The 72089-nt window shown below is 34.0% G+C and overlaps 1 long non-coding RNA gene across 1 annotated transcript; it reads left to right on the plus strand.

Moving 5' to 3' along the window:
* The first annotated feature begins 24218 nt into the window (after positions 1-24218).
* LOC101178129 lies at positions 24219-53404 on the plus strand. Its single transcript, XR_178107.3, has 6 exons — positions 24219-24316; positions 38743-38825; positions 41582-41775; positions 45425-45614; positions 50130-51404; positions 52309-53404. It is a non-coding gene; the product is annotated as an uncharacterized LOC101178129 (long non-coding RNA).
* Positions 53405-72089: the final 18685 nt, after the last annotated feature.

Below are 72089 nucleotides of genomic sequence, written 5' to 3' on the forward strand. Positions count from 1 at the left end.
AGGTGTGAAGTGGGAAATCAGGGGTCTCACAGCCTTCCGAGCTGAGAGCCCGAACAGAGATTTACCCACATATTTATTAACAGCAAACCAGTCATTAGCATTGTTTCTATAGATATTAAATTAACTAAAAGTATCCCTTAAGGGAAATAAAGGGATGGGCCGAATTAAATGAATAGGTTGGGCTAGTTAACTGCAGGGGCAACATGCCCTTAAGGCATAAATCGTTCATGCTATTGTTTGTAGCTTAAGAATGCCTTTAAAGGGTTTTCTGCCCTGGGTGGGCCAGGTGTTCCTTGCCCTCATTCCCGTAAACCCACAACCTTCCAGCTTGGGCTTTACAGCCATCATGAACATGTCACAGTGCTGCAGAGATTTGGTTTATGGCCAGTTTTGGGGCCAGTTTATGGCCAGATTTTCAGGGGCTTGCTCCCAACATACATACATATATATATGTATGTATATATGTATGTTGGGACATGTCTGTGCATTTAAAAGAAATTTTCTGTTTAAAAACACATAATTTTACATGCTGCTAGAGTGGTATAGATTTTTAACATGGAATTTTAAATACATCTTTCTTATTTCCTAGCTTATATTTTCTACATGATCTTTAAATGAGACCACAATTATCAATTTGAATTAGTAAGATGAGCAAAGAGATATGAAATAGTTGAAAAATTTTCCTTTTTTTTTTGTTTAGGGATATAATTTTCAAAATATAATTTTTTCATAAACTGAAACATACATCAGTTTTCTGCAGGATGATTTTAAATGTCATCTTCTAACGCAAATATTTAAAATAGAATTTAACAAAGTGAATGCACTTTGCCAAACTCATAGGCTAATTTAAGAAGAAAATGATTAAGCAAACAAATAATTTGTGAACATTTGTACATTGTATACACTCTTGAGCGCAGGTGAGCACATCCTATGGGAAACATGTGTCTCCATTATTTTCTAAACTTATTATGCAAAAGAAGCCTGTACGTGTGTTTGTGTTTTTCGTACTACTCAATTAATATCTTGCAATTTTAAACATTTGTCCATTTTTTCCACATACTCAATATAGTATTTTCCTCTTGGCTGTGCATTATTTCCCATCTCTGATAATAAAAAAAAAATTTTTAAAGATCAAATATACACACATCTAGTGTATATATTTTTTAATTCCTAGAATTTAGTATATTAGACATGGGATGTGATTATCTAATTTAAGGATGTCAGAAGCTTGATTGGAATTTATCAAATGTACTCAATTCATGTATTTACCTATGCTTGAAATCTAAAGGCCCTCTTATTTTTGAGACTACATTTTAAAAACAAATAGTAATCATAAAATGAAAACCCCAAAAGGAATAAAATGCATGTAAGAGTAAATTTGAACAAGAATACATATTTGTATAAAATATTTAAAAACACCATTCTAAAATAATGTGTTAACTTTGAATCTCAAATAACAGATTGATAAAATCAGATGTGGCTACTGGCAATATTTCTTTATCTCATGTCCTTATTTTACATAGTAAATGGCACAACCTCATATGTGAGAGATACTTTGGAAGAATTACCTCCTTGAGGCAGCACTGTTAAGGGGCTTCACTTCGAAGAAGAATAAAGTGTAATGGGTTATTGTCCTGAGTTAGACATACACTGATAAAAGTATTGGTTCCTATTAACAGCACGAGCCTAAGAAATCTAAAAATATTTGAGGCATAATTGTCATGCCTTTAAAATGTGAACACCAATGCTATCTATAACAACTACCAAAAGGACTTAAATGGATTAAACAGGATTTTAAGTAAATGTTTATTAATTGGAATATACATAAACACAAATACACATTATAGAATATATTTATAATTCATAGAGAAAAACATACAGAGAAGGGTTATAGAAATATAGATAATTCTATTTTATATAATGTTAATACATTAGTTGTCTATCATATATGTACACATAGCATATAGAACATGGAAAAATAGGCTACATAAAATTTAAAATGCATTTATAAACATGCATATATAATACAAAATAAATACATGTACACACACAAATCTCAAGTTACTCATAATAACAAAATTTAGAGAATTTTGTGATGACTAAATAATTTCACACATAAGTAAAATTGGTATTTTTTCTTATTATGACCATAGGTCTACATTATCCTGGTTTTAGTGAATAAAATAGTTTATATTAGTATGGGTTATATTGGAGGTGACATTAAAAAGAGAGGCTACAAAAGATACAATAGTTGAAAGAATGTGAGGCGGTAGACTGTGATATATATCTGTGCAGAATGTCATAATTTGGTAATTCCTTTTTTAATTTTAAAGTCTTGTGATCTAAAATATGCAATTTGTTAAATTTATACATATTAGGATTTTCCTATCTACTATATCAAAATTTTCCATTTCCTAAGATGTTCTGGATTTTTACTGTTTAAATATTTAATATGGAATATATTGTGATTCCTCTTTTATATTTTTTAAAGGTTTATCCTTGTACAATTATCATCTTATATTTTGATTTTGTCACTTAGTACATTGTTATTCAGTATGCTTGTTAATATAGAGTTTTAACCATTTTAATGGTAACAAAATACATTTTGAAGTACCCTAATTCATTAAAACCCATTCATATCATTGGATTTTTAGAGCAATACCAGTTTCTTGTTTGGCTCTTATCAATAAAGTTTTAGTGAATATCTTTTGGCATGTGACATTTATTTCAGTTAATTTATAGCAGTAAGTGAAATCGCCAGCAGTTATATTCCTATGTAATATTTGTAGGCAACTTTATTATTTTTGACAATAATTCATTATTTTTCTATGCCAGTTAGTAAGGAGAAATAGAGTGCTTACAATAATCCTATTTCAATTTTCATTAAGATTTCAAATAACTGGGTTCTAACTTCTAGTTATCATGAGCCATCTGTGAAGTTATAGATTTGTAGTACTGAGACATAAGAAGTACTAGAGAGGACCTCTAGTTCTGTACCTTCATTCAATCACCCAGCAATGCAAAATAATAAAGAATGATTAAAGATTAATTCCAGATGATCTATTAAATAATAGCAGAGCTGTGAGTAGAAATTGTTTTATGACTTCTAATATTCTTCTTTTTTTCCTGTTAGGCACTTGAATCCTTTCCTTTGATTTATGTCACATACACAATAACACAAGATGTGTTAAAATTGACATAATTTTATCAAGAAGAAAAAATCCCAACTTTTAAAATCAATGAAATCATCAGACTGATTTAGAAAATCTGACTCTAAAATTTAAAACATTGCAAATAACTTCATATCATTTTCTTTTGTCAGCTTGCGAAGTTGTGTATTTAACAACCTTCCTTCACTGTTTCTCTAATGATCCAAACTTTAGAATGTACTCGAATAGAAGTAATTTTATAGGGATTAAATTATTTCATTTGTTCAAGTATGTGGACGGCATTTGCTTTTAACTTTAAATGCAGAGTCAACTTTTGTCTATGGTAATATTATTAAAAGTGTTGCGGGACTCTAGCAAAATTGAATAAACTGTAGCATCACTATATACTTTTGATATTGTGGTGTCTGTACCATTCATTACTGACAAAATTGTGTATAAATACTCAAACACACATGCATATGTATTCTAAGGGTAAATTATTTTTTTACTACAATACATTATTTAAAGTAAATATTTGTAAAAAATTAAAGTGATTTTAGAAATTGCAAACTTTTAAGTTTATTTTGCTATTATAAACATTTTAATTCTCTCACTTCTATAAACATCATGTTTTTATTTTTATGTTCAGAAGAATGTTAGAAAAGCATCACCCTCTTATTATTTTCCTAAAACATCCAGTGTCATTACTAAAAATTTAGTATAGTGTATTGATTAATGACATTAATACTGTTGAAATAACATGAGAAAATATTTTCTAATCCTTTTTTTCCTAGCATGATTCCAGTCAAAGGGTGATTTTCTGTTATCATTGCCACTTTCTGAATTCTCACTAGGAAACTTCAAAAAAGTCCACATTCATTATTAAATTGCTATTTTTCTTTTTTTCATAAAAAATAGTTCAATGTTATTTTCCCTTAATACACCAATACCCAAAGGTAGTGCCATTTGAAAGCCAGAATTTTTATTTGATCTCAAAGCTGTTTCAATTTTTGTGAGATTAGATATGCAGTCGAAAAACACACAATCACAAGCAAACAAACATTCAACACATAATTTTATATAGTAAAGAGTAAGCTTAAATAATTTTTGCTTATGGAAAAAAGAAAAGTTTACAGAAGTAATAAATAGTGTGAAAATGTGAAATACAAGTCTATTACTCCATAAAATATTTTAACACTGCATTTACGTGCAAGATCTGAAGGTGCTGCACCCACAACTCCCACCTGCCTTCCATCCCCTGTCAGTTCACCCAAATGTTGGCTCCAAGTAACTTAACACATCTGAGGTTTAGATATTTTTCTATCATCTGGAATTGAGATATTTGTATCTATTTTTGGGTGTATTTTGCATTCTGTATGTGTGTGTATGTACGTACACATTCATATGCATGTAAACACACTTATGTATTATATATTATATATATAATATATTATATATATAATATATTATATATATATTTAATATATATTTAATTCAATAATACATATCATATAATTTAATTCAGATATATTATTATATAACATATACCATATATTATTTAATTCATATAGTTAACATATGTATTATATATTATTATATATATTATATAACATATTATTTAATTCAATAACTTATACTTTGCTCATACATAAACACTGGTTCCCCACTTTACCCTGTTATTTATAATAGGATTCATCTGTGTAATCTTTTAAGTTTTCCTTTTTTTGTTTGTTTCTTTGTTTTTGGTGAAGAAAGGTAGGCAGAGTTGGTTCAGTAACACTTGTCAAGAAATAATTCATTCAGTTTCACAAAGCTGCCTCCCAGTGACTTATATTGTGCCTAGCACTAGTTTGTATCACATCATGTACACCATTTGTAGTTTTCTTCATATTATTCCCTGAACACCAATCCAGTACATATTGCTATAACATTATTGGAGACAGAATTTCATGACAATAAACTCTCTAATTTAATAGATTTATGTTTACACCTTAGCTATTCCACTTATGAGGTGGAAACCTTGAACTTTTTTTTTAAGTTATCAAATCCCCATTTTTTTCATTTGTGAAGTGAGAATAATACCTACTTCACAGACATGTTTCAGGATAATAATTAATTAACTGATGTCTATGAAATACATAACAGTGTCTTTAAATATTAACCATTTAATACATGTGAGCTACTGATATGGATTGCTATTGGTGTGTGCATATTCAATTGCTGAAATTGTTATGAATACAATATTAATATGTATCCTAACTTTAAAACATACAATGTTAAACAGAAAGAAGGAACACATAAAATATATACAGATGTTGGAGTCCCTCATTTTTTTTTTTCTTTTTGAGACGGAGTCTCACTCTGTGGCCAGGCTGGAGTGCAGTGGAGCAATCTTGGCTCACTGCAACCTCTGCGGAGTCCCTCATTTTTATAGTAATATATAGAAGACATGTTTTAGATATAACTCTTGTTCTACATGTAACAAATTGTGCTAGATATGTATCAAGTAAAAAATAAAGTAGGTAGAATCATGACCAAAAACTATTGCTCTCCTATCTCTGGACAAAAGACAAACGGAAAATAGACATTGTTTGTCACATTAGCTCTTTTAGGGCATGTGTACTCATCAAGCTTTTTTGTTTTGCTTCTGTTTGGAATATATAGTCCTCATATTATTTTTATTAAATAGGCCAGCCCCAGTGGTTTCAATAAAAAACAAACATCTCTACTAGGTAATTTATGGTTGCTCTCATTTCATGTTCCATAAGAAAAGCTGTATAAGGACAAAAACACAGTCATACAAATGCCAAGGGTAGTTGTTTCACACATTTGCAGTACCTTATCTACTTATTTATTTTAAGTATAACAGGGTCTCGCTCTGTTGCCAGTCTGGAGTGCAGTGGCACGATCTTGGCTCACTGCAACCTCTGCCTCCCGGGTTCAGGCGATTCCCCTGCCTCAAACTCCCGAGTAGCAAGTAGCTGGCACTACAGGTGCACACCACCATGCCTGTCTATCTACTTATTGTTATGGCTTTAAATAAAAAACTCCATATTTCTATTAAACACGGGAATGTCCTAACCATGAATAAATTATGTTCATAATCTACATTCACATAACTAATACTTGAAATATAGAAAAATGAAAAAAACATTCCAAGTTATCTAAATTCAACTGCAAAAGGAACAAATAAAATATTTCCAATTTTAATGTAGTATATACCCAACAGAAAAATGAAATATTACTTAAGCACAATCATAACACAATCAGCTGAAAGAATTATAAATGAAAAGAGACATCCAGCTAGTCAGAAATCAGTATGTAAAGAAAAGAAACACCAACATTTTCAGATCATTTAAAAGATACTATACTGTATAAGATTACTACTTTTTTAAACTCTGAAAATAGTCCCTCCAACTGACGTTTTTTATATCCTGTAAAAGGTCAGATAAATGTCATTTCATGTTTCAGAACTAAGTTCAGACTACTCGTATCAAAAGATGATTTCATTACTTCCCATGTATGCAGTGCTCACACTCCTTTGCTCCTTCGAAACATGCTTTACCCTTTAGGTCCTTCCTATCAAACAGACTTCCAGCTCTTCTTCTCTACACAGATTTGTTAAACTCTTTTTTTCTTAGCTTTTACAGCTTTTCGACTGTGATTTTCCTTAAGTTATTTTAATGTTTTCTTCTCTAATCCCTTCTCCCACACTTCTTTTCACTCTTTCTCTTTAAACATAGTTACATCTAAAAGATACAGCTGTATTTGGTATTCATAACTCTCTAGCAATTTCCTTGTAGTAAATCCTACAGATTATCTGCTTTAGAACAAGGAAGGGAGATTTCAGCACTTGTAGATTGTCTAGCCTTCACCCAGATCTACCTGATCCAAAAGCCTGATGCTGTAGCACAGATTCTAACATGCGCTCAGTGATTCTTATGTATCCCATAGATTGAAAATTACTGCTATATATACTCACCAACTTGTTAAAAACATTTAATTATGTAATATGTTGAATTGCCTCTATGAGCATATCTCTAAAATTTTATCCAGACCCTTGACCTTATTTCTAAAATCTTGTCCCAAATTTTCAAGTGCCTGTGAGGTATCATTACGTTTAACCTTGCCAATAATCCCTGGTATGGTTTGGTTCTATGTCCCCCACCCAAATCTCATGTTGAATTGTAGTCTTCGGTGTTTAAGGAGGGGACTGGCAGGAGGTGACTGGATCATAGGGGTTGACTTCCCCTTTGTTGTTCTCCTGATAGTGAGTTAGTTCTCAGGAGACCTGATTGTTTCAAAGTTTGTGGCACTTCTCCCTTTGCTCACTCTCTCTCCTGCTCCACAATGTGAAAACATGCTTGCTTCCCCTTCACCTTCCACCATGATTGTAAGTTCCCTGAGGCCTCCCCAGCCAACCTACCTGTACAGCCTGCCCAACCATGAGCCAAGTAAATCTCTTTTTTAAAAATAAATCACACAGTCTCAGGTAGTTCCTTCTAGCAATCCAAGAAGGGACTAATACAATTCTGTAATATTAAATATACTCAAATCAATTTCCTCATTAGATATTACCATAGAATGAACATTTATTTTATTTCTCATCAATATAGATATATTCTTAATGAATGCAGCTATCATTATTTGATGACTAGACAGAGACCAGTGAGTTGAGTTTGCCACAATATTATCATCAACAAGAATAAGGTTTGAGTTTTATGATTATAGTATGTTCCCATTTGCTTTCATCTAAATGAAAAATTTATTTACTTTTAATCTTCAAAATGTACAGATACTTGACTTCTCCAGATTTCTATACATTCCTTAATTAACTAGAGCTCCTAGAGTTTATGAGTATCTAGGGTGTGCATTTGTGTGTATAGGAGTGCATGTGAAATTTCCATTTGATGGATGAAATTGGATGCTTTCTATACTCATACAACGGTAACATTTTTTAAAACAATGTCTTATTTAAATTAATTTCTTGATCACTTAAAGAAAAAAATCTTTACATGTTGCTGTGTTTTGAATTTCCTGAATATCATACTCAAGCAACAAATACTGTATATTAAACTACCGCTTGCCTCAGGATGCAGTGTTAGATTCACACATTCCTGCATATTTTCTGTTAAATTTGCAGTGAGTCCAACATTTTTATAAACCCTAACTTCATGTAATGGTTTGATAGATAAAAGAGTTATTTAAATTACCATAACTGAGGATGAATGTACTTTGAACATCACTATCAAAATGTTATAAACAGATGTGACATTTATCTGCCCATTGTATAAAAGAGAAGAATTTAAATATAAGAAAATTTAGCACGCTAAAATAACATCCTAAGTAGTGTGTGATAAAAAACAACCTTTCAACATTTTCATGATATATAAGACAAATTTTAATGTTCCATTGTAAGGTCATTACACTTGAAATATATCAGAATTCAAAAGACAGTGTATATACTTCTCTTTTCCAGTGTATCATATTTTGGTGAATACTTTACTTTAAAATTAATTAGGAGGGAGAAAATTGTCTCCTTTTACTGTCCTTCAAGTCATTCAGTAAGATCCTCCATAAAGCATGAAAATTGTGCACTATTTCCATGCACAAATTATGCACAGACAATAAAGCTATTGCTTGGTCTGCAGTAAGATTGTACAGAAAAATGATGGATGCACTATAAAGGAATTTACAAAATATACATCTATTTCGTTAAATTGTTGCCACATTTCATGGAAGAACAATAATACATCTGTAATTACAAAATGCCTATCTTACATGTTGGATTATCACATTTGGCCCAGTAACTTCATAAATATTAGTATACAGTATTTTAATTAATTCCATTTAAAGAAAGACAGCCAGTGATAATTCAGTATGCCTAAGAAGGAGATATATATATTCTATATTCATTTCTAATATATGTAGAAAAAGAGATCTTGCTTAGGATCTGTTGATAAAATTAAAAGCTTAGTAAAAGAGAATAAATAAGGGAAAATCCTATTCATGGAGTTCCTGAAAGGAATGAATAAATTACAATTTCCATTTGAAACCAAATTCTGTTTCATAAGATTCCAAGTAACTGTCTTCTGATTATTTGATTACTATATTCTTAATCTGATGGCTTCTTTTTACAAAAGAATGAAATAAAAAGCATATATATTTGAGGTATACAATGTGATGTTTTGATATACATATATGGTGAAATGATTAATATAGTAAAACGAATTAGCATATCCATTATCTTATATGGTTATCATTGATTTCTTTGGTGCAGTGAGAATACTTCAGGTCTACTCACATAGCTAATTTTAGGCATACAAAACAGCATTATTAACCATAGTTACCCTGCTGTACATTGGATCACTAGAATTTACATAGACAAAGTTTTGTCTCCTTTTATAAACATCTTTTTATTTCCCCCAAATCCTGGTACCTGGTAACTATAATTTGATTCTCTGCTTCTATGAATTTGCAGATTTAGTTTTATTATTTTATTATTTTATTTTATTTTATTCTATTTTATTCTATTTGAGACCGAGTCGCACTCACACTGTCACCCATGCTGGAGTGCAGTGGCAGAATCTCTGCTCACTGCAACCTCCTCTTCCTGGGTTCAAGTGATTCTCCTGCCTCAGCCTCCTGAGTAGCTGGTATTACAGGCATGCACCACCACCCCTGGATAATTTTTGTACTTTTTGTGGACGTGGAGTTTCATCATATTGGCCAAGCTGGTCTTGAACTCCTGACCTCAAGTGATCTGCCTACCCTGGCCTCCCAAAGAGCTGGGATTACAGACGTGAGCCACCATGTCTGGCCTGGAGTTTTTAGATTCCAAGTGTAAGTGAGATCATGCAGTATTTTCCTTTGTGTCTGGCTTATTTTACTTAACATATCATCCTCAAGGTTCATTCACATTGTCAAAAATGTTAGGATTTCCTTATATTTTAAGGCTTAATAGTATTCCACCATGTATATGTATATAGTGACATATGTGTAATATCATATAAGTTATCTATCACTTTTTAATCCATTTATACATTAAATAACACAGGCTACTATAAATAATCTTTAATGAACATAGAAGTACATATATCTATTGGAGACACTGATTTCATTTCTTGGGATATACACCCAGAAGTGGAATTGTTGGATCATATCGTAGTTCTATTTTTAATTTTTTCAGTAACCTCATTACATTTTTCCATAATGGCTGTACCAATTTACATTTCCATCAGCAATGTACAAGGGTCTCCTTTGCTCCACATCTTGCCAACACTTAACTCTTATCTTTTTCATAATAGCCATTCTAACAGGTGTGAGATGATATGTGATTGTGGTTTTGATTTGAATTTCTCTGAAGCTAGTGATGTTCAGGATGCTTTCATATACCTGTTGGTCATTTGTAAGTCTCCCTTTAAGAAATATCTATTCAAGTTTTTTAACCAATTTTTTTTTTTTTTGAGACAATGTCTCATTCTGTCGCCAAGTTGGAGTGCAGTGGCGTGATCTCAGCTCACTGCAACTTACGCCTCCTGGGTTCAAGCGATTCTCCTGCCTCAGCTTCCTGAGTAGCTGGTACTATAGGCACACGCCACCACACCCAGCTAATTTTTGTATTTTTAGTAGGGACAAGGTTTCACTGTATTGGCCAGGATGGTCTCGATCTCTTGACCTCGTGATCCGCTCGTCTTGGCCTCCCAAAGTGCTGAGATTACAGGCATGAGCCACAGTGCCTAGCCTTTTGACCAGTTTTTAATTAGATTATTTATTTATACTACTGAGTTGTCTTATATATTTTGGAGATCAATTTCTTATTAGATGCCTGATTTGCAAATATGTTTTCTCCATGTTTAGATTGCCTTTTTATTTTGTTGATTGTTCCCTTTGCTTGCAGAAGCTTTTTAGTCTGACATAGTCCTACTTGTTTATTTTTGCCTTTTTGCCTGTGTGTTTGGTGTTATAACCAAAAAATTACTGCCAAGATGAATGTCAAGGAGATTTTCATCTATCTTCTAGGAGTGGCAGATCTTATGTTCAATCTTTAATCCATTTTGAGTTTTTTTGTGTATTGCTTAAGGGTCCAATTTTATTCTTTCATGTGAATATCGAGTTTCTCATGATCACTTATTGAAGAAACTACCCTTTCTCCACTGGATATTGTTGGTACCTTTGTCAAAATTTAGTTGACTGTATATGTGTGAATTTATTTCTAGTATTCTTTTCTATTTCATTCGTCTATGTGCCTATGATTATGTCAGTGTCATACTGTTTTTATTACTATGTCTTTGTAATGTAATTTGAAATAAGGAAGTATTACATATTCAACTTAGTTCTCCTTGCTCAAGATTATTTTAGCTATTTGGTGTCATTTATGGTTCAATAAAAATTTTAAGATTTTTTTTTCTGTTTCTGTGAAAAATGCCATGGGAATTTTGAAAGACATAATATTGAATCTGTAAAAAACTTTGGGTAGTATGGATGTTTTAATACATTAATTCTTATAATCCATGAACATGAGATTTTAAAAATTTATTTGTGTCATCTTTAATGTTTTCCATCAATGTTTTATAGCTTCTGGTGGACAAATCTTCCACTTCCTTCATTAAATTTCAATCTAAGTATTTATTCTTTTTGATGCTCTTGTAAATGAGACTGATTTCTTGGTTTCCTTTTTGAATTTTTTTTGTTTGTATTAAAAAACCATACAAACATTGACTTTGCATCCTACATCTTTACTTAGATCATTTATTAGCTCTAATAGTTTCTTTTTTAAGAGAGTTTTTATGGTTTTCTACATAAAGGATCAGGTCATCTGCAAACAGAGATAATTTTACTTTCTTTTCCTGTTTGAATATCTTTTTTTTTCTTTTTCTTGTGTGATTGCTCTGGCTAGGACTGCCAGTACTATGCTGAATAAAGTGGCAAGAGTGGGCATCCTTGCCTTTTCCTGGATATTAGAGAAAAAGCTTTCAGTTTTTCCACTTTGACTGGGATGGTAGCTGCATGTTTTCATATGTGGCCTTTTTGATTAGGTAAGTTCCTTCTGTACCTAAGTGGCTAAGAGTTTTTATCATGAATGGGTGTTAAACTTTGTCAAATGTATTTTCTGATTCTATTGAGATGATTGTGTGGTTTTTCCATTTTTTTTCTGTTAATGCAGTAAATCACATTGACTGAATTGTTTATGTTGAACCAACCTTGCATCCTAGGAATAAATTCCACTGGGTCATTGTGTATCATATTTTTGATGTGGTATTTGCTAGTATTTTATTAACAATTTTTGCATCTATGTCTATACTTTTTTTCTTGTGGTGTTTTGCCTAGCTTTGGTATTAAGGTGGTGGTAGCCTCATAAAATTGGTTTAGAACTATTTCCTTTTTCTATTTTTCTGAAAGGGTTAAAGAAAGATTGGTATTCATTTGCTTTTGAGTTTTGATAGAATTTGCCTGTAGAGCCAACTGGTCCTGGGATTTTCTATGTTGGGAGGTTACAGATTACTGGTTCAATCTCCTGATTTTTATTTGTTTGTTAGGCTATTTCTTGTCAATTTGGTTTTGATAAGTTCTATATCTCTAGAAATTTATACATTCTCTTAGGTTATTCATTTTTTTACTACACAATAGTTTATAAAAATTCCTCTTGATCCTTTACATTTCTGAGGCATTAGTTACAACGTCTCTTCTTTCATTTCTCAAATTTTGTCATTTGAGTCTCCTTTTTTTGTTAGTCTACTTCAGGATTTGTCAATTTATATATTTTTCTTAAAAAAACCAACTATTATATTTAAGGAAATATTTATTTATTTATTATATATGTATGAATAAACTAGGACTTTGGTGTAAGAAATTTTGGTAAGACTGGCAATGAAGAACTGAATTGGCATCCCAACATCAAACACTAAACGTACCAAAGCACTATATGTCAGATGGTTTTTCTCTTCAAAAAGTAGTCATATCCACCCAATAGGAGATTATGGCAGGCTGAATTCTACCCTTCTCCCAAAAGTGTCCATGTCCTAAATCTCTGGAATATGTTGCTTTATATGAAAAAATAAGGCTTAAGTATGTAATTAAGGATTTCAGATTGGGAGATTATCTTGAATCTATGGTGGGCCTAATGTATCCACAAGAGTGTTTTAAGAAAGAAGGAACTATGATGATGAAATCAGGAGCCATGGTCAGAGAGAGAGAGAGAGACAGAGGAAGAGAGATTTGAAGGTGTTATGTAGTTGGCTTGAAGATGGAGCAAGGAACCAAAAGCCTGGGAACGCAGGAGGTCTCTAGAACCTGGAAAAGAATTGGAGCCTTCAGAGTGAATGCAGACTGCTGACACATTGGGGTAAGCTTAGGGTTACCCACACCAAACTTCTAACCTCTAGAAGTGTAAAATAATAAATCTGTGTTGTTTTAAACCACTAAATTTATGATAATTTATTATAACAGCCAGAAGTAACTAATAGAGTTATAAACCTTTTTTTCTCTCAATAAGACTTCATCTCCTGAAATATGAAATTTGGTATAAAATAGAGTGGTTCAGCTTATTTATTAATTTAATTTACATCAAACATATATTCCCTAAAAACACAAAATGAGTTTTTTTTCTGATCATTGCTGTTAATTGTTTTTTGCCACTGCTTATAACATACTGGCTTCTATATGAAAATGTAGAGACTAACATTATCACTAGTACTTTCTTACTGGTTTAATTTTAATATATTATTGATCTCTGATACATTGTACGTGCCCCTAAGATAGCTCCCATTTTTAAATATAGAGAAAGAGTGTTTTATAGTCACAAGATAAATGTGTCCTCTGTCATAGTATATACTTTGAAATATAACTCAATTCCTAAATCAAGTGAATTATTACTCTGGTAATATAGCATTTGGTAATTATGGCCTAATGAAAAAAGCACTGGCTAAAGAATTTAGAAGACTCCGTTATTCGTTTTGATTCTGAGTGATAATAACTACTTAATCTTCCAATATTCACTTCAGTTTTAAGCGTCTCCACTTCCTCATCTGTAACATTACAAACCTAGACATGTTCTGTATGATACTTCATGACTTAAACATTTATAATATGGAAAAGCAATCTGAAAATATCTTCAAAGAGCTACCGCGCTCTTATCTTTTTCCTTTTCTTTTTTTTTTTCCTGAATAGAGTGCACTAGATTTATACAAGGGTGACTGTGAAACATTTAGCTATTGGCCTATCAACTCAGTGCAACTGAATAGCAAGAAAACTCTCATACTATTTTTTATAGACTTCATTCCTAACACTCACTTTTTGTAACTTAATGACCATTGATGCTTTCTTTGCATAATGTTTCTATTATTATCTCTCCAATGTTAGCATTATATAACAGTTATTTGGAATAACTGTCAAAAAATGAAGAAAAGCAAAACAAAACAAACTTTGTTTTGGATTTAATCCCCTACTGTGTTTCTCACATCAATGCATGTGCTCTAAAATTCGTGCTCTCCAGAGCTGGAAGAGGTGTCCTGGGGATAAGATGAATTACCAACAGACTCTAGTTAAGCAGTAGGTAATATATCTGTTTAGATGCACAGCACATATGAAGACAAATGTGAGGTTCAGACAAAAAACCTCCAGTTTTGACATCAGTGTGTGATAATCTCCCAGTTTCCCAGATCAACACTACGTGCTTAAAGCATATGGTTAATCACTATGATCTTCAGCTTCCTCACTTAAGTAAAAGTAATATTCCAATACTGACAGTATAACAAACTGAGGCAATTTAAGTGGTGTCTATCATTTATATTTTCCCATCACCTCTCCTCTATCTCTTAAATAAAAATAAAATCACATTCCACCAATCCCACAGGACAGTATGTGGCCAAGGTAGGCCAAAAATAATACTTAGCCTTCTAGCTATGCCAGATGATCCAGGGGCAGGTATGCTTACACTAAGAAAACCAATCAGGAAGCATACCCATGCCTTCTGTGGTGGGACTAAGATCCCACTTTATAACTCACTGACAGGGATCAGTGGAGCCACTTCAAAGCGTTGGTTACATGCCCATTGATACAATGATAGGAGAGAATAAAGTCAACACCGTGACTAAAGCAAAAATATGTGATGAGAAATATAAATTTACCCAAGTGTCTTTCCTAAAACAATGAGAGAATCCTTTGAAAATTGTAATGCATTATGCAACCTATAACACCATTTTGTGTTTTTCAAGCCCTTGTTCTAAAGGATTTAGTTCTCTCTCTCTCTCTCTCTCTCTCTCTCAGCTCATTTATGATGTGCAAAGTCTAAGCTAAGTGTTGAATACTAGGCACATTTACTGAGCTTAATCCTATAGTGCATACTTACTATGGGGGATGGCAGACAATTAAAACAAGAAATGATGATGACATGACATATATGGCAAATGAGGAAAAATGTCAAGGTGCTCCAAGAGCAATTATTGAGAGTAAGAAAAGACTTCACAGAGAAAAATGAGTTTTATACTTATGACTGTGGGATGATTAGGGCAATTAGAAGTTAACTGGGTAACTGGGTAATGGGCACAGCGGCTCACACCTGTAACCCCAGCACTTTGGGAGCCCCGAGGCAGGTGGATCACCTGAGGTCAGGGGTGTAAGAAAAGCCTGGCCAACATGGTGAAACCCCGTCTCTTCTAAAAATACAAAAATTAGCCAGGCATGGTAGCACCTGCCTGTAGTCCAGGCTCCTGGGAAGGCTGAAGCAGGATAATCGCTTGAAACAGGAGGTGGAGGTTGCAGTGAGCTGAGATCGTGATTCAGTCTCAAAAAAAAAAAAAGGTAACTACTAATTTGGTGGAAGGAAAATGGTGAGAGTAATGAAGAGACTTTTCAGAGTTGGAGCCATTTATGTGAAACCATGAGTGAATGATCACTTGGTAGCCCTAGGAGCTAGATTTACTCACCTGCTTTGGAATGTAGATCAGGAAGGAACGGAGGCAGCTGAGCTGGGAGAAATAAAACCAGAATAGTCTACACGTAGCCAAGAATGGCTACCTACGAAAATGATAAACTTGTTCTCTTCAGCTGCAATGCCCCACTTACTCCCCAGCTTGTATTCCGGTGTTTCAGTCTCTTTTCCTATCGACATGGCCTGTCCCTGCTCCCCAGCACCCTCCTCCCCACCCCACCCCACCCCACCCTCGTGCTTCCTTCCTTCTCCCCATTCTTCCTATGGTGACATTTTAGAAGTAGAAACCAGATTGATTGACAACAATCCCTATCATTTTGTAATTTCTTAGAAAATTTAAGGAAAATAAGTACCTACATATCAGAAACAGAAACTTTTGAGCCAGATTAAAATGAAACAACATCAAGAAATAATGTGCCCTGTTTCATAAAATTTTGTCATTAGGTTCAACACTTACTTTAAAGACACGCATTGTATATCTCACATCCTTAATGTTCACCTTAATATGTTTACATTATGAAAGTACTATAATGTTATATCAGAGAAATTAGGTAATAAAGGCAAAACAATGCTATGTGATCATATTAACCTAACAAAAACACATAACTTTCTTGTATATCCATTTATTCATTTGATATTTTTATTCAAAATTGATTTCTGCATTTAAATAGAAGAGTTTCAATCTATACAATGCATTTTATTTTAAAAGTCACAACTTATATGAATTTCTATTTTTAGAGGAATGTGTGCACATTTTCACTTCTTTATAGATCTTTAAAATATAACAGTATTCTCAATACTGGTCAATGTTCAATCAAGTAATTGCTATCAAAAGTTGTCAATGTTAGAATTTCTAAATATAATTTCTAAAATTGTGCATACTGGTAGAGATTTATTTATAAACATATATAAGTATGTATCTTGAGAAGGTAGGGAATCAAATGGTTTGACGAGACACTGACTCTTATTTTGAGGAAAAAATGTACTTTTGGAAAATGTATATAAGTCAGAGAGTAAACGATTTTCTTTGCATGAATTATTCCTCCTAAGGAATACCTTTTACAGCTCTATAGCGAAGAGATTAATATTTCTCTATTTTCTCTTAAAAAAATAGAAAAACAGCTTGTAGAGAATATAGGAATTTTTTTCTTCCTTTCTTTCATGAATTATACCACTGCTAGTTTTCCATAAAACTTAGAATAAGAAATTGCAATTTTGTAAAATCATACATTTGACTCCTTTCTCCTTAAAAGAACTTTAAAAACACCATTTGTTGCTCATTAGTAATATTCAGAAGTCACAGATGAAGTGTGTACATATTCTCCAAAACGATTTTGCCTTTTGTGATAAAGTTTCTAAAATTGAATAGTTGCATACTGAAATTCCACAGAGCATCATTTCCTTTGAGACAAAAGGAAACTGTGTTCATTTTAGCTGTCATTTTTTTTTTCAAAGTCAATCCCAGTACTTTTTTATGTTAACATTTTAATAATGCATAACATTCTATACCACATTTTATCAGAAACAAATTTGTTCTATTGCCCCAAAAAATCACTTACATGAGATATTTGTTGTCATGCTTTGTCAATATACAGATGTAAATATATTTATCATTTACATATAAATGAATGTTCGAACACAGACACTTGGCTTTTGACATATACATAAATGTGTCTGTGAATGATTACAGAAGTGATCAGGGCCCCGGCATTTCCCTTGGAGGTAGCAAAGTGATTCCCAGACTTTCGGCTGTTTTTCTCTGTGTTTCTGTGACTGTCATGAAAGCTGCTTTTTTTCCCCCATGAGTATCACGGGCAGAAATGCCAGGAAGCTAATGTACCCTGGGAGCTGTCTTCAAATGGTAACTCTAGGAAGCTGATGTATAAATACCCTAGGCTTCTTGCTCCTTGAATTAAATCATTCAGAGACATCTGTTTTAGACGAGTCTCAGAATTCCCTCACAACATTAAGTTCCAGATATCCCCAGTGGTGCTTGGCTTCATAACACTCCATTTAATGCATCTTCCCTGTGTCACTTCCCCACCTCATTACCGGTCTTCCTGCCCCTCTGTATTAGGCCATTCTTGCATTGCCATAAAGGAATACCTCAGACTGGGTAATTTATAAAGAAAAGAGTTGGCTGGGTGCAGTGGCTCACACCTGTAACACCTGTAATCCCAACACTTTGGGAGGCCGAGACGGGCGGATCACCAGAGGTCAAGAGTTCGATATCAGCCTGGCCAACGTGGTACAACCATGTCTCTACTAAAAAAAATACAAAAATAAGCCGAGTGTGGTGGTGTGTATCTGTAGTCCCAGCTACTCGGGAGGCTGAGGCAAGAGAATCACTTAAACCAGGAGGTGAAGGTTGAAGTGAGCCGAGATCATGCCATTGCGCTCCAGCCTGGGCGACAGAGTGAGATTCCGCCTCAACCCACATGCACCTCCATCCCCCCCAAAAAAAACAAAAGGAAAGAAAAGAGCTTAATTCATTCCTGGTTCAGTAGGCTGTACAAGTATAGCACAACATCCGCTTCGCTTCTGGGGAAGCCTCAAGGAGCTTGTACTTGTTGCGGAGTGTGAAGCAGGAGCAGACATCTCACATTGCGGGAGCAGGAGCAAGAGAGAGGGTAGGGGGGTGCCACACACTTAAACAAACAGAACTTGCATGAACTTTCTACTGCAAGGACAGCACCAAGCCATGAGGGATCTGTTTTCACAACCAAAACACCCCCGATCAGGCCCCGCTTCCAACACTGGGGATTATATTTCAACTTCAGATTTCTGTGGGGACAAATATCCAAACCCTTGTCCCCCACATCTCATATGCTTGTCTCATTTCAAAATACCAATCATGTCTTTTCAAACAGTCCCCCAAAGTCTTAATTCATTCCAGCATTAACTCAAATGTCTCATGTGAGCCAAGGCAAGTCCCTTCCACCTATGAGCCTACAAAAAAAAAAAAAAAAAAAAAAGCCAAGCTATTAATTTCCAATATACAATGGATGGGAATGTAGGCATTGGGTAAACATTCCCATTCGAAAAGTGAGAAATTAGCAAAAGAAAGGGGCTATCAGTCTCATGCAAGTTCAAAACCCAGTGGGGCATCATTAAAGCTTAAAGCTCCAAAATATTCTTATATTACCCCATGTCCCACATCCAGGACACACTAGTTCAAGAGATTGGCTTCCAAAACCTTGGGAAGCTTTGCCTCTGTGTCTTTGCCGGCTACAATCCCTGCAGCTGCTCTCACAGGTTGGAGCTGAATGCCTTGGGCTCTTCCTGGTGCAGGGTACAGGCTGCCAGTGGATCTACCATTCTGGGGTCCAGAGGACAGTGGCCCCATCCCCAAAGCTTCACTAGGGAGTGTCCCAGTGGGGATTCAGTGTGAGGGCTCCAATCCCACATTTGCTCCCCATGCTGCCCTAATGCAAGTTTTCTGTGAGGGTTCCACCCCTGCAGCAGACTTCTGCTTGGGCACCCAGACTTTCCCATCCATCCACTGATATCTAGGTGGGGGCTGTCAAGCTTCCTTTACTCCTACACACTGCTCACCCACAGGCTTCACTCATGCACTCTCTCACCTGCAGACTAACCACCATGTGAAAGTCATCAAGGCTTATAGCTTGCACCCTCTGAAGTGGCAGCCCAAGCTGTATTTGGGGTCCTCAGAGTTGAGTCTGGAGCTGGAATGGCCTGGAGGTGAGGAGCAGCCTCACAGTAAAACAACACTACTGTGAGGTGACACAGGACAGTGGTGCCCTGGGCCCCTGAAACCATTCAGTACCCCTGTGCCTCTGGGTCTGTGATGAGAGGAGATGCCTAGAAGATTTCTTAAACACCTTGAAGGCCTTTTCCCCATGATCTTGGCTATTAGCACTTGGGTCCCTTTTCATTATGTAAATCTTTCAAGCAAGTGGTTGCTCCACAGCCTGCTTGGATTCTTCTCCTGATAGTGCTTTTTCTTTCTCTGCCACATGGGCAGCTTGCAGATTTTCAAACTTGTATGCTCTGCCACCCCTTTAAATATAAGTTCAAATTTTAAGTCATTTTCTTTGTTCTTGCACCTGAGTTTAGGATGTTAGAAACAGCCAAGGCATATCTTGAATGCTTTGCTGCTTATAAATATTTTCTGCCAAATACCTTAAGTCGTTTATTCTAAAGTTCAAAATTCTACAGATCTCTGGGGGCATGGACACAATGCAGCCAAGCTCTTTGCTAAGGCACAACACATGTGACTTTGCTCCAGTCCCGAATAAGTTCCTCATTTCCATCTGAGAACTCATCAGCCTGGACTTTATTGTTATTACCACTATCAACATTTAGGTCACCACCATTTAACGAGTCTCTAAGAAGTTGCAAACATTCCATCATCTTTCTGTTTCCTTCTGAGTTCCTCAACCTCTACCAACCTCTGCCTATGACCCAGTTCCAATGCTGCTTCCACATTGTCAGGTATCTTTATAGCAATGCTCCACTCCTTGGTACCAATTTCCTGTATTAGACCATTCTTTCACTTCTATAAAGAAATATCAGAGACTGAGTAATTTTTATTTAGAAAAAAGGCTTAGTTGGCTTACAGTTCTGCAAACTAAATAAGCATGGCACTGGCATCTACTCATCTTCTGGGAGGTACTCATGGAGCTTATACTCATGGTGGAAGGTGAAGCAGGGGCAGGCATGTCACATGGTAGGAACAGGGGAAAGAGTGAGTTAAGAGGGAGATGCCACAAACTTAAACAACCAGATCTCGTATGAACTCTTTTACTATTGCAAGGACAGCACCAAGCCATGGGGGACTCATCCTCACGACCAAAACACCTCCCACCAGGCCCCATCTCCAATACTGGGGATTAAAACTCAACCTGAAATTTGGGTGGGGACAAATATCTAAACTATATCACCCTCCCAGACAGACTAATCAAAAGCTCAGTGTTGGCCGGGCGCGGTGGCTCAAGCCTGTAATCCCAGCACTTAGAGAGGTTGAGGCAGGCGGATCACGAGGTCAGGAGATCGAGACCATCCTGGCTAACAAGGTGAAACCCCGTCTCTATTAAAAAATACAAAAAAATTAGCCAGGCGTGGTGGCGCCTGCAGTCCCAGCTACTCGGGAGGCTGAGGCAGGAGAATGGCGTGAACCTGGGAGGCGGAGCTTGCAGTGAGCCGAGATCACGCCACTGCAGTCCAGACTGGGCGACAGAGCAAGACTCCATCTCAAAAAAAAAAAAAAAAAAAGCTCAGTGTCAGTTTTTGGAGGACACAAAATTAAGATCTCATGTGTTTATCTTGCCTCATGAATAGTAGACACTGCATAAATATGGGAAAATAAGTGTATACATATTTTATATAGCATTTGCAAAAATACGTGTTTATCTGAGAGGTCTTTATAAAGCTCCTCAATGCTTCCAATGTAATGGTATTTTAATCGTGTTCTCCTTTCTACACCTATGAGTTAGCATCATCACATGCCTGCAATCTATCCTCCTTTGCCCATGTACACATATGCACATGCACACACACACACACACACAATATACACCACTTGTTTTTTGTGTGTATATATATATGTGTGTGTGTGTGTATATGTGTGTATATATATACACGTACAGTAGTCCCTCCTAATCCACAGTTTGACAGTTTCAAGTACAATCTGCCGTTTCAGACATCAGGGGTTTGGAAGGCATCCTCCACAGATTAGGGGGACTATTGTATACGCTCTACTTGTAATATATACAGGTATACATGTGTACCCGTATGTCTATATTTATACGTGTGTACACTTCTGTATCTGTATTTATGTATATCTATATTTCAATATGTATAAGTAATCTATATTCATCATAACAATATATGTAAGATATTGAAAGTATATTTTATATTCTTCCAGCCTAATGAAATAATCATGAATTTTTGTTATATGAATTTATGCTTGTTAAGTTATACCCAGTTATTCACAAAGCTTTGGAAAATAAAAGTTGTAAAAACCAAAACTTCACAGCCATGTGGTTTGAAGGATAGAGCAGCCAACACTTTGTGAAGTGATCCATAGTCTATAAATGACTCCATTTGTACCTTAACCTCAATCATAGAGGAATAATATTTTTCTATGAATAGGGTTGTTTTAGCACAGATATTTTCCAGTGGAATTGGAAGAGTCTTTGGAGGAAATGGATATTTTAATTTTTTGATAAATTAATATGGTGAAAAAGAACTTAACATTTTGGTAAAGTATGTACTTAATTGAATTTCATAAATGAAATGAATAATATACATAAATCGTTTCATCTTTATTGTTTCAATTTTCAAATATAAGCTTTTTATTACTCAAATAGAAAAAATAATAATCTGGCACTGAAAGATGTTAATTTTTTATAAACACACACTTGTTTGCTGGTTCTCAGGAATGTCTCAGGTTTGTATAGACTTACATGAGGCATTATTTAAACGGTGACTTTATTTGTTGTTACTTTAAATGTTAAAATTAATGCTCAAATAAGGTGCATAGGTTTGGCATATTAGATAACTTACTGTTTAAGAACCTTGTAATTTAAGATCTTAGAAAACGAGAAAGCATATGGAGTAAATACAACATTTTTTCTAAAAAATGACAAAATTATTGCATTTTATATGTTTTAATTTTTGTGCCTACTTATTTTTACAATGTACATTTTTTAGATCTGTGGTGTTTGACATTCTTATATTCAGTGTCTGTCACTGAGCATTTCAAATTCTCTTGTTAAAAACAAACAAAAATGCATCACCTTTAAAATGACACAGGTTTATGAGGACATATGACGAATGTGCAGAATAGACCTGTCAAGTGGACCTTTTGTTGCTTTCTTCAGCTCACCAATGTGAAACAGATTAAACCTGAGAAAAAACGCTTGCTCCATTTTCCAAACGCAAAATTGGTTGAGTATTTGGAATGTGCAGGGATGCCTTGGGGATCATATATCTCTGTCTATAGAATCACATTCTCCTACTTTAATACCATTTACTTAATGCAAAATAATCTGTAAAATATTGAAAAACTGCTGGTTTGAAATGTTTCTTTGCCAGCTTTTTTAAGCCTTTGAAGTCCTCATATACGTAGTTTTCAAACTTTGCAAGTTTCATGAGTTCAGGGATGCTGGGAAGAACATTTAATCTCTCAAAAAACAAGAAAAGAACATTCACAGAAAAGACTCAGTCACTTATTCTGAATCTTAAGGAAATTGGCTATTTGGTATTTCCTGGGGATTCAAATGAGTAATAGCAATCTCATAATATTTTAGCATATTATAATCATCACTGTCCTTGTAAAATTCTTTATAATAATGGTCTATGGAAATTTTTTTATGTTCATTCAGAGTGTTGGTGATGATGGGTGAGCTAAACAAAGGCATTCTTTAAAAAAACTGAATAACAATGTTATTATATATATCTCTGGGTAGTATTTGCTAATATATGGCTTTTCAGTCAATGAGAGGAAATTGCATAATATTAGAGATCAGGAAGAGTGACAAGTGTGGACATTTAAGACCACTCGTGCTCTCTGTTAAGGGTCCATTTTGGCAATGACTATGTCATTCTACTGAAAGCCAGCAGGTGGTCCATGCCCTCTAGTATGGCTTGCCTTGAGTGCCATTAGCTATCTGCTATTTTCCTTTCAGAACAAAGCATGTTCAGAGCTCTCTTAAGTCCTTAGCTTGCCCTTATTGTTCCCCTTCCCCCTATCCTAAATTCGTAAGTAATCCATTTCTTAAGCTCTCCTCAATTACAACTTTGAGAAACCACCCACGGATTTTTTTTTTCAAGAACATCACAATACACATTATGTTATGAGGTCTTAACTATGATCCCTTAGAAAAGTACTCAAGCCTGAAAAATATTGAAAGCCTCTAGGGTAGGAATATTAACAGACTTATTTCCATAGGTAGGTAGGTGGGTAGGTAGGTAGGGAGGGAGGGAGGGAGGTAGATAGATAGATAGATAGATAGATAGATAGATAGATAGATAGACAGACAGACAGATAGACAGACAGATAGAGATACCATACTCCAATGCCAACACAAGTCACTCTGTCTTAGTTTGGGTGTCTATTAGAAAATACCTCAAATTGTGTGGCTAATAAACAGAAGTTTATTTCATGTTTATAGATGTGGGTAAGTCCAAGATCAAGGAGCCAGCAGATTCAGAGTCCAGGGAGGGCTATTCCTGATTTGCAGATGGCGCCTTCTCTTTATGTCGTTACAAGGTATGAGGTTGAAGGAGCTCTTCAGAGTCCCCTTTTTAATAACAGCACTAATTCCAGTCATGAGGGCTCCCCTCTCGTGATCTAATCACCTCCCAAAGGCACCACCCACCTCCTAATACCTGGCACTACCTCGGAGGTTAGGGTTTCAACCCCCAATATAAATTTGGAGAAGGACACAAAACTTTCAGACCACAGTAGTCTCAATTCCATTACCCCATGTCATTTTTGCCTTAATACTTAGCATTCTAAAATTGCCTGCCATATTTAACTGGTGCATTACAGATATCTTTTTTAGCTAGGCCATGTGCCTATATAACAACAGTTTTTACTCTTTAACACTTGTATTCCTAGGTTTTGACACACAGTATGTTCATGATAAAAATGTATGTTTTAAAAGTCAAAGGTCTCTGATTCAATTAGATTCATGCAAATTACAATTTTATAGCAATGCTTATCTGAACCACATAACTATTAAAGCCTCTTAAAATATCTCACGTGAAACTATTTACAATACCATACTTTCAAGAATGTAAAAGGGACTTACATTTTCTGGCAGCACATGGGTTGTTGAATGCTTTTGCAGTATCTCAGGATTCCAGTGTGTACAGAAGGGTCCAGCAATACCGATACTACAAATGAGAAATGCAAAAAACATTATTTAAAACTCTGCTTTCTTTTATTGTGTTACCCAGAAATCAACAAGAACTGCAAGCAGAAGCTGACTTAGAAAAAAACCGTAAGAATAAAAAAAAAGCTGAAATAGTAAGTAAAAAACACCAGAGGATACAGAACTACTGGAATGCTGCATACATTTTTTCACCTAAATATGTTAATATCACAATTTCTAAAAAAAATAACAAATTATTTATTAGTCAGATTGATCTCTTAGCGTCATATTTAATTCCTCAGGTCAGGTTCAACTATTAGCAGAAGAAAACAATCTGCTATTTCCATAAATAAAATATTGATACTAAAGCAGCATCAGCAGTGTTGATGAACATATAATAGAATATGTGTCCAAGCACAGATCCTGTCATTGTGCTTCACTTTAATGCACTTTACGGATATGATGTTTTTCATAAATTGAAGGCTGCCAGTAGACCTACAGCGAGCAAGTCTATCAGCACCATTTTTCCAACGGCATGTGCTCAGTTTGTGTGTCTGTGTTTCTCCATATTTCAAACATTTTCATTATTGATATACTTGTTATGATGATCAGTGATCAGTGATCTTTGATGTTACTATTGCATTTATTTTGAGCTGCCACAAACCACACCCATATAAGATAGCAAACTCTATTAATAGATGTGTATGTTCTAACCGCTGCATGGAGTGGCTGCTCTCCCATCTCTCCCTCTCCTCAGGTATTGCTATTCCCTAAGAAACAACAATGTTGAATTTAGGCCAATTAATAATTTGCAATGGCCTCCTAAGTAGTCAAGTGAAAGGATGAGGAGAACATCTCATTATAAATCAAAATCTAGAAATGGACAATGAGGGATTAATTAATGGGTACAATATATGTTATTTGTTAATAGATACCCTAAAAACTCTGATTTCACTACTACTCAATCTATGCATCTAACAAAATTATGCTTGAACATCATAAATGTATACACATTTATTATTTTAGTTGTTTAGTTTATTTCTGGGATACATGTGCAGGATGTGCAGGTTTGTTACATAGGTAAACGTGTGCCATGGTAGTTTGCTGAAGCTATCAACCCATCACCTAAGTCTTAAGTCCAGCATGCATTAGCTATTTTTCCTGATACTCTTTTTCTCCCCACTCCAGCCCCAATGACAGGCCTCAGTATGTGTTGCTCCCCTCCCTGGGTCCATGTGTTCTCATTGTTCAGCTCCCACTTATGAGTGAGAACACGTGGTGTTTGGTTTTCTGTTCCTGCATTAGTTTGCTGAGGATGGCTTCCAGTTCCATCCATGTCCCTGCAAAGGACATGATCTCATTGCTTTTTATGGCTGCATAGTATTCCATGGTGTATATGTACCAACTTTTCTTTATCCAGTCTATCATTGATGGGCATTTGGGTTAATTCTATGTCTTTGCTATTTTATACACATTTCTTAAAGCCAGAAATGATTAGGCTTAGTGAGTAAGGAATGTTAGAAGCTGAGATAGGCTAAAAACTAGGCCTCTTGAGCCAAACAGCCAAATTGTGAATGTAAAGGAAAAATTCTTGAATAATATTACTAATACCACTCCAGTGAACACACAAGGATAGGAAAGCAAAACAACCACATTGGTGATATGGAGAAAGTTTTAGTTGTGTATGAATAGAAGATCAAACTAGCCACAACATTCCATTAAGCCAATGCCTAATTCAAAGCAAGGTCCTAACCCTCTATAATTCTACGAAAGCTGAGAGAAGTGAGGAAGCTGCAGAAAAGTTTGAAGCTAGCAGCGGTTGCTTCATGAGGTTTAAGGGTAGAAGCCATCACCACACATAGAAGTTCAAGGTGAAGCAGCAGGTGCTGATGTGAAAGCTACAGCAAGTTATCCAGAAGATCTAGCTAAGACCATTGATGAAGGTGTCTACATTAAGCAACAGATTTTCACTGCAGACAAAATAGCCATGTATTGGAAGAAGATGCCATCTATGGAAGATGACTTCCATAGCTAGAGAGGAGAAGTCAATGCCTGGCTTCAAAGCTTCAAAAGACATCGTGACTCTCTTGTTAAGGGCTAATGCATCTGGTGACTTTACGTTGAATCCAATGTTTATTTACCATTCTAAAAATTTTAGGGTCCTTAAGAATCATGTTAAATCTACTCAGCCTGTGCTCTATAAATGGAAGAACACAGCCTGGATGACAGCACATAAGTTTACAGCACGGTAGACTGAATATCTTAAGCTAACTGTTAGAGACCTACTGCTCAGAATTTAAAAAGCCCAACAGATTTGTTTCAAAATATTATTGCTCATTGACAATGCACCTGGTCACCCAAGAGTTCTGATGGAAATGGGCATTGAGGATTAATGTTTTCATGCCTGGTAATATAACATCCATTATGCAATAAATGTATCAGGGGCATACTTTTGACTTCTAAGTCTTTTTATTTTAAAAAATACATTTCATAAGTCTATAGTTACCATAGTTAGTGATTCCTCTGATGGATCTGGGCAAGGTAAATTAGTAGCCTTCTGGAAAGGGTTCACTACTGTTGATGCCATCAAGGACATTCATGATTTATGGTAGACAGTCAAAATGTCAACTTTAATAGGCATTTGGAAGAAATTGATTCCAACTCTCATGGATGACTTTGAGGGACTCAAGACTTCAGTGGAGGAAGTAACTGAAGATGTGGTGGAAATAGCAAAAGAACTAGGAGTGTGACTAAATTTCTGAAATCTGATAATTAAATTTGGATGAATGATAAGTTGTTTCTATGGGTGAGGAAAAAAAAATAAGATTCTAGAAGCGGACTCTACTCCTGGTGAAGAAGCTGTGAACATTGTTCAAATGACAAAAAGGGATTTAAAATATTACATAAACTTGGTTGATGAAGCAGCAGTCAAGTTTGAGAGGATTGACTTCAGTTTTGAAAAAAGTTCTATGGTGGGTAAAATGCTATCAAAGAGCATAGAAATCTTTTCTGAAAGAAAGAATCAATCTGAGGGGAAAACTTCATTGTCTTATTTTAAGAATTTGCCACACCCACCCCAAACTTCATCAATCTGACCCTGATGAGTCAGGAACCATCAACAGAGACCTTCTACCAGCAGAAAGATTATGACTTGCTGGAGGCTCAAATGATCCTTAGCATTTTGTAGCAATAAAGTATTTTTAAATTAAGGTATGAACTTTGGTTTTAAACATAATTATCTTGCACATTTTATATATAATAACGTACGGTATAGTGCAAATGTAACTTTTAGATGCAATGAGAAATTTTAAAAAATTGAGTCTCACTTTTTTGTAATACTTCACTGTGGATTTCTGGAACTAAATACACAATATCTCTGAGGTATGCATGTATGTACTTATGTGTATGTGTGTGTATATATATATATATACATATTAATTTAACGGTTAATAAAACTAAAAACTGTGATGTTAAACATTCAAATCCAGAATTGTTGAAAGCAGAGGCATAATTTCTTCATTTAACATTCATCCAATTTTTTTTCTGATACACCAGATTTAAAATGAAATCAGATGGGGCATAAGAAAAGATATTTTCTAAAGAATATCTTATTCATAGCTTTTTAATAAAACTCGAGATTTTGGACTTGGACGTCTTGGCCATCAGCTACCTAACAAAAGGCTATTGTTGCTCAGCTTTAAGAAATGTTATCATTATTTTTCCATTTGACATGGTAAGACGTGAATACAGGTCAGTGCCTATAACAGAAGATGATAAATTATACATCTGAGTTTCATTGTCAATGCTAATAGTGACCATTGCTAAACTAAAATGTTTAAATATCATCGATTTCATTTAACAGCAATCACTGTGGCTGTGGCATTGCTAATATGCCCTGAAATCTGAGATGTAAGATAAGAGTTTAATACAAACTAAGTAATAAATATTCTCCACTAAATTCTTACTGAAAACTTAAATAATAAATTATTTTATAGCTTTCCCAAGTGTAGATATTTTATAGTATTTTTAATAAAATGACAAGTACTAATTAGAATTTCAAGAATGTGAAAAATAAGTGTCTGATTTTTCAGGCCCTGATTAAATACTCATATTGTATTATAGAATTCTCGAACAGACAATATACAGTACAATTTTTAGAACACAGACTAATGAATTTCCTCAAAGTTCATAGCTGAAAAATTTAACTAGAAATTTCAAATCCACCCTAAAATGATACTATCAAGCTTTTTTATGGGAGATTGTGAAGATTATTAAGACAATTGATTGTCTTAAAAATTTAGTTTATTTGTTAGTATACATTATAAGTTCAATACAACTATCAATCATTCAAACAGGTTATTTGCATTGTGTAGACGCAGCTTAATTTTCCTGCTTCTGCTAATCTTAGTGGGAAAATATAAACGTCTATTATGAGAATTCAAAACCCATTTCAGCCAAATAACTAAAACCCATGGTACCCAAATGGGTAATGACTCATGCATATTTTTTTAGAGACAGCTTTCAATAGGGGCTTGAAAGTTGTTTACATCTATAATTTAGTACATGCTCATAATAATGTCTTTATGTCATTTCATTTTGTCAATGTCTTAAATAGTCATTGTGTAAAGAAAAATGTCAAGTAGTATTGAATCAGTAAGTGTTGAACCTGGCCAACTCAGATGACAGTCTAGAGGGGTTGACTTCAAGTTAGTTTATTCTCTTTTTACTCAATGTTTTCAATGCTATGTAAAGCCTCAAATATTTTTATTAGAAACCAAAACTTTTCATTTAAACAGGTGCATATGATCAAATGACATAATTACCAAATATAATAAATATTGGCATATTTAAATAAAACAATTGAAGTATTTTTCTAACTTTATCTAACGACCCTCCACATACAACAATTCGGTCACCACCACCATCCATCAGAAACACATACACACACACACACACACACACACACACACACACACACACACACAACTATACAGGTTGAGTATCCTTTATCCAAAATGCTTTGGAATAGAAATGTTTTGTATTTCAGATTTTTTTCAATGTTGAAGTATTTGCATACAGGTAATAAGATACCTTGGAGATGGGACCGAGGTCTAAACATGAAATTTGTTTGTTTCATATATACCTTACAAACATAGCCTGAAGGTAATGTTTTACAATATTTTAAATAATTTTGTGCCTGAAACAAAATATGTGCACATTAAATTATCAGAAAGCATGTCCCCAAGTGGACAATCTGTGGTCATCTAGCATTTCCACCATTCTTGACTCTGAATTCATATATTACTAATAAGCAATTCTCTTCTTACATTTGTTTACACATGAGCACTTAATGGTAAAAAGTATGACCTACAGTGAGAAAATTATATGTTAAGGGTAACTCAGCAACACAGCACAACACCTGGATCAGCTGCTAGACAACAGCAGCAATGAACAATGATAAACTTTCAGTCTCCACCTATGATGCTATGTTTTGATTAAAGGCTTACTGTACTCATGTGTGTGTGTGTGTGTGTGTGTGTTTGTATGTGTGTGTAAACATTATCAGCAGTTGAGGGACCAAAAAGTGGGTCCTGTAGGGATGAGGAGGCATTCTGCTGGATGGCTTCTTAGAATATTTCCTCCAGAGTCATCTGCCTGATTGACAATATATTTTTCCTTAAAAGTCTCTCTTTGATTTTATTAATGGACATGATTTCTTGTTTGATTATGAATATGCACACTTCACTAGTCCTTCAATTAGCCCATCACACACTTTCACCATGTCATCCATTGGAACATTTTCTGAAGTGTTAACAATGTCATCTTTATTGTACCTATAATCAGAATCAACCTTGGTTCAGAAAAATTTAGCCTATTTCACTATCAGTCAATAAATGAACAACTGGAACCTCATTATTGATGTTAAAAGCTTCTTCAATATCCACATCTTTCAGATTGCTGACATACTATGAAGGTATAATTTTTGCATAAGTAAGGTGGTAAGACCATTTTTTTTCTCATTGACACCACCTTGTTCATCATCATCACTGAACATAATCACAGTCCAGTAGTTGGATCAGGTATGCACACCTGTGTCTTTATTCACTCTGTCCCCAGCATTGGGAACAGCATGTAAGGCAACCTGCATGCTAAACTACCTTTGAAAACCTTCCACGCCTATGCCTCTGCTGACTGCTACTAACATGCTGTTCAAGGAAGTATTTTCATATTTATGCTTCATTGATCTAAGGATGCACCGGTCACATGATTAACTGATAAAGTCACATTTAGGAGAAAGCACATAGCATAAACAGTATTTTTATGAGAATTTCAGCTGGAGGATGAGCAGAAAAGTTGTCAAGGAATAACAAAATCTCACAGTCATCATTCAGTCTAATTTTCCTGCAGTAAGCATGAGCTGCTCGTACAAAATGTTGTGAAATCAGACCAAAAGTTGTCCCCAGTAATCCATGCATTTTTTTGAGAGCATAACAGTGGCTAGTAGGAAATTCTCTCCTTGCAAACAGTGAGGACATAAGCTTTTGCCTACCACAGCAAGTGTATACTTCTGCATGCCTGCTGCATTAGCAATTGCCAGCACAAATTTCTGTCCTTGGCATCCTTAATTCCTATAGGGGCTGTTTCCTCAGCTGTAGTCAGTGTCTTTCTGAGATAATAATACCCAAATGGTGATATTTTGCCAGACCTGTCTTTGCATCACATTCCATTATCGATGACCTTGGCAAGGTCATCAATGAATTTCTCTGCTGCCCCATGATCTGCAGGTGCTTTATCTCTACGAATATTTGAAAATGCAATGTCAATGTCTTTTCTTAAATTTCTGCAACTAGCAGAAATACTCCCAGTTTTCCTCAGTTTTCAGTTCATCATGATGGTGATAGATCCTTGCCTGTTTCATGAGCAGCATGCAATTAAGTGGCCGGGGTCACTGTGATGTTGATGGATCGATTCTTTCAATACATGAGCGAGATCTTCTTTTCCAGCTTTATGCAGTGTTTTTGTATTTTTCATTAACTTCTCTTCATCAGTTTCAGCATAGAACTTCAATAGTTTATTCTGTTTCTTCAGGCCATGTATAATGGTATTTCTAACAGCACATTCTTCTGTAAAATATTTCACACTTAACACTGCTTCCCAGTTTCTCCAGCATCTTGACCTTCTGTACTATAAAAAAAAATAAATGCTTCCTTTTTTCTTATCACTGTTACCCAAGGGATATCTACAGGCCTTTTTGACATTTTCCAAAATATCTTTGAACTGCAGAACAGAGAAGGAGCAAAAACAAAACAAAACAAAAAACAAAACAAAAAAAACACTGAGTAATGCAGGTAGGTCTTGGCCCCATGTAGGTAGGTCTTGGCCTCATGTGGGGCATTGCAGGGATCCTGTCCTTGGCCATCCAGCCTGCACACATGCCATTTTACTACCCTTTGTGGAAGTGTTTGTGTAGGGGAATCTGGATATGCACAGAAAAGACATATTATGGCTGAAAAAGTTTGGGAGGCTCTTTTCTTCTGTTTTTGTTTCTGTTTTTTGCCTGTGAGGATGCTGAATAAATTGTGTGTAGTGCACCTTTCTTTTGATGGAGACTGTCACAAGAAGTCAGTTGTAAAATTTTCAACTTAGGCATCATGTCAGTGCTCAAAAAGTTTCAGATTTGGGAACATTTAGAATTTCAGATTTTTGGATGAAGGATGCCCAATCTGTATAGCATCTTTTAATATTAGATTGTTACATCACTCACATTCTCTTGTCTTTGAATTTGTATTTCCATTTAGTATCTTCTACAAATACATAATACATATTTTTAAAAATAATTATAAAACATAAACAAAATTTTTTGAAACACATCTCAATAACACAGATGGATTTTTTCTCATTTTGTTCATTACCAAGTAAATGAGACAGATCTTAGCATCAATTCTATTTCTAATATTTTATATTGTTTTGAGAGTTTAGAAAACTTATTTAAATAAATAATTGTATGAAAATTGAAGGACTATTCTAAAGCAATATAACTTTATTATAAAAATTATTTCTAGTTTATGCCAAAAATTGTCTAGTGATATCTTTTGCTGGTGGATCTGTTAACTGGTTCTTCAATGTTATTGAAAGCAAAGTATTTTAAAGCATCTTATTTGTGATATAATTTGTTACTTAGTTTTTATTAAGGTATATTTTTTCACTTTCTGATAAGTATATGCAAAAGGTTTTATAAAGAACCATAACATTATCATTAACTTTCCATTTATTCTTATACTTAGAAGCACTCATTTAACTTAATGTACACAGAACTTATTCAGAAAATAGAAATATTGCTAATTTATCTTTATTGGTTGGTAAAATGTTTATATCTTATCATGAGCTTTAGATACATTAGAGCTTTAAACACATTAGTACTTCATTAGAACTTTGAAGATATATCTCATTCTTTCCACGATTTAGTGGAGGCATTAAAGAGATTAGTATTTTTGGTTATCATTTTGGATGATTCCCCAGAGGTTTTACACCCTTGGTCAATGCACCATGATATGAGTCAGAATGGATGACAGGTCTGTCTAATTTAAAGGGGAAGAAACCCATCACTCCACGGTAGGGGCTAATACTCTTCAGAAGACTGCAGGTGTGAGACGGTAGTAGCAGAATGGACAAAGGTGGATGCACATGCAAGCGAGTTAAATGCATCTCTGGATATAAAGGCAGGGCAGCAGCGATGTCCTGCTACCAACACCAGTAACCCTCAATATATGAATCCCTTGGTTAATATTTCGTCCTCATCTTATTTTATGTATCTGCCAGATTTGACTCAGTTGAATATTCCAGTGTGAAACACAGTTTTTAAAAATAATTTCCAGGGCATATTCTTTGCTTTGTATAATGATTTTCAAATTTATATCCCCAACTCTGACTTTCCTCTAAATTCTAGATGTCTGCAGGATATGTATGATGCTTTTCAACTTTATATCACTAACTCTGACGTTCCTCTAAATTCTAGATGTCTACAAGATTTCTGTCCTTGTATTTTTAATACATGTTTTAAATTTAACATACTGAAAATACAAATTTGATTAATTATTTCCACTCTTCTGCTGTTAATCTTACTTATTGCATATACGGCAAATTTGTTCTTCCATTTGCTCTGGGAAAATGTTTTGGAATTACTCCAATATTCTCTTTTTCTTTCACCCAGTAACAGATCCAGCAAAAAAATCCTGGTGTCTCAGTTGCCACATGGTATTCAGAACATCAGAACTGCTCAAAACTTACACCATGATAACCTTGGTTCACGTCACTAATATGCATTAGTTGGCCTGTTGTAATAGCTTCTTAACGGGTCTTTATGCTTCTAACCTTGCCTTTCTTCCATCTATATTCAACACAAGAATCACAGATTTTTCTAAATATAAGATCCTGTCATTTTTCTGCTAAAAAATATTCCAATGGCTTCTCATGCCTCTGAGTTAAAGGTATTTACAATGGCCTAAAAATTTTTTGATGTTCTTTCCCCATCTTTGTAACCACTTGATTTTATCTCCCATCTGCCTCCTCCACTCTAGCTATACCAGCCTGCTTGATATGCCTAGAATATGGTAAATATTTTCTTTCCTATTTCTCTTTGCACTAGCTTTTATTCTGTCTGGAATGTTTTTCCACCCAGACAGATACATAGCTTTCTACCTTGTTTCATTTATGTTCCTGTTCAAAAGTCACATCTCTAAATAGACCTCCTCAGGGTATTTTCTATAAAATAACAAAGGCCTACACACATCAGCATTGTCTTTACTTACTGCCTTCATCATGCTCCAGCTTATTTATTACTTGTGTAGCATGTCTTTACATTTATATTGTTTGCCGCCTGTTTTCCTCCACTAGAATGTAAATATCATGAAGGAAGTAAGCTATTGTTCTCTGCCATATTACCAGGACCTAGGATAATATCTAGCATTTAGCAATTGCCAAGTATTTCATAAAAATAAGTTGAATGAATACTATGATGTTTTAGTTCTCCTCATAGCTCCCTAGCCATTAATTCCCTCCCCTCAACCTCTTATTTTTAGCTTACTTTCCTTTTTAAGTATGTCCCAATTGTTGATTTTCTGCTGAGTTCTAATTTCTCCTTTTTAAGTCATTCTCTGTACTCTCTTGGTTAGATCACTTAATTTTCTATGGCTTCGTCTACGTCATGTACATGTCAGCTCCAATTTGTTTCCTAAAGGTTTAAGACTTATTTATGCAGCTGGTTACTGAATACTTCCATTAGAACAGCTTAAACATATCTCAAACTAAAAACACCAAAAACGAGATCTTTATATATTCCCACATTTAGTTTCTCCGCCCGATCCCTCTGTGTTAGTAAATGGCGACACCATCTAAACAGTTATCCGATTAAGAATCTTGGTCTGATTGTTATCCTCTTCATCTCTCCCTTCTACATTCATTAAAAATACATGCCGAGGCCAGGTGCTGTGGCTCACACCTGTAATCCCAGCACTCTGGGAGGCCGAGGCGGGTGGATCACCTGAGGTCAGAAGTTCGAGACCAGCCTGGCCAACATCATGAAACCCTGTCTCTGCTAAAAACACAAAAAATTAGCCAGGCATGGTGGTGAGTGTCTGTAATCCCAGCTACTCTGGAGGCCGAGGCAAGAGAATCACTTGAACCCAGGAGGTGGAGGTTGCAGTGAGCCGAGGTCACTCCACTGCACTCCAGCCTGGGAGACAAGAGTGAAACTGTCTCAAAGAAAGAATAAATAAATAAATAAATACATTCAGAGGGTCCTGGCCAGAGCAATCAAGCAAGAGAAAGACACAAAAAGGCATCCAAGTAGGAAAAGAAATCAAGCAATCTCTCTTCACTGATGATATGATTCTATACCTAGAAAACACTAAAGACTCTACCAAAAGGCTCCTGGAACTGATAAACAACTTCACTGAAGTTTGAGGATATAAAATCAATATGCAAAAATTAAGTAGCATTTCTATAGACAAATAACATTTAAACTATGAGCCAAATCAAGAATGTAATTCTATTTACAGTAAAAAAAAAATACTTAGCAATATATTTAACCAAGATTGTGATAGAGCTCTACAAGAAATATAAGCAAGAAAACACTGCTGGAAGAAACGTAGATGACATAAGGAAATGGAAAAACATTCTATGCTCATGGATTGAAGGAATAAATATTGTTAAAATGGTCATACTGTCCAAAACAATCTACAGACTCAATACTATTCCTATCAAACTACCAACATCATTTTTTCACAGACTTAAAATAAATTATTCTAAAATTAGGTAGGACCAAAAAAAGATCCTGAATAGCCAAATCAATATTAAGCAAAAGGGCAAAGCTAGAGACATTACATTACCTGACTTCAAACTATACTATAAGGCTACAGTAACAAAACAACATGGTACTGGTACAAAAACAAACACATAGACAGGTGGAACAGAATAGAGAATTCACAAATAAAGTCACACAGGAACAGCCATTTTATCTTCGACAAAGCTGACAAAATTAAATAATGGGGAATGGACTCTCTATTCAATAAATGATGCTGGAATATCTAGCTAACCATATGCAGAAGAATGAAACTAAACCCTTATCTTTTACCATATACAAAAATTAACTCAAGATGGATTAATGATTTAAATGTCAGACCTCAAAATGTAAGAATTATCGAAGAATACATAGCAAACACCATTCTAGACATCAATCATGGAAAAGAATGCATTATTAAGTCCTCAAAAGCACTTACAACAAAAACAAAAATTGAAAAATGAGACCTAATTAAACTTAAGTGCTTCTGCACAGCAAAAGAAACTGTCAACAAACAGACAACCAAGAGAATGGGAGAAAATATTTGCAAACTATGCATTCCAATAAAGGTCTAATATCTATAAAGAACTTAAACAATTCAGCCAGCCAAAAACAAATAATCCCAATAAAAATGGGCAAAATACATGAGGAGACACTTCTCAAAAGAAGATATACTCGTGCTGTGAGTTAACACAGAACAGATAAACCAATACTGCATGTCCTCACTTGTAAGTGGAAGCTGAACATTGGGAACTCATGGACCTAATGATGGAAACAATAAACACCGGGGACTACCAGAAGGGGAGAAAGGGAAGGGGTCAAGGGTTGAAAAACTGATTATTGGGTACTATACTCACAACATGGGTGACAGAGCCATTGATATTCCAAACTTCACTATCTTGCAATACATTAATGTAACAAACCTGCACATATACTCCTCAAATCTCACATAAATTGGAATTATTTTTAGAAGTATGAATGTCACCAGTTTAAAAAATACATTCATTGATTAGTTATGAACTCAGCACTCTTCCAGCGTCATGGGATGGATACAGAGCAAAGACAGATCAGCCCGTTTTCAACAGTTTTCACTGCAGAGAGTTAGACAGTTCACATTAATAAAATAATCACATTAATTATAAAATCATGACCATTCTTTTAAGTTTCTCATATTCATTCTCCTCTCTCCATCCCCATTAAAACTACCTAATATCGTATTTTTTCCTAATCCTGGTCTCAGCCTAGCAGATTCCTTTGTCCCTTAGCCCTGATAATTTTTTAATCTGTCCCTCACATGCCACTATGGTACCTGCCTGAAATATACAATCATCAAAAACTAGCAATGGTTAAACTCTTCAGTGGTCTCCTGTTATTCCGAAAAAATATCCCAAGTTTTGTGACATGAGATACTATGGCCTTCACGACTACCTTTCCACTAGCTCTGGTCCTGACTCACTGTTAATTTTCCATGCCGATTATATTTTTAAGTCCTTAACATGTCAAGGCCTTGAGGATTGACCTTGTCCCTTCTACCTGAAATTCTTAATCCTTCCTTATGGCTAATTTAGTGTTAGAAACTCTCTCCATGTTTGCATAGCACACTATACCTAACCATGTCTTCTAATAATTTTTCCACTTCTCATCTTACGCTGTAATTTGTATGAGTGCAGAGATGTGTCAATTGTATTAATACTCTATCACCAGTTTATAGCTTAGTGCTTACTCTGGAGTGCTCCATGACTTCATTTCAGACATGAAATAGTGAATGCATTAATCAATATAATAATTCATGTTAATTTTACAGTAGAGAAGTTATTAGCTATTTCTAGTTTTCAAATCAATTTGAAATTTTTCTTCTCAAAATTATTTGTCATTTTGGATAACTTTTCAAGTACATAATAATACCATTTTACAACAGAGAGGAAAACTACTCCAAACAATTCCCTTTATGCATACCCTGAAGTATTTGGAGCTCTAAACCATTTGAGTCATGTTAGCTCCAGCTCTCTAAGAATAGAATTTACACTGCTAACACTAAATATTTTATCCCTGGAAGAAACAGAAAATGGAAAGTACAAAATGTATGTTTCCCCTGACTGTAAACAAAAAATAATTTTCAGGAAACCTTTTGACATCTTTACTCAGTATTTTTCCCTAGATATTTGTCAAGGTTCAATAGTTTACAGTCTCTTTGTACTTGTCAGACTGAGTTATCTAACAATAAATCCATGAGTTTATGGCTTTAAATAAAGGACTAATTTAATGGACAAAGTACTCATTTTAAAATTTTTTCTAGTTTACTGCATAAAATATCACTAGATGTCAAAATAATTAAAACATTCAGATTTCACAAAATACATCTTATTTAGGAGTAGGAGTTGCTATTATTCACAGTAATTTTAACAGCAATTCCATTTAACATATTCAAAGACTTATAAATTCTAAAAGTAAGCAGAGACAGTTTATTTTTATTCTTTCCAGACTGTGAAGCCTGTAGCTTACAAGATATAGGACATAGGTGAAAGTGTTTGTACCGTTCACTTAAAGGCATAAATGTCCAATGGGTAAGTTAATTCTTAAATCTGGTTTTAGGCACATGGTTAAAAAAATTTGTCACAAAAGTAAAACAAAAGTTATAATGTTTATTTTATACATCATCAATGAACTGTTATATGTATTTATTTTTATGGATATATTTGCTGGTATATACTTATAGTTTGACAGTTATTTTCTTTCATCCTTTTAAAACATCAGTTATATTATTGTCTTCTGGCTTCTACTGCTCCTTTAAAAATTCAGGTATCATTGTTATTGTTTTTATTGTTTAAAAAGACATAAATATGCTTTTTAATATTAGATTGCTTTTTAAGTATTTTTGTGGTTTTTTTTCAGCATAGTGTGATACGCTTTCATGTAGCTTTATTTGCATGTATACTGCTTAGATTTGCAGATATTTTGCATACATGATTTGTTGCCTATATCTATTTTATAAATTCTCAGGCATTGATTCTGCAGATATTACTATTTTCTATTAATTCTCTCCATTTCTACTTGAATTTCTTGCTTTTTTTATCTTGTTTTTTTAATCATCTTTTTTGAACACTTATTTTAGAGATTTTGTCTTGACCTTGTCTTCCACCTTATTAGTCTCATTCCTATTGAAGATAATAGCATTGTATTTTAAGATCTTTGTCTGATAACAGAGCCAATACCAAAATCTCCTTGGGTCCTTTTCTAATGTCAGGTTTTTTTGTAGTTTGTTTTTCATTTTTTTTTTCATAGTTTTCCCTCATTTGGTCATGTATATTTCCCTACCTTGTAATTTTTTAATGGATACCAAGTATTTGATAGTTGTCATTTTTATTTTTTTATTTTTTTATTTTTTTTATTTTTTTTTTTTGAGACGGAGTCTCACTCTGTCCCCCAGGCTGGAGTGCAATGGCACGATCTCGGCTCACTGCAAACTCCGCCTCCCGGGTTCCCGCTATTCTCCTGCCTCAGCCTCCTGAGGAGCTGGGACTACAGGCACCCACCACCACGCCCTGCTAATTTTTTGTATTTTTAGTAGAGACGGGGTTTCACCGTGTTAGCCAGGATGGTCTCCATCTCCCGACCTCGTGATCCACCCGCCTCGGGCTCCCAAAGTGCTGGGATTACAGGCATGAGCCACCGCGCCTGGCCGATAGTTGTCATTTTTAATGAATAGCAGGTATTTGAAACTTTGTAGGGGGTTCTAAATGAGCTTACTTTCCTCCAGAAAGCTTTACTGCTTTCTCTGCTCTCATGGTTTCTTCAGGATTCTGGTATCTAAAGTTCTGGTTAACTAAACAGTTCTTTAATGTAGTAAAATAACATTTTATTTGATACTTTTAATGCACTTATATCCTTATTTTCTACTTTTTAACATGTTTGCAGAGGGGTATTAATCTTCTGGAAGTAAATATATCATAGCCAAAAGCAGATGATGATGATTTAAAATTTTGCCCCGTTAGATTGGTAAACAGGTAATATGAAAACATATAACAAAACTTTATTTCACTCTTGATGATTTTATGCAAATTGGTAAGAACTTTTTCTAGAATATTTTAATAATATATTTAAAATTCAGAATTATGAATTATTTATAACTACCATTTCTTTTTCTTTTTAGAAATTTATACTTCAAAAATACTTGTGAAATGGTACAAAGATATAGGCAAAGAGTTTTTAAAATATAAATGTAGCTATTGACATAAATACTGACTGATGGGAGACTGTATATTTATACAATATATTATTAAAAGTACATAGAATGTTTAATTTATAACAGTAAGTATGAAATTTGATCACTGGCTTATTTTCACAGTATCCAACTTACATAACACATAAAACCACAAACACTTGATTGGGTAGTTTATTATGATAATTATGAAAGACATAAGTAGAACTCTTTCATATAGGCTACATAATTTAGAAGTTAAAATTACATAATTCAGACACAAAAGCATGAATTTGGTTTGCTGTAGGTGTTTTCAGCACTGTTAATGACAAATTAAAATGCAAGTTAAACTTAATTTAGTTTTTTTCCTCTACCAAATAACTCCTTTCTATTCCAACTTTCAGTGGCTCTTTGAACTCTTTATATAACTATACAGTAGTAATTTAGTCTCTTTAGAGGAAATCACTTTCAAAAGATTAGATTAAATAATATTCATGGATAAGATGCATGGAAAGAAGGAATAATTACATTATAATCAATGGATAAGGTTGATTCCTTGACAGTAGATTGTAATCTTTTTCTACTTATCTGGATTATTCTATTCCTTTATTTCACTTTTTTCTCTCAATGAAACTGAAAAGAAAGGTAAAGAAATAACATAGATATGGGAATTGATGTAGAAATAGGAAACATATTTTAGATAGCAAGTGAGGGAAGCGTTTCATAGAGGTATGTCCCTAGCTGTTAGGAATTCATCTTTCTGAATGTTTCACTTGATGATAAATAATATAGCTGTAAATCTTGAATTTGATTGAAATAAAAATCTATGCACATATTTTGTGTTATAAAAATCTAAAGCATAAAGTCATCATTGAAGTTTAATTTTCCTTCTTTGTTAAACATTGCTGCTAATAAGTATGCTGAAAAATCCTTCTATACAAGAGGCTCAGAATTTTCTACCCACTACAGATTGACAGTAATTGATCAAGCAAATCTATCAATTCTAGAGTTGAATTAATTTTTAAAATCAGGGTTGAAAATGAATTTCATACTCACATATTTTATTTTCAGTTATTCTCTTCTTTTGTGTTATTAACTGTAAAATATTACCACTTTTTTTAGGTCACAAAGGTCAAAGCTAATAGAGGAAAAAAGCTTCCAGCATGGATGATGAGCAAATTAGATGCCTCTCTGCTCAGCATGAGGTTTTTTCAGCTGCAAAAGTAAAATGAATCAACCATGGAATTACCCCAACACACTAATAGCTACTGCTGTAGTGGCAGATCATTATATATCTGGGCAATTAAATTTTAAATGTAAGTAACTTTATAAAATATGTCAATATTAAAATTTAAATATAAAATCAAATATAATTAAAATGATTAAAATAAGATTGCTTAACTTGTGATTCACAGTTTACATAATTATATCATGGATGGGAAGATATTTATTCATGATATTCTTTTTGGGGGAGGTGAATATTCTTAAAAGCATTAGAAGCATGTGTATCACTTAAATAATTCTCACAAAGCAGTTCCTTGCCTGTCTTCTTATTAAAAAATGTATCTCTAGTAGCACACCATTTTAAAGGTATAGGTTGAATTAAGGTAGTTTTCACTGTGAATAAGTCAATAGTGATTTAAAATTGAGGCATTTGGGGATTTCATTTTAGTATAGATAAATTTACTTTTTTTCCCATACTTTTTCTTGTTTTCACTCACCCTAAAATCTTCATTTTTATTTCAATCAAAATGACTTAGAAAAATATGCTATGAAATCTTCACCTATGCCTATGTCCTGAATGATATTGCCTGGGTTATCTTCCAGGGTTTTTATACTTCTGGTTTTACATTTAAGTATTAAATCCACCCTGAGTTAATTTTTGTATATGGTGTAAGGAAGGAGTCCAGTTTTAACCTTCTGCATAGCCAGTTATCCCAGCACCATTTATTGAGTAGGAAATCCTTTCCCTATTGCTTGTTTTTGTCAAGTTTGTCAAAGATCAGAGAGTTGTGGGTATTCAGTCTTATTTCCAGGTTCTCTATTCTTTTCCATTGTTCTATGTGTCTGTTATTGTTTCAGTACCACACTGTTTTAGTTACTGTAGTCCTGTAGTATAGTTTGAAGTCAGGTAGTGTGATGCCTTCAGCTTTATTCTTTTTGTTTAGGATTGTCTTGGCTATTCGGGCTCTTTTTTGGTTCCATATGAATTTTAAATTTTTTTTTCTAGTTCTGTGAAGAATGTAAATGGTAGTTTAATGGTAATAGCATTGAATCTATAAATTGCTTTAGGCATTATGGCCTTTTTCACAATATTGATTCTTCCTATGCATGAGCATGTAATGTTTCTCCATATGTTTGTGTCATCTCTGATTTCTTTGAGAAGTGGTTTGTAGTTCTGCTTGTAGAGATTTTTCACCTGCCTAGTTAGCTGTATTCCTAGATATTTTATTCTTTTTGTGGCAGCTGTGAATGGGAGTTCATTCTTGATTTGGCTCTTTGCTTGACCATTGTTGGTATATAGACATGCTAGTGATTTTTGCACATTGATTTTGTATCATGAGACTTTGCTGAAGTTGTTTATGAGCCTAAGAAGCTTTGGGCTAAGATTAGGGGTTTTCTAGATATAGGATCATGTCATCTGCAAACATGGATAGTTTGACTTCCTCTTTTCAGAATTGAATGCACTTTATTTCTTTATCTTGCCTGATTGCCCGGGCCAGAATTTCAATACTATGTTGAATAGGAATCGTGACAGAGGGCACCCTTGTCTTGTGCTGGTTTTCAAGGGGAATGCTTCCAGCTTTTGCCCATAATGTTGGCTGTGGGTTTGTCATAGGTGGGTCTTATTATTTTGATGTATATTTCTTCAAAGCCTAGTTTGAGAGTTTTTAACATGAAGGTTTGTTGAATTTTATTGACAGCCTCCTGCATCTGTGGTTTTTATCTTTAGTTCTGTTTATGTGATGAATCACATTTATTGATTTGCATCTGTTGAGCCAAACTTGTATTCTGGGCATGAAGCCTACTTGATCATGGTGGATAAGCTTTTTCATGTGCTGATGGATTGTTTGCCAGTGTTTTCTTGAGAATTTTTGCCTCAATGTTTACAGGAGATATTAGCCTGAAATTTCTTTTTTTTGTTGTTGTATCTCTGCCAGGTTTTGGTATCAGGATGAGGCTGGCCTCGTAGAATGAGTTAGGGAGGAGTCCCTCCTCCTCCTCAATTTTTTGGAATAGTTTCATTAGGAATGGTACCAACTCTTTTTTGTACATCTGGTAGAATTCAGCCATAAATCTGACTGGTAATGGGCTTTTTTTGGTTGGTAGGCTATTTATTACTGCCTTGGTATCAGAACTCATTATTGGTCTGTTCAGGGATTCGATTTCTTCCTGGTTCAGACTTGGGAGGGTATATGTGTCCAGGAACTTATGCATTTCTTCTAGATTTTCTAGTTTATGTGCACAGAGATGTTCATCATATTCGATGGTTGTTTGTATTTCTGTGGTGTCAATGGTAATAGCCCTCTTATCATTACTGATTGTGTTTATTTGAATCTTCTCTCTTTTCTTCTTTATTAGTCTAGCTAGTGATCTATCTATTTTATTAATTTTATCAAAATACCAGCTCCTGGATTTATTGGTCTTTTGAATAGTTTTTCGTGTCTCTGTCTCCTTCAGTTAAGCTCTGATTTTGGTTATTTTTTGTCTGCTGCTAGCTTCAGGGTTTGTTTGCTCTGAGTTCTTCAGTTCTTTTAGTTGTGAGTTATGTTGTTAACTTGAGATCTTTCTAACTTTTTGATGTGGGCATATAGTGCTATAAATTTCCCTGTTAACACTGCCTTAGCTGCTTCCCAAAGATTCTGGTACACTGTATCTTTGTTCTCATTCATTTCAAAAAACTTGATTTCTACCTTAATTTCATTATTTACTCAAAAGTCATTCAGGAACAGGTTATTCACTTTCCATGTAATTGTATGGTTTTGAACAAATTTCTTAGTCTTGATTTCTATTTTGATTGCACTACGGTCCAAAAGACTTATTATTTCAATTCTTTTGCATTTGCTGAGCAGTGTTTTACTTCCAATTGTGTGACTGATTTTAGAGTAAGTGCCACAAAATTAAGATACATAATTACAAATTCTATGTGTGTAGTTTGGTATCTATAACACACCTATATATTTTCAACAGTCTTTTGTTTGCTGGTTTTCAAATCATTCGGAAATTTTACATAGAAAACTTTTACATACATTGGATTTAAATAATAATTAGTTTTTACATTCAAAGAATTGGTTAGAAGGGATCATACATGTATGGGCACATAATTTGACAATCCACTCATTGGACTACAAATAAAATGTTAAGTTCCTTTAAAAATGAAAAAAAGGTTAGAAAAACAAAACAATTCACTATCCCCAACAACAAGGAATGACAGTCTTATACTTAATTTTTTAATGAAAATGGACAAATTGTTTAACATCATGGCTAGTTAATGATAGAAGAATGTCAAATGAGTAAAGGAGCCACCCGGAGGCTCTCCCAATGGACAAAGCTGGAAAATTTCAAGAAAAATAAATAAAGTAATATTGATGACAAAGCCATGAATCCATACCTGTATAAATCAATAATGAAATAAACACTTTGGAGAAAATGGACAAATCTTTTGTAAAGAATAATTCCAAATAATTTATCTAGATATGCTACCCTTAGGTATATGGAGAACAAATTTTCACTCCTTAAGTGTGGGCTATGCCTGGTGACATCCTTCCTAAGAGTATAGTATGGAAAGGGAGAAAATGGGGTGATTTTATGGTGGAGAAACCTGACAAATACTACCTCACTCAGGTGATCAAATTTAACATCCACAGTCCAAAGTCATGTTGATAGGATATGTGTGCTCTTGGTATAATGTGAAGATAATGGCACTTTATTTTTGCTCTTCTTCCCCAAATCCCATAACCCCAGGCTAAGTGTGAGACCAAGTCAGCAAATTCTAATTGAGACACGTTCTACAAAACACCTGACCACTACTCCTCAAACAGTCAAGGTCTTCAGAAATAAAGAAGGCTTAAAAAATTATTAAAATCAAGATACACAGCAACTAAATGTGATGTGGTACACTGTATGGGATATAGAAAATGAAAAAGGACATGAGGTAAAATCCAAGGAAACCTGAATCAAGTACGGATGTTAGTTAATAATGATATTCAATTGTGGTTCATTAAGTATGATAAATGTATTGCAACAATGAAAGATACTAACCACAAGGATAACTTCCCAATCCGTAATAAACGCCCAATAATTATGGTATATGAAAACTATCTTTACTATGTTCATAGCTTTTCTTTAAATCTCTATGTGGTGAATTTTTCCAGAAAGTGTTTCTTGTCTATTAGTTCATTTACTCCTCACAAGAATTCTATAGTGTAGATATTTTTCATTTACCTTTGGATAGGAAACTAAAGCATATAATTTTTTTGCATCTTGCTTAACATCACTCAAATATTATGTGATAGAAATAGGAATTGAATTTATGATGGCAAATTCTTTTCTGCAGCAACCCAAACCATAAAATACCACTAGCACTGAGACACTTGATATTAGGCAATATCTTTGCATAATTAATTCAAGTTTCTAAGTGATATGTACAGCATTATACATTGTAATGAGCCTGAAACTATGTGTTGATGGGTATCTAAAGATGAAAATGGAGGTCAAGTATTTGGGTTCTGGGAGCAAATTGCCTAGACTCAAATCCCTCGGTAACATTTTGTAGCTGGATGACCTGGCCAAATTTGTCTGTGGCTTGTTTATTCTGTTCTGTACAACAGGAACAATGCTATGGCAATATTTAAAAGTTTTGTTGAGAGAATTAAAATTAGTATATGTAAAGTGTTCACAACAATTCCAAGCCACAAAAAGTGTCCAAAAATTTTTATCTATTACTTCTAAAAATGTTTTAATTAACACACCAAAGACAACCATCACATTAATTTGGGCACATTTAAGATTATCAATTGGGAATTGTTGTTAAAGGGCAATATAGATGTTATGACAAATAATTAAGGTGACTAAAAAACACAGTTACAAAATGAAAGAGTCCGAAATGTAGTGTGGTGCTATGAGCCAGATTTTGCCTCATAAACAAACACAGCTTTTTGTATGTCATGGGGAGGAACAAAGAATCATTTGATTCACTGTTGAAGTCAATATCCTTATTAAAGTTTCAGAACGATTCTGTAGAGTAAGATTTTGATTGCAATCCTCATCCTCTCAAAATAATTTAATGTACTTTGATATTGCCTTACATTAAAATTTATTATCTGTTATTTTCAATACATGAGATTTTAGAAAATGTTAAGACTCTCAGAGATAGTTTGCATATACTTAATTAAATTCTACTGGTATCTTCACAGTTTGTTACAGCTACTCAATGTGCAATTAAGTAGACATTTTGGGCAAAAAACTGTTATGCATTTAGTGGATTAACCTTTCACACCCTGTCCAACAAGAGGAGCTAAACCTCCTAACTCCAACAGCATTTGCAGACCTACCATGGAGTGCATATTCATGTTCTGGTGCTTTTATTTCTGTGAAATAGACTCCCAAAGTGGGATTTATGAAGCAAAGGTAATATGAATTGATAATTTTGATAACAGCGTACTAGGGTACTTTAGAAAACATGATAGCTATTCTCACTTTCACTACAATACAAGAGCGACATCATTTTTTCTTTTTAATGATATTTTTCTATTGCCTCTGCTCCCAATCCACAACCCAAATATCAGCTAAAAATGATAATTTACTTTTATTTGAATCTGCACGCTATGGGTTACTGATAAGGTTAGTATGTTTTCTTAGTTTATGGACCATTAGAATTGTCTCATTTCTGATTGCCAATTAATATTCTGTATTTCTTTTTTCCTTATTTTATTAAATTTTCCTTCCTTCTTTTGTTTCTTCCTTCTTTCCATCTTTCTTTCCTTTTTTCCTCCTTCTTTCTGCCTTACTCTTATCTGCATGATAAAGTTTTCATATATACTGTAAATTGTAAACCCTTTGTCTACCAATTTTTCTTTCAATATTTTCACATAGTCTGAATTTAACATTCAATTTTAAATATGTATCTAAGTATATATTTAACATTTATATCCATAAATTTATTCACATTTTTCTTACAAATTATGAGATAATTATGAATTATTCCTTTCATGCTTAAAAATATTCTCTGCAGCTGGAAGTGTTTTATTTTTATCATGTTATACCTAGAATAAACTTTGATAAATGCTCTGAAGTTAGAATTTATTTACTCTTGGCAGCCAAACTTATCTGCAATATTTACTAGATGCATATTATTTAATCACTTATAAATAATGACATCTTATATGAAATTATCATATAATAATCAGGTCAGTTTCTGTATTTTATCTAGTTTTTTCAGTGAAATTCAGTGACTTAAAATATAATTAATATCTACTAGAATAAAAGCTTCCTTATTGTAATATAATTATACATTTATTTGGGTAAGACTATAATTCTCATAGTAAGTGGCTTAGGTTCTCTGTGCCTCTGCGGGTATAAAACATCTCCCTCATAGGGATATTTTGAGTATTAAATGAAATAATGCATAGCAGTGTTTGAAACAGTATCCAGCAAAAGGTAAATACCACTGAAATAATATCTAACTGAATATTTGGCTTACCTTCTTTATGTGTGATTATTGGTGAATTTCGTATTGGTTTTTACCACTCCATGCTTAAACTCCTGCATATTTAGGAAAGGAGACTAAATTTTATTTCTATATTTAATCAAAATTTCTGCCTTTATTCATTTTATGTTTATTTTTTCCAAAGTACATTATTTTAAACCATAATATTTCACTTGAGTACTGATTTCATCACCTTGTAGAGTTTTTCCACATAATTTAGACACATTTTCTTTATGTCCAAAAATATGGCGAACATTTTCATTTGCAATCTTCCCCGAAGTTTTAGTTCAATTCTAAACACTTGCTTGCAAGGTACAGTAGTTTTACTGTCAATGCAAAACACTACACGCATCTCTTCCAATAACAGCTAGCAGAAGAAACACACACACACAATGTTTCCATTCCCAAATAGCTCTATCAAGAGCTATTTGCAATTAGCAAAATGTTACATGTCACAGAGTAGATGGGGAACAGAGAGTGTTCTAAATCTTCCTCCTCTAATACTTAGAGCACTGTTCTGTTTTATATATGAAGCTTTCCTTTACTGAATTTGAGACACAAAATGCAATGCTGCGTTCTTGGGAATACTACTCATAGTGAGGAAAACTAATTAAACTGGTAGAACACTTAGCTATTAAGGGTTTGATATGTGTTCAGAGATACTGTGAAACACAGCTTATGGGAATATGGATACAATTTTATCTTCTTCCTTTTAGGTTAAGAGAGGCTGATTTTACTTTACAAGTTGTGTGTGTGTGTGCGTGTGTGTGTGTCAGTGCGTCTGTGTGTCATTGTGACTGTGGTTATTTTACAGAAGAGAGCATTTCACACATTCATTGTGTTAATTGCAGGGATATAAAAAGGTGACAGCGTTAAAGTCTGCAACAATTAAGTTGACTGGATAAGCTCCAAGTGAAGAGGAAGAAGAATAAAATAGCAATTTTAAACAATTTAGAAAGTCACTGTAATTGTGAACTTGCCAATGAAAAGAAACACATGTCTCTGAATGTATTTAAAGAGCATGTTTTGTCTTCATTGCAATTAAAGTATATTAGTTATATGTAACATCTGTGAATGTCTCAGGACTAAGGGGTTTCTCAGAAATGTTGCTCTAAAATGTCAGGTAACGGATAGAAAAAGCTGCAGAGCATTAGTTTGTGTCATTTCATTTTTAAAATCTATATATCAAATAACTAAAGGATCCATGAGCCAAGAAAAGAAAAATCTCCGGGGAAGAGTTGTCTCAAAATTACCCCCATAATTATCAATATTTGGGAGATACAATGGAGAGACCTGTAGAAAAGTCTCATTCTAGATTTTTGCCTGGCAAGTCTCATATTCTTTGTGCAGAGGAGAATGTGAAGGAGCTTCTGTCACAGCATGGAATTTGTCAGGGCAACTCTATCACTCTGGCCTAGATTTTTATTATCTTCATTCCTTGGTGGGCTCCCGGTTGAATGTAAATCATGAAAGGGGCTCAACGAGTTGGTGAGAAATCAGATTTTTCCAGCAGTATTTATTGCCATTCCAGTACTATGGAAATTGTATGTGTGTAACAGCAGATTGAATAGTTCTGCAGGGGTTAGAAGACACTGGTAAGCGATATATAATAAATTTCATGGGCAATTCCTGCTATAGATTTGAGACTCACCTTTGAGGCTCATTTAATTTCTTTCATAACATTTTTGCCTTAGTGAACTTGATAATTCTTTTCAGGAAAATGCAAAGTAAATAAAAATTATGTTGTCACAGAATTCATAACTTTCAGAATTTTAGATAGGTGAATGCTTCTAGATTTTATAGGTCATTTTTGGACTGTCAGTAAGGCATTTATACTTCAATTCAAAGCATTTCAGAACTTTATTTTACTTAGAAATGTTTATCTTTTGCCATTATCTCTTGTGCTGTTTGGGTTCCTATTGAATATCACGTATTTTAATTAACATGATGTATCTTTGACAGGACCATCTTGTGATACACGCACTTTCACAGGAAAAGGTTCCAGGAAAAGTCGAGCCAGGGCTTCACAGAAGATCAAAAGAAAGAGACAAAGAGAAGCTAAGTGTATTAGTCAGGATTCTCTAAGGGACAGAACTAATAGAATAAACACACACACACACACACACACACACACACATACACATATAAATAAACGGGAGTTTGTTAAGGAGTATTAACTCACACAATCACAAGCTCCCACAATAGGCCAGGCCATCTGTAAGCTGAGGAGCAAGGAACCCTGTCTGAATCCCAAAGCTGACAAACTTGGAGTTCAATGTTCAAGGGCAGGAAGCATCCAGCACAGGAGATAGATGTAGGCTGGGAAGCTGCGCCAGTCGAGACTTTTCACCTTTTTCTGCCTGTTTCATATCCTAGCTGTGATAGCAGCTGATTAGATGGTGCCCACCCAGACTAAGGGTGGGTCTGCCTTCCCCAGCCCACTGACTCAAATGTTCATCTCCTTTGGCAACACCCTCACAGACACACCCAGGATTAATATTTTGCTTCCTTCCATCCAATCAAGTTGACACTCAGTATTAACCATAACACTAAGCTTAATTGTTATTTTATAGAAATGCTTGAAAACCAGAGATAAATGCAGCTACAAATCAACAACGACTCTGTGTTTTCCTTGTATATGTAAAGACCAACAATAACACTTAGGTCATGACACCCACCTACTTTACAGATCATCATGGGAATAATACACTGCTTCCACAACGGAGAAACAACCATCCGTATTTATGCAAGAACTAAATTCACGTTTGAAAGCTTGCTTTGAGCTTGAAGATATAATTATAAAACATGATTCTGTGACAGTAAATAATGTATAGCAAATCTTACAGAAATTTATGTGATTACTAAAAAAAAAATCCATTCATCAATTCAATAAACTGAGTACTGTATTACTTTTCTATTGCTTCTTTACCAAATAAATACAAGCTTTGCAGTTTAAAACAACAGAAATTTATTTTTTTATAGTTCTGAGGGTCAGTAACCTAAAACTGATCTTATGAAAGAAAGTTAAATCTTGGGGATATGGGTGTGGACAGGGCTGGTTTCTTCTGGGGCTCTGATGGTAAAATTTGCTTCCTTGCCTTTTCTCCTTCTAGGGAGCCTGTATTCCCTGCCTCCTAGTGGCTTACTCCTGTCACTCGAACCTCTGTTTCCAGCCTCAGGATTCCTAACGTGACTCTGATGTTTCATCTCCTGTTTATGAGGACCCTTCTGATTGCTGTGAGTCTACTTGATAACCCAAGAAAAACATGCATTGCAAGGTCCTTAAATTAATCACAGCTGCAAAATGCCAATTATCATAAAAGGTCACATTCACAGTTCCCAGGGATCAAGATGTGAACATACTGGGGTGGAGGGCCATTATTTTGTATATCACACATGTCTCCTATGTGGACAGGCCTCTACTGGTTACTAAATTGAATTAGACAGATGTCTTCTATCACCAAAGGACTTACAATGCATATAGAGGGACAGACGTATAGTAGCGTGAGACATGCAGAGACAGATGGGAGTGCTACGTAGTCCTTGAGCACAAGGAGTCATAGCTACCATAGTGTTCTGGTGACATGAGGGGCTACAAGGGAACGCACAAGGTAAGACTAGTGAAAGGACAGGGAGTAGAAGATGAGCCTTGAGAAAATGGTCAGGTTGGTGAAAACAGGAAAGGAGTTTCCCATAAAGAAATACGGGGAAGAAAGAAGAGTTTCCCAGGGAGAAATATGTGGGTGGTGATGAGGGTGGGGGACATGAGGGAGCTCGTCGAGGTCAGGAGAAGTTAGCGTTTGCCCAAGAAAATGAAGATTCATGAGCCCCATGGAACAAGGACCAGATTATACAAAACTCTTTATATGAGGCTGAGAGAGTGGGTCTCAGCTCATCAATATCACCTAGGAACTTTTAACATCTCTGATGTTTAGATCCTTTATTAGGTTTGCTTGACAAAAAGTGGGTCCTGATTATAGGCAGTGATGATATTAATAACATCTTATTTTAATGCACATTCAGGCTGAAAAGCATACTGGATTTTTAAACACTTAAATTTTATCTGGAGCATACTAGAAAACTAACAAATAATTTTAAATCATCCAGGTCTGACATGACATAGTTCTATTTCTACTTTCAGAAGATACATACGGTGACACTATGGGAGTTAACTTGGAGATTAAAACCCTGAAAAATAGAAAGAATTTTCTATTGTATATCACAGAGATTACAAGGGCCTGAATTAGAGTGGTGACATTCTCATCCCTTGATAATGGATTAAAAACAATTGAATGAAGCTTTGGGGTGAACTTACAGAACTTTATGGCAAACCTGATATGGGAGACTTACATGAAGGGAGGAAGAAATGCATATGTGTACAAAATCATGTGGATAGATGTGCATTTGTGTGTATCTGTGAATACAAATACGCAATTTTCAGATACAAGTAGTATAAGAAAAGGAAATCAAACAAAGTCAAACATTTTAAGTGTAGCTCTTGGTGCACTTTAAAAAATTATTAAATTGAAGCTGTAGTTTATTCTCATCATTGTCATCCTATATTAGTGACTTTCTTTAGCTTTTGAAATTAAATTCATACTAATTCTGAATTCCTATGTATATATATGTTAAGAATCCTCTAATGGGACTGACTTTCATATGTGTGTGGCTGCATTCTGAAATAGTTGTCTAGGTGATACATAAAGCAGTGAGTTCTATTTGCAAGATATATTTATATTTAAAGTCTTCATAGAGTTACTAACTAGCTCCAATATTACTGAAATGATTTCTCCAAATATCATATTTAATTATGCTGGCAAATTTATTATAACTTTGGGTTGAAAAAAATATATTATGATACATATCCACTGACTAATGCCACTTTTCTGCTTTCCTGAATTCAATGTTTATGATTATTTCCATATATCAGTGTAACCAAAAAAATGAAAATAACATAAATAAAATTTCTGTGAGCTTTACGCGTCTAATGTGCAATGATTATAAATCTGGTCTTAGGCACATGGTAAAAAACATTTAAGTCACAAAATGTCTTTAAGTATAAATTTGAAATAAAATTATCAGATTTAAGTATAATTGTTTAAAACTTTGGTAATTGTGTCCCTACTGTTAAATTTATTGTACAGTTTTCACTATATCATCTTACCTTTTAATGTTTCTAGAAACTTGTGTGAGGTCTCATACTTCATGGCTAATAAAGTATTTATTTTTCTACTCTTGATCAGTTTTGTTGGATTTTATCAATTTTGTGAAATCTAACACACGACATTCCTAATTTTTTGTATTGTTTTTGTGTTTCCTATTTAATTTTTTTCTCTTATCCTTGTTTCTCTTCCTGCTATGTTTTTCTAGTTTAATTTGGTGGGTTTTGTTGTTGTTGTTGTTGCTTCTTGGAATACAAATAATACAGTGCTATATGCCTGTAATCCCAGACACGAGAGGATGAAGTGGGAAGACTGCTTGAGCCTAGGAGTTTAAGAACCACCTATGTGGTGGAGAAAGACCCTGTCCTAAAAAAACAAAAAAACAAAAAAAACAAAAAAACAGAAAATAGATAAAAATAATAAAATAATAAAAAGGACATTATTCTTGAGATTTTTCTCTAATTTTTTTCCCTGAGATAACTTGAAAGCTTTAAAAATACATTTGGGCAATGCTTAGTCAGGTTTTACAAGCTTTTTTATGCTAGACCATCATTTTCAGTTAGTTGAAAATATGTGCTGTATTTTAAAATACTTTGTTTGGATCCATTGCTTATTTAAAAGTCTACTGCTTAATTTTTACACAAGTTTGCCTCTTCTAGTTATTTTTATTTTTTGTGTGTTCCACTCACTGGTATTTAAATATTTAAGTTTAGAATATGTGTGTGTGTTCTGGAAAAGGTAGTACATAGTTCCTGTTTTTCCTGTTATTAATATCTTACATTAGTATGATGCATTTGTCATAATATTGAACTACTGTTGATGCATTATTAATTTTATCATTGATAGGTTTTTACTATTACCATTCTTAACTGGGGACAGCAGTGTCAGAGGAGCTTAAGATTTCAAACAGAGGCAAGAATTGCCCTGTCTATTGATCCAAATGTTATTACCGGGGTAGGAAACCCTCTCAAGCATGAATTTTCAAGATACAATATTAACGAAACTCCCTGTTAGATTCAAATTTTCTTATTTTTAAATTATCATCTCTTCTCGTATCCACAATCCTATCCATGGTGCCATGTTCTATTTAATAGTTATCTACCCTTAACTTCCTCTTGGCTATGACGGTTTCTCAGATTCCTTTTGTCTCTGATGACCTTGACGCTTAGTATTGATGAGGAATTTTGTATTAAGTACCTGAAATGGAACTGGTCTAATGTTTATTTCATGACTAGACTGATAATTTTTTTAGGAAGAAGACCATAGAAATAAAGTCCATTTTCATTTCATCAGGTCAAGAGCACATCTATGCTCTCATCCTGACTTGTCACTGTTGATGCTAAACTTAATCACCTAGTTGAGTTAATATCTGTCAAATTTCTCCAGTATCAAGTTATTCTATGTTTTTTCCCTTTTCATACTTTACCCTTTGGAAGCAATCAAATTTTGTATGTTAATCATGTATCTTACGACCTTGTTAGGCTTGCTCATTAAATCCAAGAGTTTTTGAGATCTTTTGTTTATTAGTTATGTTTTTTGCATTTTCTGAGATTTTCTGCCTAGGCAATCGTGTCACCTGTGAGTAAAGACAATTTCAAGGTATCTTTGCCAGTCTTTATATATTTATTTCTTTTCCTCATCTTACTGCACTAGGTTGGACTCTCGGTGTAATACTGAATTGGAATAGCAGGACAGGCCATTCTTGCCTTGCTCCATTTATAGGGGGAAAATATGCAGTTTCTATCCATTAACTATAATGTCAGCTATATGTTTTCGGTATATGTTCTTTATAATATTGAGGAATTCCCTTCTATGTCATTTGTTGAGAGGTTTTATCATGAATGGCTATTGAATACAAATAAATCTTTTTCTGCACCAATTAACACACTCACATGATTGTTTTTTAGTTTGTTAATATGGTCGATTACATTAGCTGATTTTTGAATACCTAAATGTTTAGCCTTGAATATCTGGAGTAAATCCTAGTAAATTGTGGTGTGTAATTATTTTTATGCATTTTTAGATTCGATTGCTAATATATTTGCTATGTTTTTTAGAGATATTGGTCTGTAATTTTTATTTTCTGTAATGTCTTTATGTGATTCTGGAATTAGGGTGATTTTGGCCGCATAGAATGAAGTAAGAAGTGTTTCTTTAATTTCTATTTTTTGAAAGCAAGAATGATCTTGAAGAATAAGTGTTATATTTTCCTTATGTATTTGGTAAGAGTTCACCAGTGAAATGTCCTGGGCCTGGTAATTTCTTTCTTGATTTTTTTTTCTTCTTGCTTGCTTTCTTTATTTATGTTACTCATTAATGCCTCAATTTATTTAATAAGTAAAGATCTATTTTAGCTAGAAACCTGCTGATTTGGGGTCTTGGTGTCCAAAACAATTTGGGTGGTCCTTCAAACACGAAAAACAATAATGACTCAATTGAATTGTAAAATGAGATTCTGTTCTGGACATTTTGGGTTCCTTGTGCCACTGAATGAACAGGCAGGAAAAAAAAAAGAGTTAATCTACTGGCCAGAAAAAAAATTATCTTGATTACCATGAGGAAATTGAGTTGCTGCTACATAATGGGAGTAAAAGGTACTGTATTTGGAACCCAGGCAGTTATTTGTGGTCTCTTAATAGTTCCATGTCCAAGTGTAAAGATTAAGGCAAAACTGTAACACCACCACCTAAGATGACCACAACAAAAGCAAAATAATTGAAGACACAGCCTCCTGAGTATATAAATAACTAAATACTTCAGCTTTTTCACTGAAGTATATATAGCTATGCATATATCAGACTAATATATTTAAAGATAAAAATATTCCTGGGAATATATCTATTTCAAAATGCAAAAGGATTTTATCTACCAGGATAGTATAATGATTTTAAACTTTCAATCATCATACTCCAAAGCCAGACAGCATACAAAACAAAAGAAATGTTTACAAAGCTCAACTCCTTTATTGTAGAGCAGGCAAAAGTGTATAGGTTCAGATTTAAGAGATTTATAAGTGGCAAAACACAGCCCTTCGGTTCCTCAGTTTCTCCATACATCCTCCACACACATTCGAACTTCTATACTTCAGTGAAACAGCTATAAGCTTCCACTGAAAGATACAAGTATTTTTCTTTTAAGAGAAGTTCTTGCCCTTACCCCAACTGAGGAGATGCAGAATGCCATCAGACATTATCCATTGTTAATTATATTAATTACTCTGCAAGCTCAGTCACAGGGTATTCTTCTATGTAAAGACTAAATGGTAAAATTAATGTTTCATAATGATGTCAAATATTTATAGAAAAAAGAGATAGATAATATAAATATAAATATAAATAACTGAAGTATGTAATCAATATAAATAATAACCAGAGAGGAAATCAAATCTATACAATTCTCATTTCTGAAGTTGGTCACAGGGTGTAATTGATATCAAGGGCTTCCTTCTTTTACTGTTTATTCCATATTTCACCTTCCCTGAGCCAGAACTTTCACTGTTCAGGTTTGGTTTGTCAGTTTGTTTGTTTGTTTTTTTATCTATTAGCATAATTCAAAGCTCCTGAGTAGCTGGAGGTGCGCGCCACCATGCTAGGTTAATTTTTGTATTTCTAGTAGAGATGAGGTTTCACTATGTTGGCCAGGCTGGTCTCGAACTCCTGACCTCATGATCCGCCTGCCTTGGCCCCCCAAAGTGTTGGGATTACAGGCATGAGCCACTGTGTCTGGCAATGTTCTGTTTCTTAAGCTGTCTATCTGTATAAACAAAATAATTTTAATATACCTTATTTTCATCTTTTAACAATTCACTAGTTTTTCTTTCCTACATCTGATGGCTATTCTAGAAACTACAGCATACATACACGACTTTTATGCAAATTGACTTAATTTGTGCAGTAATAATACAAATGATTATTTTTATCACTTTCCTGATATATTTAGAGCCTTAGAAAATTTAACTTCTTTTGTCCTTTTCTATATTTTATGCTGTAATTGTAATCAATTTTGTTCCATGTATATTTTAAACTGCATAGCACATTACCTTTATTGTATGTGCAGTCAATATTAATTGATATTTGCAATTTGCTCTTCAATTTTTTCCCGTCTTTGATTGAAATATTTTACTCTGGGATCATTTATTCTGCCTGAATAATTTTTTTTTCAGTTTTCATTTTATTGAAGGTATGCTGGAGACAAATTCCTTCAAACTTTGTTTGTCTGAAAGCATCTTTGTATGTGCATATATAAAGTGTGTATTGCCCAGTTACAAAATTATTGGTTTGCAGTTAGTTTTCAGTGCTCTAATCATGCATTTTTTCTCTAGATTTTATCATTTCTTTTCAGTTGTTGGTCATTTATTTAAAGGTATTGTATCATTTTCCCCTAATTTCTTTCTTAATTTTATATTTTTTGTATCCTTTTCCTGAGTTATATACTATGATACACCCAAGTATGACAATCTTTGTTAATCATAATTGTTTTTCTGAGACTTTGAATCAGTCAGTTGAATTTTCCAAATCAGTTTTCTAAAGTTCTCAGTCATTATTGCTATAATTATATTTTCTGCCCTATACTTTCTCTTTTCTTACTATTGTAATACAATTATATATATTTTTGGTAGCTGCAAGGACCTATTTTTCATTCATTGTCCATCCTTGCGACTCAATTTGGGTATTTTCTACTGACAGTCCTTCGAGTTTTCTATTCTTCTGTTCTGGTGAGTGTCATTTGCTTTCAACTTCATCTGGATTTCAAATTAATTTTTTCCCTTTATGTATTGAGAGTTATTTTTGATACTTCTATTCAAATTTAATTTTCTGGTACAATTTTGATTCTTTAATCTATTTTGTCCATGGTGTATTATATTTTTAAAATACTAACCCTTGTTATTTTAAAAACTTGTTCATCAACTCCAACATCTTGATCTTCTCTGGGTCCTCTCCTAGTCCTTTTTGATTCTTTAAAATCTTTCTGATTACAGTCGATGTCTAGTAAATTTTCATTGTGCACTAACCATTGAATATAAAAGAAGTAGAGTCCCCTCAAATGCTAATATCTTCTACCTGAAATTGTTTCTTTAACTGCCTATTAAGACAACAGATTGAGAGAACAATCACCTGAATCCAGCGTTAGATTTCAACCATCGCCATTAGGTTCAGGCCTTAAATAAGCCTTAGTGATTCTCTGTTTTACCCCCGTTCTTCAAGCACTGTTTTAGTGGGCATTTTATTTAAAGCTCACAAGATTCCTTTGTTTTCAGTCATAAAAGCCTGCAAAGAAATTGCCTCTTTCACTGAAAACTTTCTACAGTCTACCCAGTCTCTCATTCCAAGTATTCAAAATCTGCAAAATTGTGATGGGAAGACTTGAAGGAGGCTACGGTGTGGGTCCTCTTTTAATTTTCTTCTGTGAATACTAAAATACTTCAAGACATCATCATCTAACTTTTGAAAAAAGAAAAAACAGCCTACCTCTTCAACTTCCCACAAAGACCTGAAACACAGAGGTTATGAAGGAATATTGAGTTGTTATTAGAAGTCCTTCAATTTTCAGATCTGTCATACGTCTCAGTGAAACTCCCAAAAACTGCTGGTTTCTCTGTTTCTTGGCAGGTTATGATAGATCTGACATTCTGCTTGAGCCCAAATTTTACTCTTCTTGAAGGGGAAAATAAAATTTTAAAAAAACTGTTGGTTATACAATCATCAGCTCATTAAAACATAGCTCTGTCCATCTAAAATTTTACATTATTTTCTTGCTTTAAAGTTCTTTGATGATTTTGCTAATGTATTTAGTTATGTATGTTAAATATGTTCTACTTGTTCTAGTGATAGCATTGACTTGTAATGACCACTTCTTTCTTCCAAAAAGCCATAGAAAGAAAAGTATTAATATTTATGTTTTTAGGAGAGGAGTGAAAGAGTTATAAGTGGTGATAACTCAATATATGAGGCCAGTGTTAAATGATATAACATTTTCTTTATAATGCATTTTAATGTAAATCACAACTCGCTCTTATTTTTCTTCCTAATAATTGGTATGCCACTGTCACAGTCTTACTCCCTCTCATATAGACAGTAAAATAATTTTAATTCATTTTGAATTTTCATCAAAATCCTAGGTTAACTATTTTTCCTTAATGCTGATTTTTTTCTACTTAAGAAAAAAAAAACTTTTTGTTTTAGTACCTTATATTTTTTCTTGAATTAATGGTTACTTTTTAAATATATCTAGGTCTTTTAAATTTACTTAGGCATTTTCCTGATTTTTTTTTCCATAGCATATAAGATCTGTTCCGTAATGAATTTCTAATTAACATATTATAAAACTATTGATACTTATTTACAAAGAGACATTTCCATGATATGTTTCTAATACTTCTTTGTGCATTCTTATAAATTTTCCAGATTTAACTTAATCATTTGTAAATAATGTCAATATTCCTTTATACTTTCCAATATTTTATTTTTATTTCTAAACTAGCTCTAACTATGTGAAAAAATCCATAATAACATTAAATGATAGAGTGATTATGCTCATATGTGTCTTGTACTTGATATAAATGGAAATTGTTCATTGTTGTTCATGACTTTTTTTATTCTTTATAAATAAATTATTCATCCTTTTCTGTTTTTCATATAAAATAATAGTAATTTTGCATGGTAATCAAAGGTTGCAAACATGGTAAATCAAAGACAAAAGGCTCCATGGTTCCTCATAGTTTCAATAATCATTCCTAGTAAATGATCTATTCTCCTCTTTTCTTGCATAAATTGGAACTGGTAATTTTTTTCAGCGCTTATTTGTTTTTGCTTGATTATTTTATTTTAATTTATTTTTGCTGAAATTAAATAATTTATTCTTTATAGTCTAGTCACTACACTTTTCTTAGAGTAACTGTTATATTTCCAGGATTACAAAAGAAAACATAGAAGCCTCTGTTTTCTTCCAGTATTTCTACATATTGTCATTTTTTTACATTTAAATTGGTAGTCATACCTAAAACTATGCTTATTGTAGAATTGTTCATAGTAAAAGCAAAAGAGATAATGAGTTAATATCCATTAATATTTCAATATCAAAACCACCTATTATGTCAGCTTTATCTGCATTTGCATTTAATGAAAATGTAAGAATTGCAAGGTTTTTCAAGAAAGCAACACTTATGTCTCTCATAGTACACATAAATATATTGAGCAAGGTCAGTTTCTTCTGTTGTCTTGGATGAGTACTCTTGGCTGAACTCTTGCAGTAGATGAAGTAATGAGACAGGGTCTCACTCTGCTGCTCAGGCTGGAAGGTAGTGGTGCAGTCATGGTTCACTGCAGCTGCCACCTCCCTGGCTCAGGTGATCCTCCCACCTCAGCCTACCAAGTAGCTAGAAATACAAGAGTGCACCACTATACCTGGCTAATTTTTTGATTTTTGTAGAGACGGGGTCTCACTATGTTGCCCAGGCTGGTCTCAAACTCCTGAGCTCAAGCAATTCTCACTCTTCAGCCTTCCCAATGTGATGTTTCCAGGCATGAGACACTGCGCCTGCCCGTCATTTATTCATATTACTAACGTTTTTGTATGTATAGTTGAACAAAATGTTTACTTTTTAAATTTTTCCAATATGCTTGTTTCCTATTTTCCTATTATCCTTGTCATGTCAAAATTGTCAAATTTTATATGTTCTCAAACAGTTGAAAGGAAAGTATATTCTCTGTTTTGGAGGTGCAATACATTATTATTTTAATATCTGTGCCCTGAAACAAGACTGTTAAGCCCTTGTGTTCATATAGTATATCTGATATTTCTTCTTGTAGTTTCTATGTATTTTAATTCATAGTTTTATGTTATTTCTTAGTGAAAAGTGCTGGATCTTTGTTGTAGATTTCACCACTCATTATAAAGTGGTTGAATTATCTTTGTCTCAAGGAAACTTAATATCCTGCTTCCTATTTGTGCATTTGCTTGGTATATGGATCCTAACTTTTTTAACTTCCAAACTATGTAGTAGATTTATGAAAGATTCATCTCTTATATAAAAGTTGGATTTTTCCCTATTATCTAATCAATTATTTACTTTTTCCTTTTTATGGTTGATTTTATCAAATATTTGCATTGATACATCATCTTCATGTTTCAGCTATTAATTTTAGTGCGCAATTTTATGTTTGCTGTTAGTTTTTCAATGTATTTTTGTATTATAAAAATTGATAGATCTGCAGATGATATTTGCTTTTCTATTGGTTAGATTTTAATATTAGACAATATCCTTTAATTTTCATTACTTGTATTATAAGCTTTTAATTGCATTATTAATTCACTAATGTAAAAAATTAGTACATTTACACTGTTTTGTTTTATTGCTTTTGTTTTCATTTGTTTGTTTGTGTGTGTGTGTGTGTGCCAATGCTTTATTACAGGTACTTAAATAATTTTCCATTATTTCCAACAGAAATAAATTTGTATTGACTACTCCCTTATTTGGGACAATGTTCTATTTTTTGGTCTCTGAATCTTTAGCAAAACTCTTGCACAAACTTGCTGCCAATTTATTAGTATGTGAATTAAAATAAGAATTTACATGCATTAGGTCTGTATCCTGTTGGGATACTTGGATAGTATTGATTCATTTCCTAATTGTGGAAACATCTGGAATTCAGTTTCTTTAATATAAAGGAATGAATTCAATGGCATCTAATTTTTTTTCTATTCCTAACCTACTAGGATTGCTTACTTATTCATACATAGCAACATGCATGACTAAGGAACAACTACATATTCCTACAGGAAGCATTGAACAAATGTGTGATGAGGTGATTTTCCCTCTTTTTAACTGTACTGAGACATATGTGATAAATGAATTTTTAAAATGTGTCAGAGAAAATAATTGAAGGGAAATATTAAATTGCAATTGACAACTCTACATTTTTAAATTAAAATAAATGAAATGATAAGAATATTAAAAAAGTACAGTTTTATATAAAAAATAGAATTTGCTCAGTAATGAGGAAAGGTAACCATTTAAACTTCTCTTGTTTTTTTCCCAGTGCCATCTAATTACTCTAATTGACTAAAAGTTATTAGTTTTTTCTTTTTGATTTATTTAAGACATGTTCTTTTTATTGCTGAATGAGTTTTAATATAACTACTAAATACTAATGCTTCCTTCTCTACCCTATAACATTCCCAAGTTAATTCAAAAATTATGACTGAGGTTTTATTGAATTTCTGCTAAATTATTTTTCTTTTCACAATTGAGTTATTTTGTCTGTCATCTTATGAATTTCTCCTGAGTATATAAAGTCACATCCTCATCCTATATTTTGATATTTTTAACAGATTACTGATGGCTATATTGAGAATAATGATAGATTTTGGCTAGGACCAAGCAAGAACAACTACTAGCAAATTAATTGCATTCATGTTTTGATTTCTTTTAAAAGATTACATGGGCTAAGCATGGTGGCCCAGCACTCCAGCACTCCCAGCACTTTGGGAGGCCTAAGGGGGTGGATCACCTGAGGTCAGGAGTTCGACACGAGCCTGACCAACATGGTGAAACCCTGTCTATACTAAATACAAAAAAAAAAAGAAAATATTAGCTGGGAGTGGTGGTGTGCACCTGTAATCCCAGCTACTTGGGAGGCTGAGGCAGGAGAACTACTTGAACCCTGGAGGCGTAGGTTGCAGTGAGCAGAAATTGTGCCATTGCACTCCAGCCTGGGCAACAAGATCAAAACTCTGTCTCAAAAAATATATATATGTGAACTGTTGACTTAATATTCTCTCAGAATAATTACATTTTATTAAAATATTTCTACATATTTGAGTATCACATAAAAATATACTAGCAAAATTCAAGAAGTCACACACGATTGATAAGAACTGTGAGCATTATACGAGAATTTGAATGTCATTTGTTTTTGTTACAAATGTTTATTGTGTTCTTCATTGGTACCTCAGTTCTATCACCTAATCTGGTGCATGCTACAATTAATAAGATAATTGAAAAATCAGAGAATTTTTCAATGAAGCTAATTTTTGTGAGTTTTATTTGTACTTCCCAATAAGCAGTGAATTATTGATCTGTTTGAGGAGACACACATATATAAAAAATAAATTATAGCATCAACAGTCATATAAATCACAATTGCTATGACATCTAAAAAGATGACATCTGTGAGATCATTGCTGAAACTGCAGATGCCAGGAAAGGATTTCTTAAAGAACATCATGACTGAGCAAAACCTTGGGTTATGGGTATCACGTAGATAATGGGCAAGGCAAATGAAGGTCAATGGGACCAACCAAGACACAAGTGAAATATTCCACAACATACTTTGACACAATATTTAAAGCAGGAAGAATAGGCAAAGGGGTTAATGGAAATACCAAAGGAAATGTCACATAGGTCTTATATGCTGAACTAAGACATTTGAAATTCAATTTATGTTTAATAACAACTATTTATATTATTGGATAATAGGGGGATATATGTTCCATGGTATTCTTAGAATGTGAATTCTGTCAATATGGTGTAGGGGAAATGAAAACCAAGGGGACAGCTTAACAGGTTAATCAAATGTCAAAATGTCACTTAAACTCCACAGAGGAAGAAAAAAATGTTTCATGTTCATGTTTATTTCCCCAGGACCAATAAAACTTTCTCTTGCTAAGTAGATATATGTAAATTGAATACACTGTGTGTCAAAAACAAAGATGTTTGAACATTTAATTGTTATTAATTACATAATAATTGAGAAATTATTCATCTATATTTTGTCTTATGGGGTACTATACAAAATAGTCATGGATAGATAATATAACTAATTTAGTAACCTTTTATTATTATTATTATTATTATTATCATTTCCACACAAGTAAAGAATTGGCTTTCTGACATGTTAATTTGGAAGGCAGAGTAGAGTAGCTTAGTTAAAATGTCCAGGAAAAAAGAACTGAAAATAGAAAGAATAAAATAACGTGTTAGTTTCTATCTTAAACCACAACACTCATTGCCGAAACACAACCAGTCATAAAACACCACTAGAATGAAAAAAATGCATGTATATATTTTACATTTATAATTGAAAAATGTATATTATTTCACATTTAACATATGCATATTAAACCCATCTATATAGCCTAGCACAATGATTATGTTTATAAATTATAATATTTTACTACTAATAGAAAATGTTTCAAGAAAAATTATAAAGATATTTTGAGATGCTCATTAAAATAAACCAGCGGGGCGCGGTGGCTCATGACTGTAATCTCAGCACTTTGGGAGTCTGAGGCAGGCGCATCATGAGGTCAGGAGATGGAGACCATCCTGGCTAACACGGTGAAACCACGTCTCTACTAAAAATACAAAAAAAAATTAGCCGGGCGTGGTGGCGGGCGCCTGTAGCTCCAGCTACTCACGAGGCTGAGGCAAGAGAATGGTGTGAACCCAGGAGGCGGAGCTTGCAGTGAGCTGAGATCATGCCACTGCACTCCTGCCTGGGTGACAAGAGCAAGACTCCCTCTCAAAAAAAAAAAAAATTTACAAATTATGCAGTTTAACATAAACTATTAACTAATTCCAAGGTTAATGACATTAATATGTATTTGTATGTACGTGTGTGTAAGCTCTTAGAGAAAATATTCTATTATTTGATTTTAAAATTATAGACAGATCATAGTTATTATTATTTGCTGACTCTTTTCTGGGCATATTCATGTACACCGGAAATCACCACACATGTGAGATATAGATATCACTTTATATATTTCCAGAGAGAAGGATACTAAGACTCAAGGAGAATAATAAATTTCCCATGGTCACATACCTTAGCAAAGGACAAGGCCATGTTGGATCTAGGACTAAATATTTCCAGAGCTCATTGTCTGAATTACTCTTTTCACAATGATTTTCTGATTATAAGCAGTGGATTCTGCTTGAAAACCAGAAACTGCAAAATGAATGTACTCACTAACTTAGAAACATAGATAAACATGACTACATGTAAAGGATTTTCCAGTGCAAATTCAATAATGACATTTCTGGAATTGTGAAGGATAAGCTATTAATCCTCATTGTTCCAAACTTTATTCCTTACAGATACTTCTGTTAAAAATATTAATCAGTTATAAAATACAATATCAATATATAGAAGGTGATGAATAAATTCTAATGTATCTCTTTGCATCTTGATGCCTTCCTTTAGATCTCAGATTTTTTTTACATTCATAGTCTCCAATAACTCGCAACTTAATTGAAAGTTATTGTTTTCTATTATTTATATTGGCATGTTTTCCTAAGTACAAGAAATCACAAAGGTAATTTCCAGAGAAATTTAAAATTAGTCCCAAATTTCAAAATTATTAGCTCTATGGGAGAAACCAGGGAACTGTCCACTTAGAAATTATAAAGGTCAAGTACCAATCACATTTTATTTTACCTGGAAATTGATTTAAATATTGCTCTAGTTAAAGAATATGCAACAGACTTATTACATATTAATATTTGTTTAGTTGTGCCCATTCTAATAGACCCTATTGAATATAAAGCTAAATAAGTCGGACATAATTCCTGCTTTCAAGGAGATCACAATCTAGTGAATATGGAATGTCAAAATACTAGGGTGCTCAAAATATAATAGTAAGTCTACATTTTTAAGTTAATTTCCTTGTCTCAACTGCATAAAGTGAAATCCAGCTCTTCTGCCCACAGAGACTATGGTAGCACTAGGTCAAGATGATAGAAAAACACTTTGAAAGCAATAAAAAGCCTTCCAAGTCCTGGATTTATAAAACCAACTCCAAAAACAGATGAAAAACAGACAGTTCTAGACAATTGTAACCTTGGGTCATACGTGAGCTCCATTTGCAGACACATGAACAACAGTTCACTTCTTACCCTCTACCATCCTTGTTGAACACCTCAGTGGAGGTCATTCCTTTCTAACTCATACGATGAAGTTGAGCTCTTTTTTATTTTTACAAAACCCAGACAAATAAAGAAAAGGAAAAGATACTTTTAAAAAAAGATACTTTGTTTCTAACTTTTAAAACTATTTTCTTAATTAAAAAGCCTCAAATTTATTTTCCTATTTCCTCAATACACATTTCAAATTACATACATATCATCTTCCCATCTTATAGAATTCTTATGCCAAAGAAGAAACTGAAACTACTATTGAAACTAAGGTTCAATGATGAGTGTCTACCAGAGTATGCATCCTCTGATGCTTAATGAAGAAAAAAAAACTTTTATTATTTTTGTCAAATCAATTAATTTTTTTTGTCAAAAGCAGATGCATGCCTCTACTGACACACATGTTCCCATCAATCTAAATAGAGAATTATGGCCTTAATTTTATTCAAATTTCTCAATTTCAATTTTCTTTAGGCCTTATGGTAAATTTGGAAACTACCTAAAATGATGAATTTCGCTAATGCAGTAAAAAATCACAATTTTTTTTTACAATAGGGATTTTATCACACAAACAAATTTTATCACGTGTCTCAACTCCAAGAAGTCTGTACCCTCTTAGCCACAGACATTCAATTTAAAACATACTCAATGTTCCATTGAACTATAAATGTAGCAGTTCTCAAATCATTATTTCATCTGAAAATAAAGACAAACACATGCTATGTTGTCAAAGAAATAATTCATTCTCTCTCTATCTCTAAATTCCCGTTTGGCGGATAAGGACAGAGTAAAGAGAGAGTTTTGGTTTTAAATTCTACTCTGAGGCTGAGTTGTCTGGCTAGGGTGGAAAGAACAGAAACAGTGAATATGGCGACCGCCCACCTAGAAATTTGCTCAATCTTAGAAGGATCAATATTTTATGAAATTTAAGGAAACAAATTCATGACTGACTTTCATATCTGGACTGCATAAGAAAGAGATCAGAGAAGAGGTTGATTCACCTAATTGTGCATGAAATACATATTGTGACTGTTGACGTCATTTACTCTTGATTCTATCATTGTTTTCTGTGATTCCCAGTTTGCTTGATTGTTCATTTATACAATTTGAATCTTTTAATACATGTAAGGTCTTTCATGATGACATCAAGAAACTTTTAAGGTAGAGTAATATGTAATAATACTTTTCTCCTCACTCACTTAACTAGCAGGATTTTAAGTTTTACAAAGTGTAGTGGGCAGAAACACGCCCCCTCTTTGTCTGCCCCCAAAAGGTCCATGTCCTAACCTGAGGAAACGGTGAATAAGTTACATTGCATTATGTGACTAAATGTAAGAATTCTGACATGAGAAGATTAGCCTGAATTACACACATGGGGAGAATATCATCACGTGAGTCATTAAAAAAACCCATCCCATCCCAGGTCTGGTGAAGAGGAATTGTTGCCATAAAATAATGGGTCAGGGAAACTCAACATTACTGCTTTCAAATGGAGGAAGGAAGCCATGAGCCAAGGGATGTTGGAGGCTTCTAGAGGCCAAATAAAGAAAGGAAACAGATTCTCCCCTGTAGATTCCAGAAAGGAGTACATAGCCCTGGGGACATCTTGATTTTACCCCACTCTGACACATGTCAGGCTTCTAACCTATGGAACAGTAAGGTAAGAAATTTGCATTTTTAAGCCACTACGTGCGGGAATTTGTTATAGAAGCAACAGAAAACTCACACACTCAGATTTCATTAACAAATCCAATGAGAAACATGATTTATTTACTTAGAGACAAGAAGAGAAGACTCAAGTCTCCTATCTTGGTCTCATGCCAACACCTGTTTGCACTTGCACTACTTGGAATGGCTGAAGCTTCAGGAGCTGTAATTTCCTGGGTTTTCTCCAACTGTGGTCTGCAGTTCTATAAGGACTTTCCCTGGAATATCTTAACTCCTTCATTTCCTCTCAATCAAAATAAATAAATAAGCAAATCTACAAACCACACCAAAAAGACCACAGGAGCAATTGATGGAATATCCTATTTTACGTGTGTGTGTGTGTGTGTGTGTGTGGTGTGTGTGTGTGTAAGGGGTGCTACTACTTTTATTTTTTTCATTTTTATTTTCTCTATTTCCCTTTATTTCTCTCCCTCCAGTCATCTGGATTATTGCTTGGTGGACTTTGGTTGAACCACATCTACAAGTGTCTCTCTTTCCATACTTCCTACTGCCTTCACTGATGTTTTGTAAAGGGCCACTCTCATGGAAGCCAGGCGTTATTCTCTTTACTGTTCTCACCTCACTATTCAACTGTATCAGTCCACTCTCTCACTGCTAATGAAGACATTCCTGAGACTGGGTAATTTATAAAGGAAAAAGGTTTAACTGACTCACAGTTCAGCATGGCTGGGGAGGCTTCAGGAAACTTATGATCACAGTGGAAGGGTAAGCAAACATGTCCTTCTTCACATGGGAACAGGAAGGAGAAGAATGAGCAAAAAGGGGAAAATCCCTGTATAAAACCATCACTCACTATCACGAGAACAGCATGGAGGGATCACCCCCATGGTGTAATCACCTCCTATGAGATCCCTCTGCCAACACTGGGGATTACAATTTGGATTACAATTCAAGATGAGGTTTGGGTGGGGACACAGAGCCAGACAATATCATCAATTTACCTCTTCCTTCCGCTAACTAACTCCAGCCTTCTCTCCATTTTCAACGAATCCTTCCTACTCTAACAGCTGGGAAACTGTTCATAGTTCTTCCTTTCCCAGTCGTGGATATTCTGACATTTTCTTCTTACCTGGTTGCTGGTCAGGACCTCACTGAGGAGGCTCTCCCCAGCAGCGTGCTGAAGCCCCGCTGTGTGTGCTCTCTGTACTCCTCACCTTCTTAAGCAGTCAAGGAAATTCATCTGCAGATTCCCTTCAAAAACTAATTCCTTTGCCTGTGTTTTAATTCATTTAAATAATTTGAACTTTCAGAGAGGGTGAAATCCCTTTCCCTCATATAATTAAACCTGACATAAATTCTCAGCCTCCCAAAACATATGTAGAACACACAAGGTTGCATAGGAAGAAATCTCAGTGCCACGAGCATTTCTAGCACGTGAGTGTCATTGTTTAAGAAAATAACTACATTGAAGCCTCAGTCCATGTGGTTTATTACAGGAGCTAGGTCATATTTTCAAAAGAACATTTCAAAAAAGACTGAAAATTAATTTAGAATTGCTATTGCTCTTGAGTCTAGTCCATAGAAGGACATGCAGTAGCATACAAATCATTCATCTCATTAATAAATGTATCCCACGTTCTCTCCACTCAAATTTGTTATTCCACAGTATCTTTAGGCTCTCACTTGCCAAAACATTATAGAAAACTCTACTTCCTTATTCTAGTTTTTCAGCCTATTTACCCAGTTTTCCATTTTGAGTTATTTTAATGGACTTAGCCTCTTTCACCAAGTACTTCTCCTTCTGTCTCCTCTAGGCACCTGTTCCTCCCGTCCCACTCTTGGTATCCATGTCACTAAATAATCCAGGACCTGGCTCAGCAGGACTAGAATCCCTTAGGCATGTAGAAGACAATGTGCTAGGTGGAGGGAGATGGCGAGAAACACCTAACACAGAACATTATTTAGGCCCAAGTTGTACTGGAGATTCTGTGTTTGACAACGGAGCTCATTCTATTAAAAAGATTAGCTAGTTCTGAGTCTTGTTTCTTTGCTTTGGGGAGTGTCAGCAATTTTGAAGCTGACTCACTCTGCTTTACTCACAAACAATTTCAACTCCCTAACACTCCTCATCTTCTTATTCTAGTTACCACTACTGCTATCTCTACTATTGCTACTACTGGTATTGCTACGACTAGTATTACTACTTCTACAGCATTGTTATCACTTGCTCTTTCCACCCATCTCTTTCTAAATTTCTTTGTAAGCCACCTTCTCAAATCTGTGCCCATTGTCAAAATACTGAAACCTCACAACAAAGACAATTTTTGTGCCTCAAAGGAAATATTCATCTGGATATTAGGCTGCCTCTAGGTTTTAGGTGGCAACTTGGCCTTTCTCTGGAAGAAAACTTCTCTTTTCTGGCAGGAGAAATGATAATAGCTTTGGCTGACACAGTATGACTAGAATTTCAACAAACAAATCCTCAGAAGCCAAATTTGGGGCTTTGGTTTTATCATATCTTCCTGCAATACTTCAGTGAAACTGAAGTTCTGCCCCTTAACCATGGTTCTCCAGAGCTCTCATGCACTGATGTCAGATATTTAAAATTTTTGTGAGTTTTTGCTTTTGTTTTATATATAAGCTGTCATAGCAATTGTCAGAGCAATTAGAAATGTGATAGTCACATATAGTGACTCATATAAATGTAGTCTGGCAAGGCCTTCAGACTCAAGTAATACCTATATGTTTTCATTACGTTTTTCATCATAAAGAATTAAATTTACAAAGAGTGCAATGAAATCAAAGGTGACATAGTTCAGTACAAAACAGCAGCTGTGTTTAAATCTCCATGAAACAGGGAAATATTAAAACACCTAGCAGTCACAAGAATATGAATACTCCTGTTATTATATTGGGGTAGAAATTATTAAAGACACATTGTCTTTGGTTATGTTGAAGATCCTCTTAATTCTGGTATTATTAATAAATTAAGAAGTATAAACAAGACACTTAATTGGCTATAAAAAAGAAACAGTTTATTAGATTGGATATTTTTAATTCTTGACTTCTATGAAAAATATATATTATTTATAGAAATTTAAAACAGACCTACCCTATAGTTATCTAAATATTGTTTGAGTAAAATACTCAGTCTAAAGTAATATTTGTAAAACTGGATATTTGAAGTATTTTAATAAGAAGAAAAGACAGTCACAGAAGCAAAGAATAATGGCTACCATCTTTGAGGTTATACGATTCTCATAGGGACTCATAGGGTTTCAGATCCATTCATCAACTGTGAGTTGAGGAAGACAGTTACAACTTCAGTTGAAGCATCTTTCTTCAGTGTCACTGGGGTGCTATCAATCAAAAAAGAACCTTTTGAAAGCAAGCCTACAGTCAACCTTGACTTAAGAGGTTTTAAGAAATGCAGACATAATAAAGAATATTTAAAATTATTTATATCCTTTTTTTGTTTTATTCCTCATATGTTAAAAGTGAAAAGAAGCCATATTATGGAATACTTATAAAGCTATTAAAAATAATGTGCTAAGTCTCTATGTTTGGTATGGAAAGTTAACCATGTTATACTGTTGCCTTTTTAAACCAATTCACATAACTGTATGTGTATTATGAATCTATTACTGTAAAATGTGGGCATGCATGTGTGTGTGTGTGTGTGTGTGTGTTGTGTGTGTGTTAAAAAGGTTCAAAAAGGCACATTTGTGTGTCTTAATAGGGTTTATGCCTAGAGAGTTCAATTTTGTCATTTTCTCTAGTTTTTATTGTTCTAATTTTGTGTAAGTACAAGTTTTTTGTAAAAAACATAATAATGCATGAAAAAGTCTATATGGCAAGTTTATACTTATATCAAAATAAAAAAATTATTTTGTCATTTTACTTCTCTCAAAATGTAGTCAAGAGGAATACTATATATAGTAGTATATATATATATAGTAGGAATACTATATATATATAAAATACTATATATATATATATATACAGTTTCTATTCATTGCATCATGTTTAGACTCCCTTGGAAAATAGTGTTCATGAAGTGGCAGGGAAATTCTCCAAGCAGTAATGACTTTGTCTGGGTGAGAAACTGGCAAGAGTTGGAGATGGGAAAGAAAAGTACTCTTTCCAAATGAATTATTCCAATGTCTTCCAATGTCATCA

Source organism: Nomascus leucogenys, chromosome 4, assembly GCF_006542625.1.
Source record: "Nomascus leucogenys isolate Asia chromosome 4, Asia_NLE_v1, whole genome shotgun sequence".
NCBI lineage: Eukaryota > Metazoa > Chordata > Mammalia > Primates > Hylobatidae > Nomascus > Nomascus leucogenys.